General features: G+C 35.2%; 1 protein-coding gene and 1 pseudogene across 7 annotated transcripts; both read left to right on the top strand.

The window, feature by feature from the left end:
• The first annotated feature begins 43,093 nt into the window (after nt 1-43,093).
• Nucleotides 43,094-44,918, top strand: LOC145132336 (ethylene-responsive transcription factor RAP2-4 pseudogene; annotated as a pseudogene). Its single transcript, XR_013717998.1, has one exon. The product of XR_013717998.1 is annotated as an ethylene-responsive transcription factor RAP2-4 pseudogene (transcript).
• Nucleotides 44,919-45,025: 107 nt separating this feature from the next.
• LOC145132303 (uncharacterized) lies at nt 45,026-65,343 on the top strand. Of its 6 annotated transcripts, XM_079067057.1 has the most exons (7): nt 45,026-45,592; nt 45,997-46,111; nt 46,192-46,265; nt 46,429-46,539; nt 46,634-46,806; nt 47,391-47,600; nt 63,558-65,343. In XM_079067057.1, the coding sequence occupies exons 6-7, from the start codon at nt 47,522-47,524 to the stop codon at nt 64,775-64,777; spliced, it is 1,299 nt and encodes a 432-aa protein (XP_078923183.1). In that variant the 5' UTR covers nt 45,026-45,592; nt 45,997-46,111; nt 46,192-46,265; nt 46,429-46,539; nt 46,634-46,806; nt 47,391-47,521; the 3' UTR covers nt 64,778-65,343. The 6 variants fall into 6 exon arrangements, with proteins under 6 accessions (XP_078923183.1, XP_078923204.1, XP_078923198.1 ...); XM_079067078.1 differs by lacking the exon at nt 45,026-45,592 and having other exon boundaries at nt 45,602-46,111; nt 46,480-46,539; XM_079067072.1 differs by lacking the exon at nt 45,026-45,592 and having other exon boundaries at nt 45,602-46,111; nt 46,470-46,539.
• Nucleotides 65,344-72,089: the final 6,746 nt, after the last annotated feature.

Raw genomic sequence — 72,089 nt, 5'->3', positions numbered from 1 at the left:
GTTGTCGGCTTAGGGTAGAATGAAGTATTCGACTGTCTATCAAATCCAGTGTTATGTATGATTAGCATGCACGACCGGCTGCATAGTTAGTGGAAGTTTCATGAGTGAGTATGGATTGTAGCAGGTCAGTATGAGGATGGATTAGCCACTCTTAATAGAATTTGTATAGGATGTATGCGTATCCTAGATGTTGGGCCTTGTGATCGGGTGGTCTGTGACAACGTCTTGAGACAAATATGGGTAGGTGTGGAAGGTAGCATGGGCCCGTAGTACTGGAAGCACATGACCCATACGCGTAGAAAGGAAGTCATGAACCCCTAGGGTTTAGTAATTCCGTAATGATGTGATAGTATGAATTGTGGCTTTTCTGATGGTTTTGAAAACAATCTGTTATATAAATTCTTGTTTTAAATATGAAAATTTTTCCTTGGATTTTCGGGACGTTACAAGAACCTTCTTTATAAAATCTCACTCTAGTTTCTCTAGGAAAAATGTGAAAAAGTATGCTAATCCATGAAAATTCACATCATACTTTAATATGTTGTTAGTGGAGCATGTGTGGTTAACCGACACACTAATAGGGACATTAAAGAGAAATGACGAGCATCTAGAAAATTATCATTGTTAATGGAGTGTGTGTGTTTTTTTTAGAAACGTCAACACTTTTATTAACCACCGCACAGAAAGAAACTATGCAGGGAAAAACAAAATCAATTACATAATATTGAAAGGAAGACAACACCAATCAATCCACCTATAGTTCCCAAAACGCCCTCTATACTTGACCCAATTAAAAACTAAAGAGATCACCTCATCTACCAAATTGGTTGGAAATGTACATCTTTTGATGAACAATTTATCATTTCTCGCATTCCAAATACACCAAAAGGACCCGTAGATGATGGCGATAAGAATCATCTGCTTTTTTGGTCAATTCCCCCAATTAGCCACAAACGCAACCACCTCCCTTAAGGAAGAAAAATCATGAGCAAAAATATTTCACCACCTCATAATCATCCCCAGCACATCTCGAGAAAACGAGCAAGCAGTGAAAATGTGATCAGCCTCGTCAATACCCACGCAACACAATGGACAGGAGAAGTCGCCAATTGAAACACCCCTGCATAAGAGGGCCTTCGCGGTGGGAATTCTGCCAATACAAGCCCTCCAAATGAAACATTTGACCTTCAAAGGAACAAGATACACCCAGATGATGCCTTTATTCAACGACTCAGTCAAAAAAGATTCGATAAGTGACCTTAAGTCACGAACGAGAAACTTCTCATCCTTGGATAACACCGATTTCCAAGAGTCCTCCTTATCGTTGAGTGAAAGATGGGAAACCACCAGCTTCAAAGCCTCAACATCATCAATTTCCTATTAAGACCTTGGACGCCTCTTCCAAGCCCACCCAACCTGACTAGAATAGATCCGGTCACAGATGAAACAAACCTTTCTTTTATCAAAATCAAAGGCAAGGAGGAACATGTTGGCTATAGATCCATCACCTGTCTAGTTGTCGAGCCAAAACAACGTGGACCTACCTGAACCAATATCCATTTTGAAAACATGAGAAAGAGGAATGACAATTCCTTCAATGACAGAAATCACACCGGTGATATTTTGCCAAATTCCATGAATAGTCTTCTTAGAGAGAGCAGTCACACGTTTCCTATGGAGATTGTGCGTCCCACAGATAACCTTTCGCCGGAGAGCCTGGGTCTCAGTTTTAAAACGCCATATCCATTTGACAATCAAAGCCCAATTGAGAGAAGCCAAGTAACCGATTCCCAACCCCCCTTTTACTTTTAAGGCTAAAACATTCTTCCAGGCCACCCAATGAATTTTATCCCTTTCTTCGTTGCCGCCCCACAAAAATCTTCTACGAATTTTCTACAGAAGGTCAATAACTGAATATGGCGCTTTAAAAATAGAGAAATAATAAAGCGGCAAGCTACCAAGGATAGATTTAACAAGGGTGACCCGCCCCCCAAACGAAAGGATTTTGGCTTTCCAAGAGGAGAGCCTGCTTTGAACCCTATTAATTATCGGTTGCCAATTACTTTTGAGCTTCATATTAGCACCCACCATCACCCCGAGATACTTGAAGGGGAACGAAGTCGCATCGCATCCAAGCACACGAGTACAATTGGAGATCTCCCTTTCCGAAACTCTGACCCCATACACTTTAGACTTGTGAAAATTAACCTTTAATTTGGAAGTCGCGTGGAAGCACCTAAGAATGCATGACAAATTAGCAAAGTTGGAACTCTCCCATGTCCCAACAAATAAGGCATCATCAGTGTAGAAGAGATGAGAGACCAAAGGTCCCTCATTAGGAATATTGATGCAATGAAATAGGGATTTTTGACAAGCATATTTCATGGCGACGTTGAGCCCGTCCATGGCAATAATAAAGCGAAAATGAGAGAGAGGATCTCCTTGACGCACACCTTTGGACAAAGGAAATTATTTAGTGGCCGACCCATTAATTAAAACCAAGGCTCTAGCAGATGAGAGACACCCTTTGATCCAAAATCTCCATTTCTCACCGAATCCCATTTGCATCATAACGGAGTCTAAATAATTCCAATTAATGGAATCAAACGTCTTGTCAAAATCCACCTTGAACATGAAGGTTTTTGTCTTAGACGCCTTTTCCTACACACATTAATTGGAGATGATAAATGACATCGAGGGTTCCAAGCGTGTTTGCATAGTTATTCACATCTTGGTTGTGGTGCTCGGCATCCCAGTCACAAATAGAAGAGAGAAAACCTACTGACATGTATTACGGAGAAATCCCTGAAACAATACTATCAGCAATGATGATTTTGATGATCCTTAGGAATGAATATATAAAAAACCTACTGATATGTATTGTAGAGAAATCCCTAAAAACAGTACTGTCAGCCACTATGATTATGATCATCATCAGGGTAGATCCTTAAGAATAAAAATAGAAGAAAATGGGGAGTGGCAATCGGGTTAATTGTTTGATAATTAAACATAATAACTATATTATTATGAGTTGAAAAACCTATGTACCCACCAGGTTTCCCAACCTGACCCACTCAGTTTCTTTGTATCACAAGTATCGATTCCAATGTGTTTGATGTTTGGATCTGATGGGAGATTAAAGGAACTGTAGGCCATTAGATATTGTAAGTCTAGTAATGATTATGTTTATGCTTATGTTTCTTATATCAGTTATGACATCCCAAGTTTTAATAATCAATAAAACACATTTCTTCAGAAATACTTTTTACAGGACAATTTCTGCCATATAAAGAATACTCTATTTTTAAAATAAGCATAAATAAAAAGGTATTTTCTGACCGAGAGAATGGGATGTCACAAGAAGTCCGCTAATATTGGTCCTAATGTGCTCACCCAAGCAAGCCCTAAAACGACATCTATGCCTTCGACCCGTATAATGAAAAAAGGAATGGTGAACCTTGCTTTCTAGAGGTCAATTGGGACTGTCGGGCATACACTCTGCCAATGAAGATTCTCTCCATTTCCAACCATCACCATAAACATGGTTATTTCTTGTTGGGGAAGGTGAAGGACAGTCACGAGGCGTGGCTGTATGATGTTGTGGGTGATGCCTGAATCCACCAGAACTTTGACTAGTTGATTATTGATGTACCTAGTGACATGTAAGGATTAGGGTAACGACAATCCATAGAAGGCAATGGTTGATAGCGAAAATAAGTGATCTGGTGAGGTGATGTCCGTTTGTAAATTACTAGCTTTCTCAAAAGGTGAGACCTGGTTGGTTTGTTCTTCCTCGTTATCTACAATCATCATGAACTGAGGTGGATTGCATTTGTGACCGAGGCTATATTTTGTGGGGGCAACAAAAATACACGCCTTCAGTTTGTTAGAGTTGCGTAAAAGGAAAGGTGGTTGTTGTAGGGGGTGATGATAAGTGGGTTAGGGGTGGTTGATTTGTGTAACGTCCCAAAATTACTAAGTAAAATTTTTTGTTTTAAGTCAACCAAAATAACCATTCCTTCATACCAAAATCCCATCAAAGTAAAGAAAAATATCAAATAGTTATCAGAGTATAAACCAAGTCATAAAATGCAGAACACCGGTGGATGCGATGCAATCACGCCGACCTCTTCCCTTTGGAATCGGAAGTACCTGAAACATAAACATAAATTATAAGCATAAATCTTAGTGAGGTCTCCAAAATACCACATACCATACATATCGGGCCCCACCTGGCATTCATCAAGCCCTGCTTAGTATACATAACATGCAAGAGTCATAAAGACAATAACAATCCAATAACACCTAGTGTCCTACAGTATAGTGAGAAACTCGCCTCAAACGATAAAAGATAAGTCTCACAGCTGAGTTGATGGTACGAGAACCTCCTAACACTATATAGAACCAACACAATCCTAATTAGAAATTAAGGTAAATAACTCACTTAGCAAATCCAAATATCAATACTAACCCTATTTGAGGAAAATACCAATTTACCCTTCGAATTTCTCAACCCCTCACAGTTGACCAAAATTCAAATTGGTCAAAAAGTCCATGGTCAACCTGTTGTTGACTTACGCATGGCGTACCTATGGCTTCTACGTAGGGTGTAGATCCTTATCTAGAGAACGAGTGAAACCTAGGCTATGTTGTAGCCCAGATTACGCCCCGTGTACGACACTATTAAACTAATACAAAACTGAACTCTTAATCCATAAAGAACAACCATTTATTGCTCAGATCTTGTCCTAATAAACATCTTAAGTAATAAATTCGAAGACTTTATGCCTTTGCATGGCTATATGGAACTCAAAATCAAGCCCTAGTCCCATACCACTCACTAATGATCCAATACTCTTGCATGGTTGAATGAAGACAACCAAGATCCCATTTTATGACTTTTTAAACTCATAAACAACTAGAAATGACAACCACAAGGTCTAGAGTAGCTCATATTCACAACACTTAAGAGTATAGGACAAAAGAACATGGAACCAAGTAGAAAACAAGATCTAAATCAAAGAACCATCAAGTTGAAAGCTTTATACCTTCTGAAGTTGGCAAATGAAATGGAAACTCTGGATCTACAAGTTTGAGTCGCACCAAGCTTCCAAGAAGAACTTCTCCTTCTTCAAAATGCACCAAAAACATATAAAAAGGCTTAAGCAATACTCAAGAGGATTAGGGTTTCGAGTTGAGTGTCAAGGAGGGTGGAGGATGAAGATAAGGAAGACTTCAAGGGTTTAGAGTCCTTAAATAGGGCTCAAAACCCTAGAAATTAGGGTTTGCACCCTGCGCAGTTACGCCATGCATATGGAAATAAACCCCCATGCCTTATTAATGAAGTACACCTTCCATAGTTTGCTAACTATGCCTTGTGTAGATCCTTTATTCCCATAATTACAATTTTTAAAATCAAAAGGAAATGTACCAGAGGAACGGGTGCTACAATTTGGGTGATATAGAAGGGGAGGTAGGGGTGGAAGGTGTATACGGGGTGGAGAATGACCTGGTGGGTGTATAACGAGGTTTATTGGAGAGCTTATCTTCAATTAACTTGGCAAGGCCATAGGTTTGGGAGTGGTTGGACTATGAATGGAGATCTCATTTTGGATATTCGTACGGAGTTCGGATATGAAGCAATTGTGAATGGTGACGGGTGTGAGGCCATCTACTCGATTGTTGAGTTTTTCAAACTCTACTTGGTAAGCTACTACATTGGAGTTTGGCTTCAATTTGAACATATTCGCTTGATGATTTTCGTAAGATGAAGGCTCGATATAGCCAAGGGTTAGAGACGTCGAAGTTTGGCAAGATGTGTAAAATACAGCCAAGGGTAGTCGTTGGTTATTCAACATGTGTAATAATCGAAGTAATTGTCAGCTTGGAAAATCCAATATAACGGGTTAGAGACGTCGAAGTTTGGCAAGATGATATTGGGGGACAAGGTTGTTGGTTGGGTGGTGGTGGTGGCGGTGGCGGGGGTGGTTGGTTGATGTTTTGGTCGGTGATGATGTTCACAAGGTTTGTCATGTTAGTGGTGAGGGTTTCGAGCCGAGTGTTGATGACAGTTGTAAGATGAAGTAGGGCCTGCAATAGTTCTTGGGTGTAGAAAGGTTCATCGAGTTTATATTCTGGTTTGTGAGGCATTATTAGGAAAATGAAAGCACCAATTGGTCTATGCCTATTCAAGATGTCAATTCTCCAGAAAAAAAGAAGACAAGAAAGTGGGGCAATTTTCTCAGTTTCATTGATAATCTCTACTTACAGATTACATCAAATTAAATAAGCAATAAGATAACTAGAAATAAGGAAATACTAGTGGTCATGGACCTTATGCTAGCCTAATATGTGAGCTACAAAGAAGCAACAGAAACTGGAAATTACTAAGTTAACCTTGACCCTTTCTTGATGCATGACTCATTCATCAATCCCTAAATCGGGTGAGTTTACAGGTCACCCGTTTGGTCCTGTACCATCTATAATTGGACTGATACGTGTTAGGCTCATATTACTTATCTAAATAAAATCTCCAAGCTAAAAATATTTACTTTAAAAAGAAATAAATTATTACACCTGATAGAATTATTTCTCACCAACAATGCACCACAATGTAGTGCATAGTAGAGGAAATTGTGTATTCTCCTATGGACTTTAACTTATACACACGTCGGTCTTATTAATCGGAAACATAATAGAATCAATAATCACTCTCGATTTGGTCCATTGCCACATATTTGTTAATCCCTAGCCTATCTTAAACAATTCATCCAAACATTCTCTCCACATTGCATTTTTACAAAAGAAAATTTGTTAGTTTCCAAAGCATACGCTTGTGGAAATCTAACTTTGAAGTTCAAATCAATTACCCATCGATTTTTACTACAAAAAAGCATTGCATTTAAAAGGTTTCGAACACAGTTGGTTTGAAGACCGAGGTTTATCAACCGAAGGACATTGAAAACCTCCATGCTCACTATAAATTCATTTGAAGTAAATTACATTATTTGTACATTTTTCAAGTATTGAGTTACATGTTTAGTCCTTAATTTAAAAATTAACTCAGGGAAAAAGACTCTCTCTGTAATGTTTTTTTATCGACAGACTGTCCCTGTAATGTTTTTTTATCGACTGTCCCTGGCAAAAATAAAATGACTATATAATAATTTATATTTGTTTTTTAATTTGTTTATTATTGACAATTTAGAAGAAAAATAAAAAAATATGACCCACCACCACAAACCCTTATATATATATATATATATATATATATATATATATATATATATATATATATATATATATATATATACAGAGAGAGAGAGAGAGAGAGAGAGAGATTTGCTAGGTCGTGGCATAGTTGATGTTACAAAGGCATGAGATGAAATTGAAGTTCCCTACTTGTATGATGTGTAACCTAAATCATGTATCCATCATGGTTGGATTTGCATATTTCAATTTGAAACATCCCAAAAATCATGACCAAAAATTTCGTTTTAAATCATAAAATAAAACCATAGTTATCAAATCATTTCATCAAAGCATAGTCAACATATCTTAAAACATTGTTATCAGAGTATCAAAACACCAGAGTAAACATCCCAGGATAAAACATCTTGGTGTGTGCAATGCAGTCATCCCGAGCTCTTCTCTCTACAACTAGAAGTACCTGAAACCAAAACTGAAAACCGTAAGCACAAAGCTTAGTGAGTTACCCAACCTAGCACATACCATACACATAATCACATATACTGGGCCCCGCCCATACATCAGGCCCCGCCCGACATCGCACAGTGTCATGCATAAGGCCCCGCCTGGCAACAGACCCCGCCTGGCATCGAGCCCCGCTCGGTATACAAATCTGTTTCTTCCAGGCCCCGCCTGTCTCTGGGCCTCGCCTGCTATGCATATACCAGCTATATCATATAATCCTACTAGCACATGCAGAATCATACATTGTGTTATATATGCTCCAGTCCTAAGGCCTCGCCTATCTTAGGACCCGCCCCTGCTCTGCTAATGATGAGATATGGAACCCCGTCCTTACTCAGCTCGTGATGAGATACGGGACCTCGCCCACACTCACCTCCCTACCAGGTACATACAAGTATCACAAAGACAACAAGTATAACTAAACATGCTTACATTCATTGGGTACCACCTAGTCCTAAGGCATCGCCTATCATGGGCCCCTCCCCTACTCTGCTAATGATGAGATATGGAACCCCGTCCACACTCAGCTAGTGATGAGATACGGGCCCTCGCCCACATTTACCTCCCTACCAGGTTCATACAAGTATCACACAGACAACAAGTATACTAGACATGCACATAGACGTCGGGTACCACCCGACGTCGAACTGTAGTCCATAACATATAATCATACATACATACATATACAGGCCGACATTGGTGCCTTGGACCCGTTCACACAAAGGGAAACTCACCTTGCACTGCTGAATTACACAAATAATCCTCTGGCTGCTAGCTGGCAGGTCCCCGAACTGCTGATCTCTCGACTCCCCAAGCTATCATTACCAAAATAACACTTAGTCCAAAAGCCAATAATCCTCCTTAGGGTAAAATGATAATTTTACCCCTGATCTAATTTGGTCCAAACCTAAGGACCAAAACCATAATATGAAAGACCCAATACTAGGTGGACTTCCCAATCCCACTAATGGCCCAATTTTCTAAATTGGGCCCAACCCCTCTAATGGGCTTTACCCTAAAGCCCAAACATAATCTTAGTCACAAATATCGGACTTCTGATGGCCCACTAAGGCCCAAAGAAACAAAGTTCAATGTATGGCCCAATCTGAGGCCCAAAACACGCAGAGCCCACATCTGTTGAGTACGCGGGGCGTACTCCTTTGTACGCTAAGCGTACAACTGAATGACTTGTACTCTGCGCGTACATGCATGTATGCCCAACGTACTGCTCTGTTAAGTCACTTTCCCCATTAAGCACTCAATACTCTATTCCAACGGCTATAAGCACAGATCCAAGTCCTCTTCAACATCTTAATCCATAAAGTCACTGACTTGGTGACTTTACATGACCCAAATAAGCCCAAACTCCAAAACTAGTATTCTACTTCCATGAAAGTGATCTTAACTCATTCATGAACCCATTAAGACATTCAAGATGGCAACTTTCTGCCTTAGGGACTCATTTAGCACTGAGAGTGGCAACTCTAAGCCTAGGAATCGGATTTGAACCATAAAGCTCCATCCTTGGGACCAAAAAGGTCCAAAAACTCAACATAATAGATCTAAGCATTCAAAAGGCAAGTTTAAGACTTTATACCTCAAGATAATCTGAAATGAAGCAACAATCTCGGATCTACAGCTTTTTCTTTGAACCACCACCTTGCTTTGCTTTTCACTTTCTTGGAAAATGAATCCACAACACCAAAATGCTCTCTAATGGCCTACTAAGCTCTAAGAACACTCAAAGAAGGATTAGGGTTTCGTGGTGGCTGTCTAAGGGTGAAATGGAGGCTGACCATTGAGGCATATTATTCCTTTTTTAGTGGCATAGCCCTAAAATTAGGGTTTAGGAACTCTGAGCGTACGCTGGGCGTACTTCTCGTACGTTGAGCGTACGCCTCCAACACTCGCGTCCACTTACTCCTCTACGCTGGGCGTACTTCCGTACTAGCCACCTTGCAAGCATGGTACCTTCTTGCCACTTTTCTCCATTAGGGAGCAATATTGCCAATAACATCAAAGTGCTATAACTTCTTCGTTCTAAGTCCGTTTCCGACGAACTTTATATCCACGAAAAGGTGGCGAGAAGCCCTACGCTCCTTGCTACACCCCTAAGCCTAAAAGACCGAATCGTCATATTACGCTTATGCCCTTGGCCTCTGAAGCCACAACCGAACACTTTCCAAAACCGGGTGTTACAACTCTCCCCCACTTAAATTAGATTTCGTCCTCGAAATTGCTCCTTACTAACACCCGTATCCAACGTTGGATCTGAGGATCACAACAGAAGATACCACGCATAAGACCATCTTCTCGAGACAACCGAAAACCAAACGAACCTCCATCCCGAAGAAAGCGAACTTCAAGCTTCATCAACTCACTTCTGCCTTTCCAGAGTCAAATCCATGCCGATCTGTCTCCCTGATAGACTGCCCCTGCATAACCGTCTGCAGGACAATTATACTTGACAGAAGGCTCAGATAATCCTTCGAGTAGAAGATTCATACCTGAAACGGTTAGACTCAGACGAGAGTTGCGCAACAGGGTCAAATCAATTACTCTGAGATTATTTAATCCCGCTGCAAGTGTCTTAGCATTTTCGATCCACAAACGACCTCCACACACACAAGAATCCTTGCATCACTACTGCCAAAACATCCCGCTGCCTCTTATCCACTGTCCGAATGAGCCGAGACCTCCCAGGTCCCAACTTATCTGTCAACTATCTAGAAATATCGTATTCCATCTGGTTACTGGACCAATGAACACCCTCTCAGGCGCTCCCAGCGACTTCCGAAGAAAACTTCGGCTATCGAAACTGCTCTATCCACTTTGCCACTCTTGGCTCTATAAATCCTAGAATCCCGATTCTATATCTTGACCCCACGGTCTCTTCCAGGTCCCACTTGCCTTGCTATGATCGCACGGGCCTCGCCCACGGGTCTCACCCCAACCATACAATGGAGTGGCCTTGCCTCCAGGTCTCACCTATCTAGGGCTACGCAGGTACAACTCCACATCGAATCTTATCTACCTATCCTTTCCTGATTCTGTTCATGCTAACTAGGAGATACGAGCCTCGCCCACACTCTGCTGACTAGGAGATACGGGCCCCCGCCCACACTCTGCTAACTAGCCGCTAATGAATGATGCGGCTATCCCACAGGCTTATAACATTTTCCACGCTGTCTGGCTGCTGGTGAATGCTACGGTTATCCCGAAATCTTACAACACTGTCCAAACTGTCTCAACTGCTCACTACCAACCCGAAAACATCCATCATTGAGCATACACATGACCTAGATCATGGCTGAACTCTCGTCCTGACGGGAATTCCCCAACCTGGTTTCCCCAAAACCAGCTATCAAACACCAAAAAGACACGAACCCTACGTTGGGAGGTTTCCCAAACTCCCAACTCACATACTTCTCAATCCAATCAGCCACTTGGGCCGCCTTCCATCCTGATGGAAATGCGATCTCATCCTAGTTTCGCAGTTACTTCTGCTCCTGAACATCCGGGGGATTCTCCCCCATTTTGATTCAATTACATCTTACGACACACAAGACTGGAAGGATTCCCGATACTTCTTACCATCCAATGATCAATCTGCTGGCAGTCCACCCTTACCATTGTTAGTGTTCCAAAACTAACCAATACTAAAATAGTACTACCTCTTGGAGACTAGAGGAACACTTCCCAGGTTCCGATCACACCTGTTACAGCTACCGCATCCTAAGAACCCACTAGAAAAGGACACGACCTCACACTACTACTCTAAGATTTGTGGTATGCAGATGACATATAATCCGAACATAATCTGACAATGTAACTCCAAGATACATTTACACATACCAATGCAAGACAATAACAATAAAATCATAATTAAAAACTGATAAGAAAGTAAAAGATACACACCTACGGCATCGGAAGTCGCTCGCGCCTCCTCCGTAGTCAGCTGGAAAGCCCTGCTCCACGCCGTAGGCGCCTCTGCTCGGCCCTGAAGGTCGTCGGTGATCCTCAATGTCGCAGCGGCAGGTCCTATCACCTGTCCCACCGTTATCAAACTCGGACATTGGGCCTTCTTATAGCCCCACTGACTGCAATGAAAGCAGCTCAGGTCTGATCCCTGGGTGGTGGTAGCAGTACAATCCCTGCTATAATGACCAATCCGGTCGCACCTGAAGCAGCCAGAATCACCACCACTACCATTCCTACACACACCCTGGGGTGTCCTGCCACACTTGCCACAGTGGCTATGGTCCTGATGACCCCTCGATCAAGAATCCGATGTCTTGGGCCTCTTGCCCAATCTCGTGGATCTCTGAACCTCGTCTGGCTTTCTCTTCCTCTCCGTCTCCAAGTCTATCTCCCTCTCCCTGGCTCGAGCGATCATATCCTCCCGCGTCTTACAGCTGGACCGGCTTACAAACTGTCTGATGTCGCTCCTCCGCATCTCGTGGTACCGAGCCTTCTTCATCTGATCGTCCGCCACATACTATGGAACAAGAAAGTCCCTCTCCCTGAACTTAAAGGTGATCTCCGCCACCGTCTTAGTAGTCTGTTGGAGGTCCTGGAACTCCCGTGTCAACTGTTGCACCTCAATAACTGGTGCAAACTTGGCCCTGACCTTGGCCGACAAGTCACTCCATGTCATCGCATCCAACGCGGCATCTTCCCCAATAGCATGTCCAACCCCCTCCCACCAGTCACGAGCTCTGTCCTTCAGAAGACAGGACGCGAGTCGGACCTTGTCCCCATCGGGACACCGACTAGAACGAAAGGCGTTGGCGACATCTGCCAACCACCTGCTGCTAGCAATGGGGTCCTTTGCCCATGATAGTCTGGAGCTCCACAAGCTCTAAACTCCATGAACATCAATGTATGCGCCCCCATCATGGCCGCCATCTCGGTGCGAAACGCACCCAACCTCTCGTCCAAAATCTCCAAAATGACCTCCTTGACCGTACCGAAGATCACATGAGTCTAGTCAAGGATACTACGTGTAACCTCAGCTGAAATAAACTCTCTCATCTGCTCATCGAGCTGCCCGACTCCAGAGCCCGAGCCTGATCCCTCACCTGCTCCCAAAGTGTCAATCGGACTAGTGCGTAGCATCACCATTATGAAAATACACCATATCAAACATCAGAATAATCATCACTACTGAGGGATCACTCACACACACACACACTACAAGTTTCCTGGTTTTATCTCAGCCCTTCTTGCGAGTACGGATCATCTGCTTTCAGTAGTACGGGCCCATACTACCTTCCACATCTATCCGCACTTTCCTCAAGAATTGTCTTGACTTCACCAAGTCCCTTTCACTACTACTGCTCCCGGCACTAATCTTATGTTGGGTTTGAGCATTCTAACACTCCTATGGTGTACATGCAACCCTATAAACCTTGGATCTATGTTTTCTCTATTATACATGCAAATATTAACTATTCCAAGGTTTCATCCTAACTAGCATATTATGAAGCACCTATACTACAAAGTTCTAGTTAGATGACATACCTTTTGATGTAGCTTGATGTCTTCAAGCTTTAAGAGCTTAGCCCCAATAGTGTGGAAGCCTCAAATGGAATCACAAATCACCAAAACACCTTAGAAGAACTTGAGAGAATATGTATGCACACTAAAATCGGCCCACTCCTATTTTCACACACTTGTGCCAATTTTGTGAGCCAAGGACCCCTTTATATATTATGGAGGATTAGGGTTACATCCATGTAAACCCTAATACCCATGACCTTTCATTTACATAGGATCCATGGGTTAAAAGCTCCATGGACCATCCATGAAAGCTTAGCCCAACCTAAATGAACTTGGCCCATTCCATATATATAAGAGTCCATATTTAATTAGTTCTTTTTTTTTATCACTTAATTAATTCTAAATTAATTCTTGATCAATACTAATTAAATAATATGATTCCATATTAATATATTAGAACTTATAATATATTAATATAAATCATAAATATACTATTCTCAAAAGACTATCCATATAAATTGTGCCGGTGAAGTGCAACCCAAATGGACCATGCCGGGTCAGGTCAAGTACATACCAAATATAGTTATGGACTTAGACATTAATCCAACATCTTATCCTAGGCTTGGCCTAGGGTAACCCCTGACACTCTCTCCGCCATCAGCAGCATAAGAAGTCCCTGCTATCTCTCCCTAACTAGCTCGCGAATACCATTACATATTACTAAGACTAGATAATTCTTCGAATGAGAGGTCTCTCCCTACAACGGTTGGACTCAGACAAGAGATGCGAAATAGGGCTAGACCTAACCTTCTGAAATTATTTAGTCCTTATAATATGTAACTTAACGTATTCGTTTACTAGTTAATTAAAGATAACTAGAACTCCTAAAAGCACAAAGCAAGAAGCATTCAGGCTTTGAGTAACCAAACCAAACATATCCTAATCAGGCCATCATATCACTGTCTAATCAGTACTAGCATACAATTCAATAAGCTCATATAGCAGACATATAAGGCATCCTTCCTAGATCCTTAGCCCTAAACTAGCATGCAATTCTCTTACACATATAACAGGCATACAAGGCATCATTCCTAGATCTTTAGCCATAAGCTAGTATGCAGTTCTCATAATCATATCATAACATAACAAGCTTGTATGGGTACTTTGGGAGAACTTACTTGAGCACGTCTGATTGCATGCACCACACCCTTTCCTCTTTTTAAAATCCTTTTTATAAAAATATGATTTTCTTTTGAAAATTTTCATACCAAGTCCTCAGTTTGAGTTCAAACACACCCGAGAGTATGCCCGAATCCCTCAAACCAAGGCTCTGATACCAACTTGAAACATCCCAAAAATCATGACCAAAAATTTTGTTTTAAATCATTAAATAAAACCATAGTTATCAAATCATTTCATCAAAGCATACTCAAAATATCTTAAAACATTGTTATTAGAGTATCAAAACATCAGAGTAAACATCCCAAGCTAAAACATCTTGGTGTGTGCAATGAAGTTATCCCGAGCTCTTCTCTCTACTACTGAAAGTACCTGAAACCAAAACTGAAAACCGTAAGCACGAAGCTTAGTAAGTTCCCCAACCTACCACATACCATACACATAACCGCATATACTGGGCCCCCGCCCCTACAACGGGCCTCGCCCGGCATCAGACAGTATCCGTCAGGCCCCCCTAGCATCGAGCCCCGCTCGGTATACATATACGTTTCTTCCAGGTCCCGCCTGTCTCTGGGCCTCGCCCGCAATACACATACCAGCTATATCATATAATCCTACTAGCACATACAAAATCATACACAGTACTATATGTTGCAGTCCTAAGGCCTCGCCTATCTTGGGCCCCGCCCCTGCTCTGCTAATGATGAGATATGGAACCCCATCCTTACTCAGCTCGTGATGAGATACGGGACCTCGCCCACACTCACCTCCCTACCAAGCACATCCAAGTATCACAAAGAAAACAAGTATAACTAAACATGCTTACATTCATTGGGTACCACCCAGTCCTAAGGCCTCGCCTATCATGGGCCCCACCCCTACTCTCCTAATGATAAGATATGGAACCCCGTCCACACTCAACTAGTGATGAGATACGGGCCCCTGCCCACACTCACCTCCCTACCAGGCTCATACAAGTATCACACAGACAACAAGTATACTACACATGCATATAGATGTCGGGTACCACCCGACATCGAACCATAGTCCAGAACATACAATCATACATACATACATATACGGGCCAACATTGGTGCCTTAGACCCGTTCATACAAAGGGAAACTCACATCGTACTGCTGAATCACACAAATAATCCTTTGGCTGCTAGCTGGCGGGTCCCCGAACTGCTGAACTCTCAACTCCCCGAGCTATCATTACCAAAATAACACTTAGTCCAAAAGCCAATAATCCTCCTTAGGTTAAATGACCATTTTACCCCTGATCTAATTTGGTCCAAACCTAAGGCCCAAAACCATAATATGAAAGGCCCAATACTAGGTGGACTTCCTAATCCTACTAGTGGCCAACTAATGGCCCAGTTTGCTAAATTGGGCCCAACCCCTCTAATGGGCCTTACCCTAAAGCCCAAACATAATCTTAGTCCAAAATATCTGACTTCTGATGGCCCACTAAGGCCCAAAGAAACAAAGTCCAATGTATGGCCCAATCCGAGGCCCAAAACACGCAAATCCCACATCTGTTGAGTACGCGGGGCATACTCCTTTGTACGCTAAGCATATAACTAAATGACTTGTACGATGCGCGTACATGCATGTATGCCCAACGTACTGCTCTGTTAAGTCACTTTCCCCATTAAGCACTCAATACTCTATTCCAACGGCTATAAGCACTGATCCAAGTCCTCTTCAACGTCTTAATCCATAAAGTCACTGACTTGGTGACTTTATATGACCCAAATAAGCCCAAACTCCAAAAATATGTATTCTACTTCCGTGAAATTGATCTTAACTCATGCACGAACCCATTAAGACATTCAAGATGACAACTTTCTGCCTTAGCGACTCATTTAGCACTGAGAGTGGCAAATCTAAGCCTAGGAATCAGATTTGAACCATAAAGCTCCATCCTTGGGACCAAAAAGGTCCAAAAACTCAACATAATAAATCTAAGCATTCAAGAGGCAAGTTTAAGACTTTATACCTCAAGATGATCTGAAATGAAGCAACAATCTCGGATCTACAGCTTCTCCTTTGAACCACCACCTTGCTTTGCTCTTCACTTGCTTGGAAAAGGGATCCACAACACCAAAATGCTCTCTAATGTCATACTAAGCTCTAAGAACACTCAAAGAAGGATTAGGGTTTCGTAGTGGCTGTCTAAGGGTGAAATGGAGGTTGACCATTGAGGCATATTGTTCCTTTTATAGTGGCATATCCCTGAAATTAGTCTTTAGGAACTCTGAGTGTACGCTGGGCGTACGCCTCCAACACCCGCGTCCACTTACTCCTCTACGCTAGGCGTACCCCAACTTACGCTGGGCGTACTTCCGCACCGACCACCTTGTAAGCATGGTACCTTCTTGCCACTTTTCTCCATTTGGGACCAATATTGCCAACAACCTCAAAGTGCTATAACTTCTTCGTTATAAGTCTGTTTCCGACGAACTTTATATCCATGAAAAGGTGGCGAAAAGCCCTACGCTGCTAAGCCACAACCGAACACTTTCCAAAACTGGGTGTTACACAATTCGTATAAAAATATCACACTTTTGATGTATCGATGTTCCGATCTATAAACATGAAAAATAATATATATATATATATATATATATATATATATATATATATATATATATATATATATATATATATATATATATATATGTTCAATCGAGAACATTTCTTACTCCGAAAACATTTGAGAACAAATTTGTACCATAAATTTCTTAAATGAAAAAAAAGATCCGCCTCATTTAAATTTTAATTAAGACAAGTTATTTAACCTGAGTCTCTGTTCATTGCTTATTCACGCACAAAAAGAGCTACAACCCACTCTCATCTTCCTTACGCCAACACCGCCTCCTCCTGCTCATCACATGAAATACACTCACGTGTTGAAGCTGGATGACCTAGATTCACCGTTGTTTAGATTTTGTCAGATTGATTCAGGTGTTGAATATTATGAGCATATTAGATCTGTTGGTGGCGAAATTGAGAGCGACTCCGCCTTCAACGATGCAAACCAGTCTCCGAGCTCCATGTCAAGGTACAATCATCAACTACCACTCCTCTTTCTCACAATCATACTTTCCATTGACTCATCACTCACTCGCGGACACTTTCCATTCATTTCCAAAACCCTAGTTTCCCTCGATTATTCACATCGTCATCTGAACTCGTTGTTGAACAAAATAAAGTTACAAATCAATCTGTTATTACATCAACATTTATCGAATTATATCCAGATCCAGTCAAAACCAATGAAGATTTTATGCTAGAATTGAAGTCCAAACCCGATCTTGCTAGTACTGATTATGTTAACGAGCTTTTTAAATACAGCAGCTCGGAACCTGGAGCTGCTAAGGCGTTCTTTGATTGGGTTATGTTAAAGGAAAGTGACAGTTTGAGCTTGAATTCATGTGATCGATTGGTAGATATGTTGGGGACAAATGGTTAGGTGAAAGAGTTTTGAGATTTAGTTGATGTTATGAAGAAGAAAGGCCATTGAGTGAAGAAAGGTGTGTCTGTTAGAGCCATGGCAAAATTTGATGTTATGAACAAGAAACTTCATTCTCATTCTTCAAATTTATAGTGTTGCATAGTGCACACCAACTGTTTGACAAAATTTCAAGGGTAAAATCAAGATCTTTTTTCTCTATTGTCTCACATGTGATTATTTCATTTCATTTTCTTGTTTAATTCTAAAAAAATTCTAATTTCATTCTTTTAATTGCAGGAAATATGTTTTCATTTTTATCTCAAAATATTCACTTTAATATTTGAATTTGGATTTATTTGACGAAGCTTATGTACTTTCACATGTTTTATTGAATAAGATGGTACTTACCTTCATCCAATAGTGTGATTATTATTTTGTACGCATATTCCAACACTATATAGTTTACCAAGTCCAAAACAAAATACTATATTTAATACTCTACATTATTAAGGTTTAAATATTTATGGAATTTTATAAAAAAACACGGGGTCAAAATTAAATGAGCGAATGAATTCATGTGCAAGTAGCATAAAAACTTATTAAAGGGTCATATAGAAAACATATAGATGCTTATTACAAGAGTTTGAACTAATGTTGGCTACTACAAGTTCAACCGTTAATGAACACTAATAATTTTTTTATGTAGGGTCATTATATATTAGGTCATAAATTGAGGTATATTGGTCGCCTGCCCTTCGCCAATATTCCATATGGTATGTATATTTTCATTATAAAGTTTTTTAAAAGTTCTTATAATTTTTAATTTGTCATAGACAAAATTACATAAATAGTCCTTGTGGTTGACAAAATCGACCAACTGCAGTCCTCATGAAGATTTTTTTTACATAGATGATCCATATGCTTTCAAAATATTGCAAAGACGATCCTTTTGGCTAACGATGTTAACTCTTCTAGTTAAGTCCCATGTAAATGAAACATTAGTCCTTCTTGCCATTGGGATCATTTATGCAATTTCTTCCTATCACATGGACCATTTATGTAATTTTTTCTGTTATTTATTAACATTTTTATTTAATTTATTTATATTTTTTAGATTTTAGATTTTTTTGACGTTTTGTTCGAATATATTGTGTATTTGTTTTATATTTTTTTCGCTTACATGTTTTCAATTCAATAATTTTTCTAATTTATTTAATCATATATGACTAATGTGGACAACGAACAACAATTAAATCTAGCGTGAAAGTAAATCTTATGCACATAAATCATATGTGATTAAATACATATAATCGTATGTGATTAAATACACGAGAACAATTATTGAATAGAGAACATGAAAATGAATTTTGTCTACATAATTCATATATGATAAGATACATATAATCACATATGATTATATGTGATTATATGATTCTAATCAAATATGATTTATGTGGACAAGATTCATTTGTGCGTTCTTGATTTAAAAGTTGTTATCGTGTATTTAATCACATGTGATTATACGTATCTAATCACAAATGATTTACATGGGCAATATTCGTTTTGTCCATAAACATTGTATGTGATAATATACATATAATCACATGTGGTTAAATACACGATCACAAATATTGAATTAAGATGCAAAAATTAATCATGTCCACATAAATCACATGTGATTAAATACATCTAATCACATGTGATTATATACACATGTATTTAATCTATATAAATCATGTGTATTTAATCTATATAAATCATGTGTGATTAGATACATAGAATCACATGCGATTATATACATATAATCACATGTGATTACATACACGAGAACAACTATTGAATCAAGAACGCGAAAAAAAAAGCTTTTCCAGATAAATCACATGTGATTAAATACATATGATCTCATGTGATTAAATACACGAGACCAACTATTGAATCGAAAATGTGAAAATAAATATTGTCCATATAAATAATATGTGATTAAATGAATATAATCACATGTGATAAAATACATATAATCACATGTGATTATATGTATCTCATCACATATAATTTATGTTCACAAGATTCATTTTTGTGTTGTCAGTTTAATAGTTGTTCTCATGTATTTAATCATATGTGATTATATGCATGTAATCACAAATAATTTATATGGATATGATTCTTTTTTGCGTTATCGATTCAATAATTGTTCTTGTGTATTTAATCACATATGATACATAGCACAAGATACGTTTTCGCGCTCTCAATTCAGTATTTGTTCTTTTCCACATTAATCATATGTAATTAAATACATATAATCACATTCGATTAAATACATGAGAAAAATTATTGAATAAAAAACGCGATAATGAAAATCTTGTCCATATAAATCATATGTGATTAGATGCTTATAATCACATGTGATTAAGTACACGAGCACAACTATTGAATTGAGAAAGAAAAAAAGAATTGTGTCCACATATGAGAAATTTTATTGAGTAGAACACGCGAAAACAAATTTTTTCCATATATCATATGTGATTAGATATATATAATCACATGTGATTAAATACATAAGACCAATTATTGAAACAAAAACTCGAAAACAAATATTGTCCTTATAAATCATATATGATTAAATAAATAAAATCACATGTGATTATATGTATCTAATCACATATGATTTATGTGGAAAATATCCATTTTCGCATTCTTGATTCACCAATTAGTCTTTGTCCACTTTCATCATATGTGATTTAATGCATTTAAACACACGTGATTATATGTATCAAATCACATATAATTTTATTTTGGATAAAAAGAATATGGTCTATATAAATCATATGTGATTAGATAATATAAACACATGTGATTATATACGCAAGAACAATTATTAAATCAAGGATACGGGCATATGATTTTGTTTGGATAAAAATAATATGGTCTATATAAATCATATGTGATTAGATAATATAATCATATGTGATTATATACACGATAACAACAATTAAATCAAGGATACGAAAACAAATCTTGTCCACATAACTCATATGTTATTAATTACATATAATCACGTGTGATTAAATACACGATACCAATTATTGAATTGAAACCGCAAAAATAAATATTGTCCACATAAATCATATTTGATTAAATACATATAATCACATGTGATTATATGTATCTAATCACATATGATTTATGTGGACAAGATTCATTATCATGTTCTCGATTCAATTATTGTTTTTTTCAACTTTAATCATATGTGATTAAATATATCTAATCACATGTGATTATATGTATCTAATCATATGTGATTAGATACATATAATCACATGTGATTATATACACATAATCACGGGTTATGGTGATGGGTGGTGGTGTGTGGTGAAGTTTGGTGGTGGTGGGGGTGACATGTGGGGTGGTGGTGGGGGTGTTATATGGTGGTTTTTGGTTGGTGATGGGTGGTGTGAGGGTGGAGGGTGATGGGTGGTGTGGGGGTGGAGGGTAGTGGGTGGTGGTGATGGGTAGAGGTTGGTGGTAGTGGTGTTGGTGATGGTTGGTGGTCGGCGGTGATGGTGATGGTGGTAAGTGGTGATAGTCTTGGTGGGTGGTAGGTGGGGGTGGTTATGTCGGGTGGTGGAGGTGGGTGGATGGGGATGGTGGTTGGTGGTGGAGGTGGGTAGGTGGAGGTGGTGGTGGTGGGTGGTGGTGATGGGTGGTGGTGGCGAGTGGTGGTGATGGATGGTGGTTGGTGGTCGGTGGTGATAGTCTTTGTGGGTGGTGGGTGGGGGTGGTTATTTCGGGTAGTGGAGGTGAGTGGGCGGGGATGGTGGTGGTGGTGGGTGGGTGGAGGTAGTAGTGGTGGGTCGTGGTGATGGGTGGTGGTTGGTGGTGGTCATAATAATGGGCGTTGGGTGGGTGGTAGTGATGGGTGGTGGTAGTGGGTGGGTGGGTATATGGTGGTTGTGGTAGGTGATATAGGTGGTGGTAATGGTGCTGGGTGGTGGTTTTGGTGGGAGGGGGTGATGGTGGTGATGGGTGGTGAGGGTGGTGGAGGCGGATGGTTGTGATGGGTGGTGGTGGCAAGTGGTTGTGATGGGTGGGGGTGGTGGTAGTGACAGTTGTGTTGGATTAGTGTCTAAGTCCATAACTATATTTGGTATATACTTGACCCGGTTGTAGCATGGTCTTTTGGGTTGCCTTCACACTCGTGACTAGACACGATGATTGTTAAGGAGAGAGGCTGATTTATTGTTAAGAATAATAAATTGGGACATAAATATGATTTATTAATATATTATATGAATAATATATTGATTTGGAATCATATTATTAATTAGTATTTAATCAGAAATTAATTTAGAACTAATTTTGGGATTAAATGAACTAATTAAAAGTACAGGGGCTATTTTGTAATTATTCAATAGTTGAGGCTTTGGGCCATTGGATCAACCTTATTAGGGATGGGCCGAAAATCCTAGAAGGATCTAGGAGTTTTCGTCCAAGGCCTAAGGAAGGGAGGTCCATGGACTTGCTTAGGCCCTAAGCTAAGGAATTAGGGTTTCCACCCTGAAACCCTAGCTAGCCTCAAGTATAAATAGACCCCTAGGCTTAAGATTTTGTCCCCCCATGAGAAACCCTAGAAGAGATGATTTCTAGAGAAAGCCACCCTCTCTCCTCTCTCTTATATTCATCCCTTCACTCTAGTGTGTTTGTGAGCCATTAGAGGTACTACACTTGTGGTACTTGATCTCAAGAGCTAAGGAAATTCAAGGAACTAGTTGTTATTACTATATAGCAACATAAGGTATGTATTCTATTCTTGTTTGTGAATTTCGAAAATAATAGATGCATGCTAGGTTTCTTTTTTGTGTTCATAAAGTTGTATGTCTAATAGTGAAAACATAGATCCAATTAGGGTTGCATGCACACAAAGGATTGTTTGTATAAAACCCATTAGTGGTATCAGAGCCTTTGGTTTTGTTTTCAATTAGATTTTATACAAGAGTATAAACATGACAAATTAGGGTTTATGGCTAAAAAACCCTACGACTTGGATTTTCAAAATTAGGGTTCCAAAACCCTAGTTTTCGAATTTTATTAGGGTTTCTTAAACCCTTTCCTTAGGCATCAAGATTTCGAAATTAGGGTTGTTTAACCCTAGGGTTTTCGAAATTGCCTTATTCCCCAAGATAAGATTCCAAAATTTTAGGGATTAGGATAATGCCATGTTTTGTAATTATCCCTTTAATTGCTTAAATAGATAATTAAAGATCCTTGAATTATCCCATCCCAAATTTTCGAATTTTAGGGGATAAAGGGATTAGGTTAAATTCAATTGTTTAATTTAATGGATAATCCTCCGAGATTTAATAATTTAAATTATTTTTTTTATTTTTGGATAATTATTAAATCAAAGTTTTAATATTTAAGATTTTAAAATTAAAAGGTTTTAATTTTCGAAAATTTTAAATTTGATTAAAACCCTAGTATCTTGAAATGTTTAAAATAAACCATTATACTATTATAATATTATAAGATTAATAATTATATATATGTATAAGATTAAGATAATCTTACCGTTAGCAGGCCTCATTCACGAAACCGATCTATAAGGGGGGTATAAGGTTGCTGCCTCTAAAATGACAGTTTAATGGGTGTCCACTCTCACCCACCGCTTCTTTCATTGGTGGAGGGTCGTTAGCCGAACGGGTATGATAGGGCAACTAATTCCTCATTAAAAGTATAATGATTAATAAATTAACTAAATTCTTTTATAAAATTCCCAATCTTAGTTACTTTAGGAAAAATGTGAAAATGATGTTATTCCATGAAATTACACTTTGTACCCTTGTCAAGTCGTTAGTGGAGCGTGCGTGGATAACCGGTACACTAATATGGACTAGTAAAGGTGGCAAAGGGTGACTCGATGTTTTTCATAGATCAATGGAGCGTGTGTGGCTAACCGACACATTGATTAGGTGACTGTAACATTGAGGGCACCAAGTACATTTGCATGGTTATTCACACCTTGTTTGTGATCCTCGGTATCCCAGTCATAAACTTGAAGGGCATATCGAGATTTAAACATGCCATTGAAAAGTTCAATGAATCTCAAAAGATCTAGGAGTTTTCAATACATTTAAAACTTAATTTCATTTTCGTTTTTCATGGTGGAAATTAGTGAATCGTCATTCACTTGCCTTCACATTATTTGCTGTTTAGATTACGGCATCCCTCTTCTAAATTGCAAATAATGTTGTTGGATCCTAGCCCTAATTTCTCATTTGGGTGTTTAATTGGGGATTCTTATCTAATCAAACTTTGTCTCTCTTCTTTTTCAGATGTCTGACTCAAACAACAACAACGCTTCTGGCTCGAACTCTTCCGGCTCATTCTCACTCATGAATTTATGTGGGAGGGTGATTTTCGATGGGACCAATTTCAATGATTGGATCCGCAACATTCGAATGGTTACCCGCTACGAGGACAAGTAGTATGTCCTCGACAAGGAGTTGAAAGAAGTGAATGTCAACATTGCTACTCCCGAGGAGATCGCTGCCTTTGAGGCTCATGAGCGTGATGCTACGAAATTCCATTGCATCATGCTCGCGACTATGACTGTCGAACTCCAAAAGTCCTACGAGGACTTCTACCCCTATGAGATGCATCTAGATTTATTGGACAGGTACCACTAAAGTGCCAGGCAGGAGAGGTACGAGATCATCACTTTGATGATCACTACGAAGATGAGGGACGGAGAGTCCGTCATGGCTCACCTGCAGAAAATGCAAAGATATGTCGACCGCCTGCTTAAGTTATATGTTAACTTCGATGAGGAGCTGGCGAGTGATATTATTCTTCACTCCTTACCTCCTTGTTACGACCAGCTCTGCATGACCTACCACATGAACAAGGAGGAGGTCACTTTGAGCAAGCTTCAAGGCCTGCTGAGGACTGCTGAGAGCAACCTCAAGGACAAATCTGTTGCATCGACTCCTACTGCTGCTGCCCCCGTCTTGGCTATTGGGCAAGGGAAGGGTATGAAGAGGAAGGCTCCTTCTAAGAGCCACCACAAGGGAAAGTCCCAAGATGACACCTCTTCTAGTGGAACCAAGGCTGGTCCCGCTGCACCCTCCTCCAACCCGAAGGATTCAGAGTGCTACTACTTCCACGAGAAAGGGCATTAGAAACGAAGCTGCCCGAAGTACTTGCAAGATATCAAGGATGGAAAGATCAAGCCGTCCTTCGCAAGTACTTATACTATTCAATCTAATAACTCATCACATGCCATTTTTTTTTGTTCTTGATACAGGATGTGGTGAAAGACATTTGTTCTGAAATGCAGGGCCTAAGAAGAACTAGGGATGTGGAGCATGGGAAGATAAACTTGATCATGGGGAACAGAAGAGCGTCGCCTGTCACCAAGATTGGAGTTTACTCTTTAGTGCTTAGTAGTGGGTTAGGACTAGATTTGAATAATTGTTGCTATTCGCCAGAAATGGCAAGAAACATCATTTCTTTTCATGGTTTATATAAACAAGGTTTTAGATTTTCGTTTGATAATGAAAAGGGTTCTATTAATGCTTTCTTTAATGGTGTTTTCTATTTTGAAGCATTGCCTTGTAATGGAATATATGAAACTGTGATGGTTGTAGACAATTTAGGAAATGATGTGTTGCATATCGACTCTTCCAATAGTTTGGACAAAGCATGCTTGTGGCATTGTCGTCTTGGACATGTCAACAAGAAGCACATAACCCAACTCCAAAATGATGGAGTGTTGGAGTCATTCGACCTTAGGGATGATGACGTGTGCGAGTCTTGTTTACTTGGAAAGATGACCAAGTCACCCTTCACTGGTACTTGTGAAAGGGGTGAGGGTTTATTGGATCTCATACACACCGATGTGTGTGGGCCCTTTAGTGTAACGCCCGTGTTTCAGGGCTAAGCTGTAGTAGATGATGTAATAGTCTAGGTCAACTATCGTAACTCTTTTTGAAGTAATAAAGATGAATTATTTGAGTATTATGTGAATTATGTGCATTTATGTGCTTATTACTTATTTATAAATGTATAATAAATAAAGGATAAAAATAAGCGTCAAAATTAAAGTGTGAGATAAACCCGATATCTTTACATAAAGTTGTAGTGGTCGAAACAAGGATTTCGGATATATAAAGAACGCCGAAATCCGAGTTATAACGAAGAAGTTATGACCCGTTGAAGTTTCGCGACGGAACCGGCACGGCACCGGGAAGACGTAAATAGTGAATTTATGATAGAGGACTTTTTAGCCTTAGTGATTTAAACAAAAGTTGTAGTATACGTTAAACCGAGAACATACAAAAAAAGAACGCCCAAATCTGACTTTGTATGAGGAAGTTATGAATTTTCTAAGATTTGGCATAGCAGTGCACGACCCGAAACTCGAATTTTAGATCGAGCGATTTTTGGCTTACGCGACCTAAATGAGAGTTGAAGATCTCATTAATAGGAACTCAACAGTAAAAAGACAGACGAAAACGGAGTCTGTATGAAGGAGTTACGAATTTTTCGCGGTCATTTAACGGTCTAATCTCCTCCTACTGTTAAATTTAAAATCGGTCGAGAATTAGCCGGTGGAGTCTAAATGAAAGTTGTAGATCTTATTTTTACCTACGCGTAGATATAATTAATGTCGAAAACGGAGCTCGCATGCGAAAGTTATGAATTTTTGAAAATCGGCTGTTTTACCCCTTGTGTTCGGCGCCACGTGTCAGCACCAGGCGAAGCCTTGGAGCCTACGCAACACCACGACGTGGTGAGAGGCACCACGAGGTGGTGACGCTCCAGGAAGCCTATAAATAGAGGTGTCGGGCATTGCCATTTCCTCACACCTTTCCCCACTTCTTTCTCTCTCTAAACTCTCTCTCTAACCCCCCAAACCCCCCGAAAAGCCTAGGGAACCTCCCTAGCACGAGGCGGAAGCCCCGGAGTGCCCGACGGCTCCGAGAAGAAGAGCATTTCAGCTCGGAAACGTTGCTCCAAGCGAAGCCCGGTTTTCTATAAAACCCGCTGTAAGTGAGCTACGCCTACGTTATTTTTAATATAGCTTCTAATTAATTATAGTAACATTATTAGGACCTTAAAATAATTATTTGGGCTATTATTATGAGTTATATAAGAGTGTTGTTTAACGCTTATATAATAGTAATAATAGCTAGACTATTAATTAGTCTCGGTGAATATTAGACTAAACCCTAGTGGTAATGATACTAGGTTTTGTCGAACGAAGTTGTTTTATGTAAACGAAGCGCTGTCCGAGTACCGAGTCACCACCTTATCAGGTGAGTGCATAGTCACTTTCATGTTACACATAGATCTGAAATATTTAATATAAATTACGTGCTATGTGTGCATATTGTCTGAATACTTGTTGTCTATGCTGATGAAAGATTTTTATACATGTTTTAAATGATTTAAACTATATAAGTATTTTATATCTACATAAATGTTGGGGTAAAACATGGGTAGATGTAATAGACGATGTGTGATAAAATGATGAGAGGCCTCGATGTTGTTGTTGTTGATTATGTCATCTAGCGGAGTATGGATGACGACTACGGACTCTTCTAGACAGTCCAGTGGAACACTAGCAGGCTCGCAACCTGTAGGTGTTTGTGACCGATGTGTTCACTGGTGTACTCCATCCCCCTCATGGTTGCCTTAAGGACATTTATTGCTGAGGAATCCCCTTAGCAGTAGTGTCCATCCCGACGATGATCCTTAGGCTAGGTCCCTTATGATAGGTGTTTAGGGACGTAAAGTGAGGATAATTGGAATGGGTAATTGGGTTATTGTTGATTGATGAAATTAATAACCTATTTATTGTGGGTTGAAAACCCTATGTGCTCACCAGGCTCCCAAGCCTGACCCACTCAGTTTCATGTATTACAGGTAGTGGCGCTCGAGCATAGATGTGATGTTTTGGATGAGGGATTACGGATATAGGCTTGTAGATATGAATAAATGTAGTAAGGCTTATATTGTACTGTTTATGCTTTTGATCTGTATCGAACATGACATCCCGAGGTTTTTAATGAAATACATTTCTACGGAAATGCTTTGATAAATCTTTATCATATTTTATTTTGGGAACAAATTCCGCAACACTTTTATTTAAAATGTTACTCTGATTTTTAAACAAAGCATAAACAAAATTGGTCTTTTCTGGCCGTGAAAATGGGGATGTCACATTTAGATCCACCAAAAGGGATGCAAGCCGCTTCTATGTGACTTTCAACGATGATTATTGCAGGTATGGGTATATCTACTTAATCAAGCACAAGTCAGAAACCTTTGAAAAGTTCAAAGAGTTTAAGCAAGAAGTGGAGAATCAGTTGGGCAGGAAAATCAAGATGCTTCGATCCGATCGAGGTGGAGAGTACCTTACTCTTGAATTCCACGACTACCTCAAGGAATGCAAAATCGTTTCGCAATTGACGCTGCCTAGGACACCGTAGTTGAACGGTGTGGCTGAGAGGTGTAATCGAACCTTGTTGGACATGGTTCGTTCCATGATGAGTCGGGCTTCGTTACCTATCTCATTTTGGGGGTATGCCTTAGAGACTGCCGCCCATATCCTTAACTTAGTCCCTACAAGGAAGGTTGCCAAAACACCTCACGAGATGTGGACGGGGAAAGCTCCCTCGTTGGCACATATCAAGGTTTGGGGTTGCGAGGCTTTCGTAAGACGAGAGACTCACGGCAAACTCGAACTTCGTAGTGAATGGTGTATTTTCATCGGCTACCCACATAAATCCTTTGGATATCTCTTCTATAGACCAAGTGACAATGTTGTATTCGTTGCGAGGAGAGGAGTTTTCAGAGAACGAGAACTCATAAGCCAAGGAGACAGTGGGAGGCAAATTGATCTTGAAGAGCTTCAAGAATCAAGCGATGAAGGAACCTCTAACACCAACGCTCAACCCGAGGAGGAAACTCCGATTGAATCGATTGACAAGTCCTTACCTCTTAGATGTTCCAGTAGAGTTAGTGTTCCACCTGTGTTGTATGGTTTTCATATAACAAGTGAGGATGATACGTTTATTAGTGATAGTACACTAGTAAATTTGGATGAACCTAACAGCTACAAGGAAGCCATGGCAGGCCCGGAGTCTGCAAAATGGAAAGAGGCTATGGATAGTGAGATGTTGGGTTATGAGCATTCTAACACTCCTATGGTGTACATGCAACCCTAAATACCTTGGATCTATGTTTTCTCTATTATACATGCAAATATCAATTTTTCCAAGGTATTATCCTAACTAGCATATTATGAAGTACAAGTAATATAAGACTAGTAGAATTACATACCTCTTTGTTTGGTGCTTGATTCCATGGAGCTCAAGAGCTTAGTGCCCCAAATGTGACACCTCAAATGGTTCACACAACACCATGAACATTTGGAGTAACCATGAGAGAAGACATGAGTTCATAGAAATTGGCTTGCCCTCTATATTATGCACTAGTCCCCATTTCTCCAACCAATGGGGTCTTTATATAGTGTGGCTATTAGGGTTACACCATGTAACCCATGACTTTACCCATTCCTTATGCTCCATGGGTTTTAACCTCCATGGAGTATCCATGGGCCATCACATGGGTTAAACCCAACATAAAGAATCATGGATCACAAGCCCACATATATAAGAATTAATGATTTACACAATCAATCCCCATATATTTAATTAGTTTCTTTTTTATCACTAAATTAATTCCAAATTAATTCTTGATCAATACTAATTAAATAATATGATTTCATATTAATATATTAGAACTTATAATATATTAATATGTCACAAATATCTTCTTCTCATTAAAAGGTCTACCCAAATGTTCCGATGTCATGCAACCCAAATGGACCATGTCGGGTCGGGTCAAGTATATACCAACTATAGTTATGGACTTAGACACTAATCCAACATGAGATTCAGTCCATGTATGACAACCAAGTTTGGAATTTGGTTGAAAATGTACTGGGTCGTAAGACGGTCGGGTGCAAGTGGATCTTCAAGAAGAAGACCGACATGGATGGGAAAGTACACACTTATAAGGCACAATTGGTTGCGAGGGGCTTTACTCAAACTCCCGGAGTTGACTATGATGATACCTTCTCGCCAGTTGGGAAGATAAAGTCTATTAGGGTGATGCTAGCTATAGCTGCGTTTCATGATTATGAAATATGGCAGATGGATGTCAAAACCGCTTTCCTTAATGGGAAGTTGGTTGAGGATGTTTACATGAGTCAGCCATAGGGTTTTATCGATGCAAAGCATCCTAATAGAGTGTGTAAGCTTGAGAAATCCATTTATGGATTGAAACAAGCATCTCACAGATGGAATCTTTGTTTCGATGAGAAAGTTAAAGAGTTTGGTTTCTTGCGAAGCAAGGATGAGTCCTGCGTTTATATCAAAGCTAGTGGGAGTATAGTTAGCTTTCTCGTTTTGTATGTCGATGACATACTACTCATAGGAAACAACGTCCCAACCCTGCAGGAGGTTAAGTCCTGGCTTGGGAAGTGCTTCGCTATGAAGGACCTCGGAGAAGCTGCTTATATTCTTGGGATAAGGATAGTGAGAAACAGGAGTAAAAGACTAATAGGACTTAGTCAAAGTACTTACTTGGATAAAGTACTAAAGCGTTTTAGTATGGAGAATTCCAAGAAAGGGGAGTTACAAATCCAAAGCAATACCAAATTGAGTAAGACTCAAAGTCCGAGTACCGAAGCCGAGATAGCAGAGATGAGCCGAGTACCTTATGCTTCCGCAGTTGGCTCGATCATGTATGCTATGACTTGTACTCGCCATGATGTAGCCTTCGCTTTGAGCATTGGTCAGCAAATATCAAGGGAACCCTGGTAGAGCGCATTGGACCGCAGTCAAGAATATTCTTAAGTACCTTCGGAGGACCAAGGAATGGTTTCTTATCCTCGGTGGGAGTGATGACTTAAGGGTGCGAGGGTATAGTGACGCCAGTTTTCAGACCGACCGAGACAACTTCCGCTCTCAGTCGGGCTGGGTCTTTACCCTGAATGGAGGAGCAGTGACTTGGAAAAGTTCCAAGCAAGAGACCGTGGCTGATTCAACGTGCGAATCAGAGTACATAGCAGCGAGCGAAGCGTCGAAGGAGGCAATATGGCTGAAGAACTTCATCAGAGACCTTGGAGTTGTGCCAGCCATAAAGGAGCCTATGGAAATTTTCTGTGATAACGAAGGTGTGGTTGCCTTAACCAAGGAACCGAGGGATCAGGGCAGATCCCGGCATATCGGTAGGAAATATCACTTTATCAGACATCGGGTCATAGAGGGACTCCTCGTAGTAAAGAGGGTATCGTCAGAAGAGAACCCATCAGATCCCCTTACGAAGGGGCTGAGTAGGGTTAAGCACTTGCAGCACGCTAGGAGCATTGGGTTGAAGGACGATATAAGTTTTAGTGATTAGATAGTTTTGAAACGTGTAATAGATAAATTGTAATTAACATTTGATGCTTAAATAAAGGAGTATTATTTGTAAGTAAAGTTACTGTCTTGGTATGTACTTGACCCGATTGTAGCATGGTCCTTTTGGGTTGCATTCACACTGGTGACTAGACATGATGACTATTGAGGAGAGAGGTTGATTTATTGTTAAGAATAATAAATTGGGACATAAATATGATTTATTAATATATTATATGAATAATATATTAATTTGGAATAATATTATTAATTAGTATTTAATCAGAAATTAATTTGGAATTAATTTTGGGATTAAAGGAACTGATTAAAAGTACAGGGACTATTTTTTAATTATTCAATAGTTGAGGATTTGGGCCATTGGATCACCCTTATTATGGATGGGCCGAAAATCCTAGAAGGATCTAGGAGTTTTCGTCCAAGGCCTAAGGAAAGGAGGTTCATGGACTTGCTTAGGCCCTAAGCTAAGGAATTAGGGTTTCCACCCTGAAACCCTAGCTAGCCTCAAGTATAAATAGACCCCTAGGCTTAATATTTCGTCCCACCCTTGAGAAACCCTAGAAGAGATGATTTCTAGAGCAAGCCACCCTCTATTCTCTCTCTTATATTCATCCCTTCACTCTAGTGTGTTTGTGAGCCATTATGGGTACTACACTTGTGGTACTTGATCTCAAGAGCTAAGGAAATTCAAGGAACTAGTTGTTATTACTATATAGCAACATAAGGTATGTATTTTATTCTTGTTTGTGAATTTCAAAAATAATAGATGCATGCTAGGTTTCTTTTTTGTGTTCATAAAGTTGTATGTCTAATAGTGAAAACATAGATCCAATTAGGGTTGCATGCACACATAGGATTGTTTGTATAAAACCCATCAAGGTGGTGGTCATATTGGTGGGTGGGTGGTAGTGATGGTTGGTAGATGTGGGTAGGTGGTGGTTATGGTGGGTGGTGGTGGTGGTGGCGAGTGGTAGTGATGGCGGTGGGTGGTGGCGGCGGCCAGGGGTGGTGTTGTTGGTGGATGGTGGTCATGGTTAGCGGTGGTAGGTGGTGGTGATGGTGGTGGAGGTGGGTGGTGGGTGGGGGTGGTGTTAATGGGTGGTGGAGGTGGGTGGCGGTGACGGGTAGTGGTGGTGGAAGGTGGTGTTGTTTGGGTGGTGACTGGTGTTATTTAGTGGGGTTTTTTTACTTATTTTTTGATTTATATTAATATTATTTGATGATTTTAATTTAAAAAAATTGTGTGATCCAAATTTGTTTTCAAATGTTCTCGCAATAAGAAATGTTCTCGATTGTACTCTCCTATATATATATATATATATATATATATATATATATATATATATATATATTAATTCCTATCTCTTAGGAACAATAACCTGCTGGGCTTAACATTTTTCCACACTTCTTTGCCCATTTTGACAGTTCTAGTCCCTAAACCCCTTTATTTGACAATTTTGGACCTTCTGGTCAATGGCTGGTCAATGTTGGATACGTGTCAGGTTTGAGCTGCTCTAATTTGGTCTTCATCAGTAAGACACGTTTCAACTTATTGTTTCACCTTCAAACGTGTCCTTCAATGCTTTGCTCTTCCAATCAAACGTCGGCAGCTGCTCTTCTTCGATTACAACACGTACGAAGCCTTTATTATCATTCTGCTTCTCTCTAGAAATCGATTCACCGAAGTCGCATCTCCTTTTCTATAATATTCAGTGCGTTTTTATGCTGATTTCGCACGATAGAAATAAAAGGACGGATTGAGACATCCAGTGGTTTAATTTCACTTCAATCAGGTTTGGGGATTATGCTGCCCTAATTCGTTTTTCAGTGTTCGTCTTCTTCTTTCCGTTCCTTTTCACTCCCATCTCACTTTTTTGTTGTTGTCGGTAGTTGTTTGATGCCAGGACCGGGGGTTTAATAAGAAGGTTTAAGTTCGAGAGTCTTCAGTCTGGTGTTTGAAGAACAGAAAGCCCTATACCTGCTCCGCTGATTTCTCTCCTTTCTCACTCCTCAAATGTCGCTTTCACGTTTCTTTTTTTGTCCCTTCTAGTCGTTCATTTCTTTCTCCCAAATTAAGTTCACCTCTCAACATGTTTGTCGATATCGTTGACATGTTCATCTCCTCATTCTTGGTAAAATTGGGAGAATTCTCCACCGTAAAGAATCAACTCATTCCATTTGAATCTGTTGTGCGATTTATCCATGGTTTTTCATATGGTAGATTACGCGATTTACTTAGGGTTTTCTAAAAAAATTTGTGTATTTCCCAATAAAAATCAACCAAAGTAGTTCTGAAGGAAGAAAGAGAGTATGCACCTGAACAATTTGCTATCTTATTTCAATTCAGGTTCTTAATCAACATTATTCATATGCTTTGATGGATTTTTGAGCCCTAAGATCGAATGCTAAGGTAATTGTTGCATCTCTTTCATCTGCTACTGCTTTCATTCATCCACATGTTTACATTAGTTTTCTTTTTGCAAGCTTGAAAGAGGCTGTCGGTTTCAAAAGGAGCAAGATGGGTGGGATTTTCTTAAAATTAAGATGTGGAATAAATATTGTAGACAAACAATAAACTTTAAAAGAATTAGCGGCTCATGAAAGGTGTGCTTGATGAGGTATTTATTCACTTTTTTCTATAAAAAAACAAGTCATTAACTATGGGAGAAAAGTATTGGATGCAACTTAGATGGACTCGAGATTCCCTCGGTATTTCTGTTTTTCCCAATTCTATTTTTCTCTCTTAATTCTATTCCTTCTGCACAACAAACTTCTCTTATTGTATTTGTGGATAAAGATTTTGGGATTGAAGAGAGCGTCGAGAAGAAGACCCACATAATCCCCTTTTATCCAAGTGCTTATTCCTGATTTGATTTGCAGTTTTTTCTTTTGATTTCTAGGTATTTCCTTCACTAGCAGCAACACATCTAGGGTTCGATGTATCTCTATCACTTTGATTCAAGTAGATTTGAAATTCGATCTATGTTAAAAACTGTTTTGTAATTTTAATATTGTGACATCCTCAAATTCACGGTCATTTTAAAAACTTTATTTATGCTTATTTGAAAATCAGAGTATTCATTTTTAAAAAATAATGTTGCGGAATTTGTTACCAAAAAAGCATGATAAATACATTATCAAAGCATTCCCGAAGAAATGAATTTTATTCATTTTAAAACATTGGGATGTCATCGTCAATACAGAAACATAAGCATAAACAGACCTTACATTCATTTACACTAGTGATTTACATCTCCTTTAATCTCTTAGTGCAATGTGTCTTCGTATCGATACCTGTGATACAAACAGACTGAGTGGGTCAGGTTGGGAAACTTGGTGAGTACATAGGGATTTCAATCCCACAATGTTTTATATATATATATATATATATATATATATATATATATATATATATATATTAGAACTCACAAAATATACAATTTCACCATATATAAGCAATTTTACCCCACCCCGTCGATGCTCACAACGACACGATCTATATACTCTCGGATCTAAAATTAACCTCTTTACCTAATCCATACTCCCGGATCGGGTATGTTTGATCCATACTCCCGGATCAATAGCTATGCCCATTCCATACTCTCGGACTACGGACAATTGACTATGTCTTAATCCATACTCCCAGATTAATAACAAATAACTATGTCCTATCCATACTCTCGGACTAAGGACAACTAAATAAGTCTAATCCATACTCTCGGATCAATGACAAGTTTTAAAGTTATTCCTTCCGTGTATATCTCATTCGTACTCACAAGGAGATACTATCCAATATCCCTCTTAATTTATTTAGGTCTACTATGTATCCTAAATCATCATATATTTATTAAATATGCTCTTAACACGTATTTCAGGCAATATCAAATATCTCACACATAAACATATAATTTAATACTTGTATTAAAATCATGTTCATGAAAGGGACTATGCACTCACATTAGTAGCGTGATTTGATAGAATCTAACTAGAAACGGTCAGCGGTTCGTGATCGTCGGGCTCGGAACGCGGAACGCCTTCAGCAAACGAGAGTGAGGAAAGAAGGTTTGGTGTAAGGATAGAAATGGTCTCACATGCTATTTATAGGTTGTTCTGGGCCTATTCACGTCGTGGACTTGATCTTCACGTCGTAGCGCATGGATGAATCACTTCGTAGGCTTGCCAGCTGCGTCCTAGCTTCGAAAGGTATTCGGATGACATTTCCACATCGTGAAATACCTAAGTTCACGTCGTGAACTTCCATGAGTCATCCCGTATCCTTAGCAAGTGTTTTCTAGCCTCGATTAGTGTCTTTGACTAGTTTCATGTCGTGGACTTAATGTTCACGTCGTGGACTTGAGGCGGCTAGGGTTTCTGCCACGTGTCATGCCCTCAGACATCTATATCTTCGGAAGGTCATAACTTTTGCATACGAGTTCCGTTTTTTACGTTCTTTATATCCACGCGTAGGTGGAGATGTACTCTAAAACTTTAGTGTAAGTCACTAAGGCCAAAAAGTACTTTATCATAAACTCACTTTTTACGATTCTCGGTGTCATGCCAGTTTTGTTGCGAAACTTAACTCGGATTCCAGCATTCTTTATATGTACGGAAACCTTATGACATATACTAAAACTTAGTTAAGATTATTTATTCTAAATAATCCTCTATCAAAAAGTCATTTTTGACGCTTATCGTCTCTAAATTGACTAGCCCGAATCTGCGGGCGTTACAATTATCTCCCCCTTAGGATGATCACGTCCTGGAATCATCAACAAAACAGGGCTTGTATAATGACTTCATGCATTACCTTTTCATCCTAGGTAATAACCGTAACTTCAATGTTCCTTCGAATGAGTATCTAACTCTTGTACTTCTTGACTGCAGGCGATGCTCAATCTTGCATCTGCTCCTCGTACTATATTGGACTTTCAGTTGTAACCTTCGAGTTACAATCTCGATTCTTATCGGAAACTCCTTCTTCTTCTTAACGGGCTTAAGATAAGTTATTTCCTTCGACTACCATAATAGACCGATGGGTCATGTTCTAATGACCTATCATCGTATGATGCAACGCTTAGACTCAGGTCTTTTAGAGTCAAATTCCAGAATGGAATATACCTTCCTTCATGTTCTAATGTGATATAATCACATTATAGCATGTAGCACTTTTAGCTACAAGCTTCTTTACTTTAACGCTGATCGCGATACTTCTATTGATCGCTTCGATTATCTTTCACTTCAATCTTCTGGCTTAAGTCGGATGCTACATCAAACTTGGTTCTCTGAACCATGTAACATACTTGTCTTAGTCGGACTCGATTTGATATGACGACTAAGGTTGAAATGACAATCATCTTCTTAGTCATTACCGAAACGATGGTAACGACATATTTGAACAAAACAAAATCAATTACTACCTTCTTGGTAACCTTGTGACTTTCCCTAATCCAAGTGCGAGTCTTGTGCTTCCGGCAGTATAGGCCTCTACTACCATTCACACTTACTCATACTCGTCCCAAGTATTGTCTCACAGTTTTCCAAGTCACCACACAAGAATTTCACATAGTCATTTAACATATCGGATAACATAACCAAGATTTATATTATTTCTTGATACGATTACATGGATGTTCAAGTTCACCCTACACTAGGACTCTTATAATAGGCTACACCACATGATTCTATCTGTGTGGCTAAATCCTTAATCCTAATCCCCCACATCCTCGCCTGCTTCATTAAGGATCAGTTGGAATGCTCTTGCCTTTGGTTTTGATGGCACATTTGGATTTGTAGCCCCCTCCCTATTTGGGCAGTCTTGCTTGAAGTGTCCTTCTTCACCACACTTAAAGCGCACTTATCTCTGGGTTGTGCATTCGTGGGAATAGTGACCAGTCGTCCCGCATTTGAAGCAGGTCACCTCTTTAGGACATCTCCCCGTGTGTTTTCTTCTGCATTTGTCACACTACCTTTCTTCATTACTATCCCCATATATCTTGTTGTTGGGGTCAGGCATTGGGGACCTATTTATCTTTTCGGATATTGAGGATCCCTCAAACTTCCTCTTTTCCCCTACCTCAGCTCTTTCCAAACCCTTTTCCCTAAGTTGGTTGCTCTAACGGTAGTCTTCAAGGTAGTTGCCATTTTTACTGTTGCACTAAAGTTTGTTGGCAACCCGTTAGCAAACCTATCTATCTTGGAGAGTTCAGTAGGCACCAAGTAGGGAAATAGCTTCATCTTTTCGGTGAATGTGGTGGCATACTCATCGACATTCATCTTCCCTTTCTTCAGGTTCTGAAACTCGTTGTTTAGGTCTATTAAATCTATCTCTGAGCAGTATTGCATTTTCAACTGCTCCATGAATGCTTCCCAAGACATCCTCAAGGCTTCTCCCTGTGGCATTGTATCTGCCAACAACTTCCACCAACTTAGAACTCCAGTCTTTAGTTGTCTGACTGCAAAGATGGTTTTCTGCTTGTTGTTGCAATTGCAACTTTCAAATACCATCTCCATCTCGGAGATCCAGTCCATGATTTCTACAGGCTTCGGGCTTCCAGAAAGACTTGGTGGCTTGGCACCTAAGAAGTTCTTATACATGCGCCCACCCCTGTCAATCCTTCTGTCCCTGTCAATCCTTCATCAGATTGCTCAATGTTCAGCTTGGGTTGTTCAACACGCATAGTAGGGTCGTCCCTATTCTGTTGAAGTAAACGCCTTGTTTCCTCCATCTGACGATCCAACATCATTTGGATCATCTCTTGCACTCCTGCCATCGTGATTCGGTCAGGTGCAGCTGCTACTTCTGGTGCACGCTCAATCACAAGCCGTTGATTAACATTTCCATTAGCGTTTCCGATTCAGGTTCTTGCCATGTCGATCTATACACCAAATTCAGACGTTCGGTGTGCAGTGACGAGAATTTAGATAGAGAAAGCTTTATAGACGTGTAAATCTCCTTATCACTCCGAAAACTTATATGCCAGTTCTAATACCGTAATTAAATGTTTAGAAATCTGAACACATAAAATTTTAAGATCTGGTCGGCAATAGACCATGGATCCGATCAAATAATAGCATCATAAAGAACATAAAGCTATAACATAAATCGTTTAGCATATAAAAGCAATTTAGGCATCTAATCCTAAAGTAAGCTAGTGTTTGTATCAATTCAGGTGTACTACCTAAAATATAATAGACATACTCCTCACGATCATCACTTGTCATTCTAAGTTTAAGTCTACAGAATTCCTAAAATTCCTAGTTCGCTTAAACTAATGCTCTGATACCAACTGTGACATCCCCAAATTCACGGTCATTTTAAAAATTTTATTTATGTTTATTTGAAAATCAGAGTATTCATTTTAAAAAAATAATGTTGCGGAATTTGTTCCCAGAAAAACATGATAAATACATTATAAAAGCATTCCCGCAGAAATGTATTTTATTCATTTTAAAACATTGGGATGTCATCGTCAATATAGAAACATAAGCATAAAAAGACCTTACATTCATTTACACTAGTGATTACATATCCTTTAATCTCTCAGTGCAATGTGTCTTCGTATCGATACTTGTGATACAAATAGACTGAGTGGGTAAGGTTGGGAAACTTGGTGAGTACATAGGATTTCAATCCCACAATGTTATATCACACACACACACACACACACACATATATATATATATATATATATATATATATATATATATAGATATTAGAACTCACAAAATATACAATTTCACCATATATAAGCAACTTTACCCCACCCCGTCGATCTATACTCTCAGATCTAAAATTAACCTCGTTACCTAATCCATACTCCAGATCTAAAATTTACCTCTTTACCTAATCCATACTCCCTGATCAATAACTATGCCCATTCCATACTCTCGGACTAGGGACAATTGACTATGTCTTAATCCATACTCCCGGATTAATAACAAATAACTATGTCCTATCCATACTCTCGGACTAAGGACAACTAAATAAGTCTAATCCATACTCTCGGATCAATGACAAGTTTTAAAGGTAATTTCTCCGTGTATATCTCACTCGTACTCACAAGGAGATACTACCCAATATCCCTCTTAATTTATTTAGGCCTATTCTGTATCCTAAATCATCATATATTTATTAAATATGCTCTTAACACGTATTTCAGGCAATATCAAATATATCACACATAAACATATAATTTAATACTTGTATTAAAATCATGTTCATGAAAGGGACTACGCACTCACATTAGTAGCGTGATTTGATAGAATCTAACTAGAAACGGTCAGCGGTTCGTGATCGTCGGGCTCGGAACGCGGAACGCTTCAGCAAACGAGAGAGAGGACAGAAGGTTTGGTGTAAGGAGAGAAAGGGTCTCACTTGCTACTTATAGGTTGTTCTGGGCCCATTCACGTCGTGGACTTTATGTTCACGTCATGGCGCATGGCTGAATCACTTCGTAGGCTTGCCATCTGCGTTCTAGCTTCGAAAGGTATCCAGATGACATTTCCACGTCGTGAAATACCTAAGTTCACGTCGTGAACTTCCATGAGTCATCCCGTAGCCTTAACACGTGTTTTTAGCCTCGATTAATGTCTATGACTAGTTTCACGTCGTGGACTCAATGTTCACGTCGTGGACTTGAGGCGGCTAGGGTTTCTGCCACGTGTCATGCCCTCAGACAGCTATATCTTTGGAAGGTCCTAACTTTTGCATACGAGCTCCGTTTTTGACGTTCTTTATATCCACGCGTAGGTAGAGACGTACTCTAAAACTTTAGTTTAGGTCACTAAGGCCAAAAAGTACTTTATCGTAAAATCAGTTTTTACGATTCTCGGCGTCGTGCCGGTTTTGTCGCGAAACTTCGACAGATCATAACTTCTTCGTTATAACTCGGATTTCAGTGTTCTTTATATGTACGAAAACCTTATGAAATATATTACAACTTAGTTAAGATTATATATTCTAAATAATCCTCTATCAAAAAGTCATTTTTATGCTTATCGTCTCTAAATTGACTAGCCCGAATCTGCGGGCGTTTATATATATATATATATATATATATATATATATATATATATATATATATATATATATTATTTCACTTTGATTCAAGTAGATTTGAGGTTCAATTTGGTCATAATATTGAAACAATGTTCGAAGTTGGAATATTTCTTGAATTATGCTCAAACTTTTTTCAAGAAGGCCTTTGAGCTAACAAATAAAGTTTGCTTTTGCAAAAGACCTTTGATATGCTTCGACCTGCTCCTGTTTAGCTACTTACAACTGTATTATGGGTCAGTTAACATGTATCCTCAAAAACAGTTTCGTGAAAATTTGGCCTTTTGTACTTGGCTAGCATGTGACATCACAAAGAAAATACATTGTCCTTTTCTGTATTTTGCTTTCATTAAAATCAGATAATAAAGACAAAAATCTAAATAATCGGAAAAAAATACAACAATCATTACAAAAAACAATTCAGTTGCTAACTCAATAACGTGGATTGTTTCAAAATTTACATTCTATAAATTACATGACAAAACAAATAAGCACACTTTCTTCGCTACTCATTATATACAATTACTACATGGATGTATGCATTGATATACAGTTACTACAAATAAGCACATTTTCATTATTTGATTTGATACTAATTCAAGAAATCTGTTACAAATGACATTGCAACTTTTGGACAATTTGAAAATCTTAACATCTACCAACAGGGGCAATATGTAGATGCATATTATCTTTTCATTTGTTTTGATAATTTGTTTGAAACTATAAATTAAAAAATATATATATAGTTTTATTTGAGTGGTTTTATATTTGTTCTTTTTTGGTTGAAGTGAATGGGCTGTTAATATCCAAAGAGACAACTATGCATCATATATTGGCCATTATCCAATGCTTGCATATTTTGTAATAGCAGAAAATGAATCAATCGGAAGAGAACACTATAATTTTATGCACATATTTATTCTTCATATAATCATATATCAAGTACTGCTTTACTACCTTACTGTATGGGTGTATGTGGTATGTCCCTGTATCAATGTAAGTTACAAGTTTGTATTTCTGGTGATCAATCGATAGAGCTTCGAAGTTTGTTTTTTCTATTTCAAATGCTCATAACAAACGACTAGAAATAATCTGCCATAGTCAATAGTAGAATAGCTATAAATTTTCAGAAGTATTGCCAGGAGCATGCTTGATTGCTTAAACATTTGTGAATTTTAATTGATTGATTTATTCTTCAATGTTTGATTATTGTTAAATGCTTCTCCATTTTTTTCGGTTGTATAATGGATTACTAAATGGGTTCGGATATTAGAATTCTATATTTCAATTCTCTTCTCAGTCTTGATTTAAATATTCTTATAAAAACTAGATGATTACAAACAATTTTGTCATTCATAGTAAAATGAAATCGTTAATATTTGTTTTGTTTGAAAATTTGTATAGATTTTGAATTTGAAGAGCAACATGCTTGACCTTAAATTTTCAGAAATCTTTGGTGTCTTTTTTAGGATCAGAAGGAAGCCCATGCATGGATTGTTGTTACATGATAAACATATCTTAACATTTCTTTGTCTATCCATTTACAAGTAATCCATTTTTTCTTATTTTAATTTTTGGCAGAAAAACCTTTTGTTTTAACGTTCTGACCAGTCAAACTCATGCCAATGATACCGTGACCTTCATCTAGTTATATACTAAAACTAATCTTCTTATTCTAATAAAAAAATATGTTTAATCTCATATTGACAAGTGTCATACAATTAGAAGTCCTCATTAATGTTATATATCACTTATAATGCCACTTGTATCAAACTATTAATTATCCATTTTAAATTTTAAATTTTAAATTTTAAATTTTCATTCTAATTACATTAAATTAATAATTGATTATCCATTTCAAATTTTAAATTTTCTCACTTTAATTACATTAAATTAATAATTGATTATTAATGTTAAATTTTCTCACTTTAATTATATTAAATTAATAAAATTAGATTGAAAAATAAAATAAAATTAATACATATTATAAGATGATATAACTTCATGTATTTATTTAAATCAACGATTATAATTTTATATAATTAAAAAATATCTCATAAGTAATAATTTATTTAAATACATAATTAATAATTTTGATTTTTTGATATGAAAATTTAATTAATTTTATAATTGTGGTTTTTACCGGTTATAAACTAGTAATTATATGAATTATTATGAAGAAATGAGTTTTTACACCCGGGAACAGAAATATAAGCTTCATGTGATTGGCTGACGTGGGTATTGCGTGGCAAAGAATATCTTCCGGAGTAAACGAAGGGACCACGCGTAGAGCAGAGCACGTGGTATGTCTCACTAGAGTAACAGCTGCATGCCTTCACCTACAAAGCAATAAGTTATTTTTTTCTTTTTTAAAGATTGTTGGTTACAATTTATCTTGGTATTCAGTATTATTTAATTGACAATATTCATTTCGTTTCTGAATAGCTTTCAGAAATTAATTAATGTGGTTCTTTTTGTTATATTTAGAAACTTCGAGAAAGCAAGAAACCATTGTCACACACGTGTCACCTTTTTACTGGCTGCTATCCTCACATCATTCGAGTAGCCGTAGTTACAGATAATTCTTAAATTATAATTAAAATAACTTAACCGTGGTTAGTAAAATAGGTTGAACCCGCGTTAAACCAATCCAAGTGGGCTCCACATATCCATACCCCTATAATAAAGAGCCACCCACTCCTGAAGCAATTCACATTCAAACAAACAGGTTAGATCCACAGTTCTTTTCTCACACACTAAAACACACACTTAAAAGATTTCTTGAAAATTTTCTTCTGAATTTCTTTAAGTTCTTTCTTGTTTCCCCCCTCTGAATTCCCCGCTTCTGTGTTTCCCTTTCTGTAAATCATCTGTTTAAGAAAAAAAATTGAAATTAATTTGACTTTTTTCTGGGTTTTTCATGGATTTATTAAGAACAAAAAAGCAAACTTGATTTGGGATTTTTTTTTTACAACAAGGTGCTTTCAGAATAGAGATCCATCTCTTTTAATTTGGGTTCTATTTCAATCAACTTTATTTTCATTTTTGTGTAAATCTTTTTAAATTTCATTATTTTCGTTATAAATCACACCTTTTCAGGCTTATTTTCGTCCTTCTAAGGTTGATTTCTTCAGAAAAGAAGGTTTGCTTATTTTGAAAACCTTAATTATTCTGGGTTTATTATTTTGTTATTTATTCGAAAATTAAAAAAAAAAAAAGATTAATGACGTCAGCAACAATGGAGTTCTGGAACACTACTGGAGGTTTCCAGCAGTCGTCGGCAGGCGGTGAGCTCATGGAAGCACTTGAACCTTTTTACAAAAGTGCTTCGTTGGATTACCAAAATACCCTCTCTTTCTCTTCATTCTCTCCTTCTCCTTCTACTTCTTATTCATGCCCCTCTTCGTCTTTTTTACCTTCTCCTTCTTATTCATTCCCTTCTTCGTCTTTTTCAACTTCTCCTTCTTCCTCTACGAACCAACAACAATTCGGATCGTACCCGGATTGTTACTTACATGGGTTTTCTACCCCAGACCCGTTTTATTATGAACAACCCGGATCAACAGTCGGTTTAAACCAATTTACCCCAATACAGATCCACCAGATTCAAGCCCAGATCCACTTCCCCAAGAATGGAACCCAATTCAGTCCGAAACCTGTACCCATGAAGCAATCTGGGTCACCTCCAAAACCCACGAAGCTTTACAGGGGTGTAAGGCAACGTCACTGGGGAAAATGGGTCGCCGAGATACGATTGCCCAAGAACCGCACCCGGCTTTGGTTAGGTACCTTTGATTCAGCAGAGGAAGCCGCGCTGGCCTACGATAACGCCGCATACAAGCTGCGTGGTGAAAACGCGCGGCTCAATTTTCCTCATCTCCGTCACAACTGGTCTCAGACCGGTGGCGACTACAAGCCACTCCACTCTTCCGTTGACGCTAAGTTACAAGAAATTTGTCAGATCTTGGCAGAGGGGAAGAGCATCGATGGTTGTAAGAAGTCACGACAGTCTTCGGGAAAGTCAAAGAAGGCGGCAGAGCAGGCGGAAGTGGTCAAGGTTGCAGGTTCCGAGAGTGACGGCGAAGGAGTGTCCGGTTGCGGGGATTCTTCGCCGTCGTCGGGACTTACCTTTGCTGATTTCTCAGTGGAAGAAAGCGCGTGGTGTGATTCTGAAAATTTCTCGCTGGAAAAGTTCCCGTCGTACGAGATCGATTGGGATTCTATTTGATGTTATCGTTTATTTCTTCGTTTGCTACATATGGTACAACTAATAGTAGCTTTAGTAGGGTATATTTGTAATTTACTGGGGAAGTTTAGTTACTGCAATCGAGTTTTTTGGTAATTGCAGGGCTTGACACTTCCTCTTCGGTGGATAGTTTCGTAAATTTGAAGGTCTTTGTAGTTTGTTTTTTTTCTTAATGTTGCTGGGCTAGGGTAGAAATGTAACTTGGCTGGTGGTTTTTTTCTTGGCCAAATTCCATGTATTTTTGCCTTTATATTGTATTCTTCTGTGTTTTTGGTGGTACGATTATAATTTAAAATTTAGACAAAATTGCAAAAATAATCTATATAGTTATTTTATTTTATATGTTCAAATGTTTGAAAAGTTGTAGATTTGTCATTTTTAACAAGTTTTGGTCTCTTTTTCATTAAGTTTAATGATTCATTCTTAACTTCTTTAAAATGAAAATACCCTAATGGATCATTTTTACATACATTTTTTTTTATTTTATTAAAATATTATATATTAATAAATATTATTTTTAATATAGAATATATTATTATATATATATTAAAGTTGTGGAGGAAAAGAACAGTAAAATTGACATTATTTGTCCACTTTTGGTCCCTTAATTTACATATCTGGTCCCTCTACTTCTTTAATTAATTTATATCATATCCTTTTGTTTGTCTTCTATTCCCGGGTCGGTACTGTTCGAGGCCGGATCCTTACTACTCATCGACTTAGTTTAATCCCCCCACTTCTTCTCGATGTTTCCTCTACCGTCTCACCTTACATGTGTCTCATCTTCTCCACCGTTCCTCCAAACCACCGCTACTCCTTCTCAGAGGATTAGGATTAGGGTCAAGGCGAGGAAGCTTTCAAACGTTCAGGGGCTCCTCTCCTCCGCTTCATCTACTTCTCGGCTTCGACTTCCCATCGATCCGTAAGCATCGATTTACGGATTATTGTTCCAGGTATGTAATCGATTTGAACTATCTGTTGATTTAAACTCATTTAGTGAGTGTGTGTGTATGTTCGTTAAATCAGAATCAGTGATGGGATGGAAGTGAATTCAACATATAGTTGTTTTTTAGATTTTCAATTTTTGGTCTCAGACTCCACCGTCAATGTCTTTTGGTTAGGGTTGGGTTTCCACCAAAATGCTTCATATTCTGATAATTTCTTATCCATCGGCACAGTTCAATCGCCTTCGCTATTCACGATCATCTCATGTAAAGCATATCTAAAATTGTGTTCAGAGTTTAATTTTAGATTCATGAATTCTTTACAATTACAAATTACATCTTATTTTGATCCAAAGTAGTGATGATGTAAAGGAATTAGGAATGATCTTATTGTTATGGCCTTCATTAAACAGAAGTAGAAGATGATGAGTAGAAGAAAGATGATTGTGATGAAGATGAGCAGGTTGCATAGGAAGAGGAAAAGGTGGATAGTGATGTTGAGAGGCAAATGCGTAAGAAAAGAAAGATGTACGATTAATTTGACAATCTTTCGTTTACTTATAACTTAACGGTTGCCTTTCTGATTTATATTGCATAAATCTTAACAGAGAGTCAAAGTGGAACAATGTTCTTGATGAAGATGACTGTGAGCTCCTTCAAGATAACATCACTAGGAAAATTGGTGAGATTCTGAGTGTGTTTTTCTATGAATGGATGTGTGAGTGTATGCATATCTCTATCTTACTGTGTGTATGAATGGTTTTAGGTGTTTGCATATCTGATTTTTTTTCTTAAGTGGTAATAGTAAAATTTTTGTTTCTACTTCCGGATGATAATTTTAATAGAGTAATGAAGGAGAGGAGGTTCTACTTACAGTTGGTAATAGATGATTGCAGAAAGTGGTTGCAAAACAAAGACTAGAAATGGAAATTGAAGGGTTTTCATGGAAAATAAAGGTATGTTTTACTATGTATATATTGCCTTTAGCAAATCCTATTTTATGGAAAAGTAAATTGATTCTTACAGGGTGGAGATGTTCCTTTTGTGTAGATGTTTGGGGAATTTACTCTATCAGTTGGCATTGCTGTAATTACTCATCTCTGAGTTTGCATTGGGGCTTATATAAAATTGGAAGAATTGGGTAATAACAGGTAGGAATGGGGTATTGGGCAATATGAACGCATGGAATTGTATTGAATGCTTCTTTATGGCACATGCATGAGGTAATTAACAAATCCCAGAGCCACAAAACAAAACAGATTTTTGTATTTAACTTCAAATTGAATCATCATTTTATTTTTATTTTTTTAACAAAATAAACATCATTTAAGATGGCTGCTTTCGGAACTGATAAAGTAGACTATGTGATATAGCTGAAGACATGTTTATAGCTGAAACTTTCAACATAATGCACATCTTTTATTTTATTTTTATATTTTTGTAAAATATGGCTTTGGATCTGAAATTCTTATCTCTATTTCATCTTTTTTGATCTTTCACATTCTTGAACTCCAAATACTAGAGCCAAAGCACATGAAACAAGTTAATGGTGGCGTGTTTAGGAACAAAATAAATACTAGAGCCAAAGCACATGAAACAAGTTAATGGTGGCGTGTTTAGGAACAAAGTAATTCTTGAGAGCTAAAAAAATCAAAAGATGTATATATGCAAAACCAGATTGATGTAAATGGAGTTGTGAAAATATTAGTTGTTTCCTAGATAAAAAAAAGGAAATTGAAGAAATTGTTATTTTGTTGCATGTGTTTTAAAGGTGCAAGAATTGATTTATAAAATATGATATATACAGGTAAGTAGGTGAGCAGAGCTCCTAAGCTACAGAGGTTGGTGACACCAAAGAAGGAGGGCAACAATTGGTGACAAGAACAAGAGGATTACAAAGGCCAAATCAGAGGTTGTAGATTACCAAACTTCTTGCAAATGGGTTCAAGGAGCAAAGGAGAAAGCGAAGTGAGAGTTTGGATAAAAAGAGGTCGGATGGATTCTGTTATCAACAAAAGTAAGCCAACTATAACTTCACATTATATTTACATTATACCTGCATGTAAACATTATTGTTTACAAAGAAAAACCATCTAACCCCGCAACGCGGGGGATACATCGCTAGTTATATATTAATAAATATTATTTTTAATATAGAATATATTATATATTAATAAATATTGTTTTATTAGATTATTAATTTATCTAACTTAAAATTTTTTTATTAGAGTAATTCTTTTTAATAGAATTATTATATACAAACACCTATTATATTATGAGATTATTATATACTACAAAACATTATATATATATCTAGAATTATATTATATATTAATAGTTATTTTATTTTATCGTTTTATAGTCCGGTTTTTGTGAGAAACTCATTTTAAAGTGACTACTCGTGAGGACATCTTAAAAAAAATTGAAAAAAAATCTAAAAGAATACAAATCATAAAATCGAACATAGATCTATGTCCGGGAGAAAAAAAAATTTGGAAATTTTTTTTTGTATCATTAAAATTGATCCATAATTCAATTTTAATTTTTTATTTTGTATCATTATGATCATTGATTCAATTTTAATGATCCAAATTTTTTTTTCCGTTTTTTGTTTCTCCCGGATATAGATCTATGCTCCATTTTATGATTTATATTTTTTTTTCAATTTTTTTAAGGTGTCTTTATGAATCCTCATTTTAAAATAAATCCTCAGCCGATCTTATATATATATATATATATATATATATATATATATATATATATATATATATATATATAAATCGTAAATATAATTTACTCCTAAACTACTTAAATTCACCTATATCAATGACGAGACTTGAACCATCAACCTCAAAGAAGGAAGGCAACATCGGATACCACTAGGCTAGAAGTTCTTTGGTAATAAATATTATTTTTAATATATAATATTTATATCATAATAAATATTATATTATTGGATTATTAATTTTTTTAGTTAATTTTTGTAATTTTTTTATTTTTTAATTTGTTGAATTATTAATTTTAATTTATAATTTTTTTCATATGATAAATTTTATTTTATTGGATTATTATTTTATTTTTAATGTATACTATAAATTCTTTTTAATTTATTTAATTTCACCACAAAGTCGCCGAAATAGGCAAAATTGTCGCTTCTCATCATAAAAAATCGGCGGGAACACCAACACCTTCATCGGAGGTTCAATAGAAGCTCTACCAACCTGTTCCACCATGCGTCGCTGATAGCCACATGCGACAACCTCTTCATAATCCACTGAAATTTTGAATATCCCACATAATGCACTACAAACCCTTTTAATAATTATAAGTGGTGGTGGTGACCGGGTGATGGTGGTGATGTTTTCCCTATGGTTTCTTATTATAAGCTACCTGCAATGAAGGTGTTTGGCAGTGATCCTGGCGATTTAGATGATGAGAGACGACAAATTTACGTATTCCAAGACTTTGTGGTGGAACCGATAAAATTAACAAGAACTAATATTATACATTAAAAATAAATTAATAATCCAATAAAATAGTATTTAGTATATGAAGAAAATAATAAATTACAAGTAATAATCCAATAAAAAATAATTTTAAAACAAGGAATTACAAAAGTTAAATAAAAGAAATTGATAATCCAATAATATAATATTTATTATGATATAAATAGTATATACTAAAAACTATATGTATTGATATATAATAATTTAATAAAAAAGAATTACTCCAAATTTTTTTTTTAAAAAGAATTAACTAAAATAAAATAATAATCCAATAAAACAATATTTATTAATATATAATATTATATATAGAAAATAATATATTAATCTATAATCTTTCAATAAAATAAAAAAGAGTGTATGCAAAAATGGTCCTTATAGTATGGTAAAAGACAAAATTGTGAATATGGTCATGAGGGTAAAATTGTCATTTTATAGAATTTAACATCCAACTAGTTAAACTAAACGGACGATGGACTAAACCCACAATAAAACTTGTTGAAAAAGACGAAATCTTCAAATTTTCAAACGTTTAGACCTTAACCACATAAAATAAGAAGCCACAAGGATCATTTTTGCAATTTTTCTAAAATTTATGTATATTTTTTACTCTTACATGCTTATACTATTCATTAGGTATGAGACTCGTTGTACGGGTTGATATTAAAATAAATAAATAAATAAATAATTAAATATGGGAGGAAGAATATATTGGTTATCACTTACTATTAAATTCATTACATTTAATACATTATATTTATAAATAGAAATATTATGCAATTTTTTATTTTAAAGGGATAATGATTTAAAAAGGTAATATATTTTTTGATTTGTATATATTTAGTCATCGAGTTTTTTTTGTCCACATTTAACAATTTAATTTGTTTTTTTCCACATTCAGTCCTTATAACCGGCTACTCCTGGTTAAGCCGAAAAAATGACTTAATAATGTAATATATTTTTTAGTTTGTACACATTTTTTAGTCGTTATGACCGATTTCTTCAGATTTTGCTCACGACATCTTACATGAGACAATCATTAATGATGTTTTCTCATACGTGGCTCGTCATTCATTTATATCAGTAACCTAATTTACAAATCGATCAGATAATGTTGGTCCCTAGTTTTTCTCCAAGCAGAAGATGTCTTCATCTTCAGTTTTCATTTATGTGCAAAACAGACAACGACTATGGAGATAGATGAAACTTTTTTCCAACGATTTGTTGAGGCAAGGTCAAACATCGATTCATAAGGATTATTGAGGTAATACTCAAGACTACTGAGTTGATACAACGGGTGCAAAATCGGCTGCAGACCGTACATAATCGCCAGAAGAGTTATGCTAATCAGTGACGTTCAGACATCGAGTTTCTGGTTGGAGATTTTGTGCTTCTTCAGGTGTCACCTTGGAAATGTGTCATCCGGTTCCGGAAGCGGTTCAATTTGGGCCCCCGGTATATTGGTCCTTTCAGGATTATCACCAGGGTGGGAAAGGTTGCATGTTGGCTGGATCTGTTTGATGAGCTTAGCCAGATCCACAACACTTTCCATGTCTCCCAGTTTTGGAAGTGTTTAGCTGATGATTATGTGGTGGTTCCCTTGGACGACATTTAATTTGATGAGCGCATGAATTATATGAAGAGACCGATTGCGATCCTTGACAGGAAGACGAAGACCTTGCAAAACAAGGTGGTGGGCTTGGTGAAGGTGAAATGACAATACCATAATGGTTCGGAGTGGACATGGGAGCCCGCGAAAGGAGATGATGAAACATTACCCGAAGTTATTTACACCAGTGAACTTTACGGACGAAGTTTGATTCAAGTGGGGGGGGGGGGTGTAACACCCATACCCTCATGTATAATTCTATGTTTAAATTGTCATTTGTTGCATTTTTATATCCTATACTGAGCGCAAGATAGTCCCTTATGTTGAGCGTAGGAGGAAGAACTCATACATGGGTTTAAATGACCTACACTGAGTGTATATTGAGTTACGTAGAGCGTAGGTGCGCTGCACCAAAACCCTAATTCTTGGGGTTGTGAGCCCTAATTAAAGGCTCTAACTCCTTGAGGGTCTCTCCATGCTCAGCCTCTACCCTCTTAATTAGCCATATCGAATCCCTAGCCACCTTGTGAGATTTTTGAGACCTTAGAGTGTTTTTGTGTGCATCTTTGAAGGAATAGTTCATTGGGGAAGCACTTGAGAGCTCCAAGCTTTGTAGATCCAGATTTTGCATCTTAGAATCCACCTCTATAAGGTATAAAGTTTCCATAATGATGATTATTCATGTTAGATCTAGCTTGGTCATGATTTTTGTGCTTTTGTCCCCATAACCTTGGTCCTTGTGAGTATGAGCTACTCCAGATTACTTGAGTGTAATTTCCAAACGTTTTTGGGCTTATAAAGCCATAAAAATGAGAGGTTGGCCACACTCATCCATCCATGCATGAGTTCATGAGCAAAAGGTGGTATTATGGACTTAGGGTTTGGATTTGTGCTCTATTTGGCCGTGTAAAGAGATAAATCCATAGAATTTACCCATTAAGACATGCATTAGATTCAGATATGAGAGTTGTGAGGTTGGCCTTGATGTATTAAGAGCTTAATAGAAAGTTGGTACATCAGTAGAGCTAAGCTGAGCGTAGTTTTCTCTACCCTTAATATAGCATGATTTTGTTGGATTAGGTGTCTAAGCCAATAACTAAATTAGTATAATCTTGAATTATTAGCAAATTCCTTTTGGGTTACCTTCAAACTTAGTAATTGAATAAGATGACTTTTTGAGAGAGAGGGAGAGAAAGAGAGAGAAAGAGAGAGAGAGAGAAAGAGAGAGAGACTGATTTATTGATTAATTATATGATTAATAAATAGCAATAAATGAATTTACTAAAAAATAATATATTAATTAGAAATAGTAATATTTAATTAAGAATTAATCAGAAATTTATTAGAATTAATTTTGGGATTAATTGGATTAATTAAAAGTGCAAGGGTTAAAGTGAAATTGTTCAATAGTTGAACAAGAGTGAGTTCAGAACCTTCCTTGGAAGGAGTTGGATGAATTCTAGGTTATTCCAGGGCATTTGGAATATTCCTTACAGATAAATAGGACGTTGGATAACTAACAATTTGAATCAATATTATTTTATTCATTTTAGGGTTATCTAGGGTTTCCAAGTTGCACTATAAAAGGATCCCTTGGGCTAGGAATTTCGGCCACTTCCTTTTGACAGAGCCATAGCCGAAATTTCATACCCCCTCTCCTCTCTCTTCAAGTCTCCTAGTTGCTAGGGTTGTGTGTGAACCATCAAAGGCATGACATTTGTGGTGCTAGCTTCCAAGTGACTACAAGAGCGATTAGATTTGATTTGTTTACTATAACAAATCAAAAGGTATGTAATCTTCCTTTATGAATTCTGATTTCATTAAGGTTTTGTAGTTTGATAGTTCATAGTATGTTGTCTTTATGTGAAAGACATAGATCCTCTTTAGGTTGCATATGCCCTAATCATTTAATTGTTAAATGTTTTTCCGCTCAATGCATTGTTTTGTAATACATTCGTCATAATTTTATGATGTTTCAGTAAATATGGTTGTGTTTATAAGATTAAACATAATTCTGATACTTTGAAAAGATTCAATGAATAGCAGAATGAATAAAAGAATCTATTAGGCATAAAGATAAAAGAGTAAATTACATGAATCGTCCCTCGTGAAGGTGCCAAAAGGCACGTTCAGTCCCTATTTTCAAAAATTAACTCGGACCGTCCCTCGTTTGATTAAAAGTTGCATGTTTTATCCCTCGTTAGTTTAAATTTACACGCTTAATCCTTTGAGAGACATGCAATGACTATAATACCCTTTTCAATTTTATTTTTCATTTATTTTTAATGATTCAACCCTTTTAATTATTAAAAAGTATTTTAATTAAAAATTTTGGACGTATTTTAAAATTTCTATTTAAATTTGCACACTAACTTCGTTAACCACCAGCACCATCAGAATTCTAACCCACCAACGGAAAAATGAAGCACCACCGGAAACCCTTCTTGACCGCCGCCACTGACCACCACCTCATTTCCCTACCTCTATTCATAAACCCAAAAAAATGCATCAAAATAATCTCGAAAATCCTATATCTTTATGTAAACCAGAAAATATATCCATAAATCCAACAAACAATCCTGGAGGTGTCTTAGCGTGGCCATAATGCTTACTAACCGATGAAGTGAAACAGGGGAAGTGTTCACCAAATGAATGATCCTAAATTGAGCTTCACCCTTCTTCTTTCCACCATTTCCAGCGCTCTTTTTTGTTGTATCTATCGATGATAAATAACCTTTTACAATATCATCAATGTAGGATTTTCACCACCTGTCGTCACAACCACCACCAGACACCTGCACAACCACCATCAGACACCGCCTCTACCACCTCCATTGCTATCAACTACATTAACCATAAAAAATAGAGCAAAAATAAAAAACACACCGGTTTCAAAAGCTTAAACGCAGAAATTAAACCAAAAAAATCATAAAACAAGCCAATTATGGTGCAAACAATCCAGAATTAGGGCAAAATCAGAAACACACCACCGTAAGAATCTTGGAAAAATCACAAACCGAAATCTATTCAGAATTAGGGCAAAATCAGTTGGAATCTAGGTTTACTGTGATGGTTTATTTTGAATGGATAAAAGAGAAATCAAATCCCCTATCGGAAATCGAAAAATAACCCCTCAAATCTTTCGGAAATTCAACTGATATCGGAGGAATTGAGAATTAAGGCGATGTCGACATTAGAGTAATAGGTTTCTGGCGGCGGTGATTAACGAGGGCTTAAGGTGCATATCGATAGATTTAAGGCTTCTCTCGTCGGCCACTTCGTTATCATCTTCTCTCGCCGACCTCATCGGTGGCTTCAGGTCGACCGATTTTGCTTCACGATAGCTTGGGCGACGAAAGTTATCTTGGGAAAAATAAGGGGGAGGTCTGAGTGATGAAGTGGGGATATTATTAATTTTAACTTTTTTTGTTTAACTTAAAAATGAGAAACAAATAAAAAAATTAAAAAGAAATTATTAAGGGTAAAATAGTCTTTTTATGTCCGGAGGGATGAAGTATGTTACTTTTAAACAATTGAGGGACGGTCCGAGTTAATTTTTGAAAATAGGGACTGAACGTGCCTTTTGGCACCTGCACGAGGGACGATTCATGTAATTTACTCAAGATAAAAGTTTCTCTAATCTGAAAGAAAATGAGAGTGCTTTAGTATCACGTTTTGTGATCATCTTAATAATTATGGAACTATATCATAATTAGTACAATTGTATGACTAAGAAGATGAATCAAATATTGTTGGAATGGTTCAATCAAGAGATAAGTCATACTTCGTTTCCAATCGAGTTTTAGAGCCAAGCTCTAGTTACTGCAAATCGTATCTTGAAACTTCCTTCAAACTAAGAAGGTTAAAAAACACCTCGAAATATATGGAGTAAAATGCTTTCTTACTTTAGCACATTTAGAATTGGAGTTGTGTTGTTTTCATTAAAACAAAAAATAAACTGAGACCAATCCTGTGAAGTGTTTTCTTGTTGGGAATCTGCACGAACTTTTGTATAATTATTCTATCTCGTCAAGGAATGTTCCTTGAGAGAAAAACTCATATATCAAGAAGTCAGTAGAAGTTGTATTGATCTTGAGAGTTTCAAGAGTCAACCGACAATAAACCTTTTAGTTATCACTAGCACGTGACCTGAGGTTGATAACCAGTCGTGTTTGATTGAGACATTCTTATTTTTGTGCATCTTCCAGTTGAGTTGGCAAAGCTTTTGAGTTCTATGTTTTCATTTAACTACAAAAGCATAACGTGTTAGTCAGTGAAAGTACATTGATCAATATGGGTAAGCTGCTAACATCACGAAAGCACTGGTAGGCCCTTGTGCTAACAGAGGGTAATAAATTTAGAATAATCAAAGTTCAGTCCATGAAGGAAAGATAAATTTGAATTTGATTTTTTCCTAAACTTGTCTTATGATTGCAGGTTAGAAATGATAGATTCACATGGATGGGAATGTATACAACATAAAATCTAGGTGGCAAAGGTTTCACTGTAATTCATGAAAATGATTATGAGGAAATACTTTTGCTAGTAGATTTTAAAAGATCCGATAAAGATCAGTATGACTATTGGTTGTGTTAATTACATTCTCAAATTCACAATATGATTACAACATCCTCTTCATATTTCAAATTGTGAGAAATGGCAAGGAATTGTTTGAACTTTCAAAGACTTATAGTTATAAGTTATGAAAGGGTTTAAAGACACACATATGCTATCCAATGAAGGTGTATAATCTTAATAAGTCTACTTGGAGACTTATCAAAGAATCGTGTAACAGAAATCTGTATTTCAGTAAGAAAGTCAAGAGTATTGATTTCTAAAAGTTCAGTTGATTTCTGGGTACATGTCAAAGCTAGTGGGAGCATAATCGTTATGTCAGTATCGCATGTTGAAAATACTATTCGTAGGTAACAAAAAATTTCAATTTGCAAGTTGCAAAGTTTAAAAATTGTTTCGCTATGACAGAATTAAGGGAGAGGGCACTCATACTTTGTTTTGAATATAAAGGTTTAGATCGTATAGTCTAATAAAACTTAGTCATAGACATATGTGAATATCATGTTGAAATGATTCAACATAGGAGATTCGATATATGAGAATATTATAGCAAGATACTGAACATATATGAAATCCTTATGTGAGACATAATGAGTCAAGTCCCATATTCTTTGGATATAGGATCAATTACATATGCTATAATATTCACTTATTCTAATTTTTCAAATGCTCAGAGCATTGTCATGAAAAGGACTAGAATTTTGTGTGACTAAAGTTATTAAACAACAGTCAAAAACATTATATGGATTGGTTGCTTGTGGGCAGTTGGAAGTATGATATTGTTTGGGAGGACCATAATGACATGTTTTAGATTAAGATGATTTCTGGTTAAAATTGATGGTCGAATGGTAATATGGAAAAGTTTCCATAAAGGGAGTTGATTATTAAAATATACATGTGAATTGAAAACTTTAATGTCAAGGAGTGTACCGTGAATTTGAAATTATCATGGAATTATTTCTAGTAATAAAGTTCCAATGGAACATTTTGTAATATTGTTTGCTCAATCTCTATGATTTAGTAGCCTCGACATCACAGAAGGTCAATGCATGTAAAGTTGGAATTCTCATACATTTTAGATAGTGACAAGAATTTGAAATTGTGAAATGAGCATCGTTGGAATAATGTCCAGGTGATCTGTTCACAAAGGATGGACCTTATAGAGACATAGTATGCATGTTCATAACATGGCGTAAATGATGTTTTTTAATTCAAGTGTTTAGTTGATTACTCGAGACATTATACAATGAATAAAGTCCTAATTATTATGGTGATTAAATGATAGAGATTTATTTATATTCAATAGATTTGAGATGAAAGTTAATTAGTTTATTATTGTGTTTCAATTTGCATGTTTTACTTCTCGAATAATTTAATTATTCAAACTCCACAGTCGCTCATACTTTGGGAAGTAAGTAGTAAATTAAGACTGTCATGAATTAGATTGTAGATTGTCTAAGGGAGTTAGACATAACAATTGTATTGCTACAACATTCATGAGTACTTAGAAATGGATATTTAAGTATTGGATTAACCGACGCTCAGAGAATTACTCCATGAATTCTGTTACGAGTAATTCTGAGATGATAATATCTTATTCTTAAAACTAATATATATGAGTTGTAATTTACAAGTCGGTTGTGCATTAGTGTTGCGAAAACGCATCAGTAACATGATGTTATAAATTGCAGTATCATGTATGATTTGGTGAGTAAAGGATACAAGCATATGAGTCAAAGTTTATTCGTTCCTTTGGCCTTAACATAAAAAGTGATATCAGTGGGCCCCTCGGTGATTTGGTGTTGACTTATAGTGTTGGTACCAACTAGGACTCAGTTGATGTATTCAATTTGAAGTCTTATGTCGTCATCACAAATCGGTAAATCGGGAAACAAAAATTGGACAATGAGATTGATTATAATACATGTCTCATGTCCGTACGATATCTAGAAGAACGGAGAAATATTTGATCACTTATCTTAGGGTCAATATCTGTTAAGTTCAGAGTTCGGCAGTTGCTATGGAAACACTATTTGTTGTTTAATTTAGAATTTATACCAGTAATTTAGTTTTAGATTTATCCAAGTGGGAGACTGTAACGCCCGCGTTTCCCACTAGACATTAATAAAGATGATGAAGTGGTTAGGGTCAATACTTGTAATCTTTTGAGGTTGATGAAAGAGGGTTATTTCATTATTATGTGGTAGTTATATGTATATATATATATATATATATATATATATATATATATATATATATATATATATATATGAAATTCTATGTCTTTTAATTAAACTGAAAGAAAATGGTATCAAAGCCAAGACAAGTTTTTGGGGTGGTTATGCATGATATATTTATTTCATATTTATTTAATTTGGGTTTAATATTCTCTAAGAAATTTATAAGTTTTAATAAGTATGATTCAGAGATAAGACCAGTGATTGGTTGGATTAGCGTAAAACGCGCAGATAAGGACGTAAGTCGCGGTGACGGACCACAATCATCGTCGGGACAATTTGCCTCTGTTCATCGTAATTAAAACAAGTAAGTTTTCTTAAAGAATTTTAAAGCAAAATTATTTAAATATGAGTAAATTTTCACGCATACTATCTAAAAAATATATTCCTGGTAAAAATATCGATAATGAACAAGATTATGATAATCAAATAAATTCTATTGAAGAAACCGTTAATGGCATAGAACAAAGTTTGAATGATTGGACAATACCTAAAACTAATGTTAATACAATATATAGAATATAAACTTTTGACTATTTTCAAGGTTATTCTATTAAAATGACAGAACAAACTTTGTCTATTGGTCAAAACCAACAAAATTTACATTTATTATCATCACGATCTATTCTAGAACATAGAATGAAATATAAATTTTTACATGCTGGTTTAGTCCAAATTGATATCAAGCCTTTATTCAGACTTGGAATAGATGCCCATGTTCTCCTTATTTTAAGAGACAAGAGACATAAAGATTTTCAAATTTCTATTTTAGCTATGGCTGAAACAAATATTGCTAACGGACCTATTTATTTCAATTGTTATCCAAATTTTTCTGTAGGGTTATTTGATAAAAATATTTTAGATACTTTAGTGTTAACTGTAGAAACAAAAAATTTAGAATTTAAAGATGATACAAAGCCTTTAGCAATAATTTATCGTGTTTGTTACAAAACTATGACAACTACACTTGAACCGAAAACACGTTTATTGAGTCCGAAAAATGAAACAATTATTTTTGAAGCAAATACTAACCATACCAAAGTTCACACACCAAAAAGGTTAAAATGGTCTGATATATAACTCAATCATGTAACTGGAATTTATAAAATGTTATCGATCCAAAACCACTAGACTCTTCAAAACAAATCTCAAATATTATAGAATATAATGATGGTTCAGTAGATATAAATTTTTCTTCCTTAAAAATTTCATCATCCATATTATCGACTTCTTTTATCCCGGAGACAAGTTCTTCAAAATCTCCGTTATCAAAGTCAAGATCTTTAAAACTAAAAACTGTTGACTATACTAATATATCAAGATGACCAAAATAGTGAAAATAGTTTACCTAGTCCTACTAAATCAGATTTTATTGATGAACTCCAAAATTTTAAACAACAAATATGAGTTCTAAAGTACAAATTAATTGTTCAAAAAATAATAAGCTTTGGGCTAATATGTTAAAAAGACATTGGAAGATAAATTCTAATATATGCAAAACCATTCAACGTTTAGAAGAAACTAGAATTCATGAAGATTATAATTTATACAAAATACTTCCATATACTAATGAATATAATAAACAAATAGAAAAAATTTCTAGGCTAACAATAGGAATAAAAAAAATACGAAAAATCACGAAGTCATAATTTAGAATCAATAAAACATATTTCTTCAATCCTAACAAAAACAACCTGTTAAAATGAATTTCTCAAATTTAGAATATCAAGTTGACTTTGATTACTTAAAAAATATTGAGTATTACAAAGATTACAATAATAAAAAAAGAGCTTGGCACGAAGAAAATTTTTCATACTACTTAAGATTTCTTCATTTAGGCCTTTGGGAAGATTATGTTTTATCAAATAAAATTCATTCTCCTTTTTTTCAATGGTTTGAGTTAATTTATGCCCCTAAACATAAAATAAATTACCCATTTAAAAATAATTCTATCACTCCCATTTTAGAGAAAAAATATAAAGATATTATTTATAATAAAGAAATTATTGCTAATTTTCCACCAAAAGGAGAAATTATTATTAACGATATGTTTATTGTGACTCCTTTAGTTCAAGCCCCAAATCAATTAACTATGGAAAAGGGTCTTCAAAAAATTATTTACCAAAATAATTATGCAAACGAAACCTTATCTAGTATTACCGAACATTTAGTTAAAATTGAAGAAAAAATTTTCAATGACAAGAATGATAATAAGCAGAATATGGCAAGCACTAGCAATATAAGTTTTGTTCCTTGTCAAATCGATGGTAATTTTAATCTAGGAAATACAGATTTAATTAACGAATTAGAAAAAAGACTTTCAAAACTTCATATCTCAAACACTAACAGTATTAATACCCTTACAAATGATGAAGCTGAAAATAGTGATATTAATAGTGAAACAAATTTTGAAACCCTTGCTCAATAATTTGATAATTCAAATAATGATATTAGTCAACTCACTAATGATTTTTCAAATCTTAATAAAATTCATCAATCAAAACGAAGCTCTTTCGGAAAGAATCCAAAGCCAACCATAAGAAATTATTGGAATAGGCCCTCTCTTCCAGATGTTCAACTAGAAGAACAAACTTTTCAATTTGATCGTTCTCAATATGATGGTAATTCTGTTTATGAATGGAATGTTGATGGCCATTCTGAACATCAAATTATGAATATTGTACAAGAAATGACTATGGCTGCTAATGCTTATAAAGCCCATAATAATACTCAACTTCAAATTGTTAATATTATTACTTCTGGTTTTACTGGTAGTCTTAAAGGATGGTGGGATTTCTATATTTCACAAGAAGAAAAAGATTATATTTTATCTGCTAAGAAAACTATTATAAAACAAGAAAATAATCAACAAATACAAACGTTTGAAGATGATATGGTTAATACTTTAATTTTTGCTATTATCAAAAACTTTGTAGGAGATCCTACTACTTTTCAAGAAAAAACTTCAGAAATTTTAATGAATTTACATTGCAGAAAACTTACTGATTTTAGATGGTATAAAGATAATTATCTTGTTAAAGTTTTTTCGAGACCTGATTGTAAAGAGTCTTATTGGAAAGAACGTTTTATTGCTGGCCTTCCAAAACTCTTTGCAGAAAGAGTTAGACAAAAATTAAGAGAAAATTTTAATAATACCATCCCTTATCAAAATTTAACTTATGGAGATCTAATAAACTACATTAATAAAGAAGGATTAGCAGTTTGTGCTGATCTTAGGTTTAAGGAAAAGCTCAAAAAAGATAGAATTAACAGTAAAAATGAATTGGGAAATTTTTGTCAACAATATGGTTATCAGCCCTTGAATGGTCCGTCTACTTCAAAATCTAAAGTATATAAGAAAAGACCTTCAAAATATTTCAGAAAAAAGAATTATAATCTTCCAGAAAATTATAAAAAAGGCCAAGATTATGCGTCAAAATCCAAAAAACCTTATAAACCAAATTATAAAAAATCTAAGAGAAAATCAAAAGACATTATTATTTGTCATAAATGTGGGCGTAATGGTCATACAGCTAATAATTGTTATGCTAAGACAAAAATAAATGAGTTAAATGTTTCTGATGATTTAAAAGAACAAATAAGAAAATTTATTTTAAATACTGATTCAGATTCCGATCAAAGTATTTCTGATTTTCAAACAAATGATTTAAATATTCTCGAAAATACTACTTCAAGTTCAGAAGATTCTGATGTTTGCGAATGTATTGGTAAATGTCATTGTAAAAATTTAATCAATGTAATTACTAGTAGTTCTATTAACGTTCTTTCACAAGATGATAAAGATCTTTTAAACTCTCTTGATTCTATAAAAGATAAAAATATCCAAGAATTATTAATAAAGCAGATGCTTAATAAAACTAATAACATAACTCCTGATAATAATGAAAATTTTAATTTAAAAAATATATATGAAAGATTTACTGAAGCAAAGCCAATCTCTATGCAAGAACTTCAAGAAGAATTAAAAATAGTAAAACAAGAGATAAAAGAAATAAAAAATAAAATTTTAATTTTAGAAAAAGAAAAACCTTCTATTTTTAAAAACAAAAATATAGAAATTAATAAAGAAGAAGAAAATAAAATTGAAAATGTAACTATTGGAAAAATTATAAATAATCAAGTTTCCTAAAAATGGAACACTCAAATTACTTTAGTTAAGGATAATTTTAAAATCAACCGAACTGCTTTAATTGATAGTGGTGCTGATATGAATTGTATTCAAGAAGGAATTTTTCCTACACAATTCTATGAAAAAACTGCATCTAGACTTACTGGTGCCGGAGGTACAAAATTAATTGTAAATTATAAAGTTTCCGATGTTCATATTTGTAATAACCAAGATTACTGTTATAAAACTCACCTAATTTTAGTAAAAGATCTATCTTCTCCTTTAATTCTAGGAACACATTTTATTACAAAACTATATCCTTTTATGGTTCATGATGATGGTATAAGAACCAATATTTTTGGAAAAGAAATTATATTTAAATTTTGTGAACCTCCTCTATATTCAACAATTAATGTTCTTAATTATAAAACACAACAAGCTAAATATCTTATTAACAAAATAAATAATGTTCGAATAACTAATCAATTAAATGACAATAATATTCAAAATAAAATAATAGGTTTAAAATTAAAATTTGAAAAAAATATTTGTTCTAATATTCCTAATGCCTTTTGGAATAGAAAACAACATATTGTAAAACTACCGTATATAAAATTTTTTGATGAAAAGGATATTCCTTCAAAATCTAGAGCCATTCACATGAATAGTGAACTAGAAAGTCATTGTAAAAATGAAATTCAAGATTTAATAAATAAAAAACTTATAAGACCTTCTAAATCACCATGGTCTTGTTCAACATTTTATGTTATGAATGCCGCAGAATTAGAAAGAGGATCACCAAGACTAGTTATCAATTATAAACCTTTAAACAAAGTTTTAGAATGGATTCGTTATCCTATTCCTAATAAACGAGACTTGCTAAAAAAACTTTATGATTCAAATATATTTTCAAAGTTTGATATGAAATCAGGATTTTGGCAAATACAACTTCATGAGGAAGATAAATACAAAACTGGTTTTAATGTTCCCTTCGGGCATTTTGAATGGAATGTAATGCCTTTTGGATTAAAAAATGCCCCTTCTGAATTCCAAAATATTATGAATGATATCATAATTCCTATAAGTAGTTTTGCTATTGCTTATATTGACGATGTCCTAATTTTTTCAAAATCAATTGATCAACATTTCAAACATTTAAATCAATTTTATGATTTAATTTATCAAAATGGTTTCGCTGTCTCTGCAGCAAAAATGCATTTATTTAAAGATGAAATTCGTTTTTTAGGGCATGATATTGTCAAAAACACTATTAGACCTATTACAAGAAGTTTGCAGTTTTCTACTAAATTTCCTGATGAAATTATGGATAAAAAGCAACTTCAAAGATTTTTAGGATGCTTAAATTATATCTATGATTTTTTCAAAGATTTAGGGATTATATGTAAACCACTTTATAACAGATTAAAAGATAATCCTGAACCATGGACTCAAAAACATACATATATACTTAAATATATAAAACAAAAGGTTGCTACTTTGCCATGTTTAAATTTACCTCATCCCAATGCCAATATCATAGTTGAAACCGATGCTAGTGATATTGGATTCGGAGGAACTCTAAAACAAAAATTTGTTAATTCAAAAGAAGAACAATTTGTTCGATATTACTCTGGTGCATGGAATGATACACAAAAAAAATTATTCAACTGTTAAAAAAGAAATTTTAAGCATTGTTTTATGTATTAAAAAATTTGAAGATGATTTATTTATGAAAAGTTTTTTATTAAGAATAGATTGTCAATCTGCAAAAACTATTTTAGAAAAGGATGTGAAAAATATTATTTCCAAACAAATTTTTGCTCGATGGCAAGCCCTTTTAGGTAACTTTGATTTCGAAATAGAATTCATAAAAGACGAAAATAATTCGCTTCCTGACTTTCTTTCTCGAGAATTTTTGCAGGGAAAATGAGTTCATCGTCCTCTTCCAAACATGATGACAAGAAACCCGTCTATCAAAAGCTTGTTCCATTTCAAAATCAAAATCGTTTTTCTCTTTTAACCCCTACTTCTAAGAATTCACAACTTTATTCTAATATCCTTCAATCAAAACTTGTTACTCCAAAGTTTACTTCAACAAACACGATAAGCCCTTTTGTAAGACCTTTTACTCCTCAAACTCAAAATTCTGTGACTCCTAGCCCTCCTACAAAAACTCCTTATGTTCTTAATCCAAATTTCTTAAGAGTTCAAATTCTTGAAGGTTTTCAAATCCATAAGTTACATCAAGGTTTTCATATTCTCACAAATCATCTTTTTGGTCAAGGGAAAACCTTTTATGTTGATTCATATAAAACTCGAGAATATTATCAAGCTATTTTGCAAGAATCTGGTTCGGTCAATTTTGTTCATCGTTCTAATTCAAAAGAAGGAAACATTGATTTTAGCAAAGCTCACATCATCAAAATCATTTCTCCAGAAAGTTGGGTTCCAAACCTTCATTCTGAAAAACCTCTTATAAGTTATCCTGCTTATCCCAGATTTTCTTACTATGATTATCAAGATGCCTGGACTAAGGCGTTCTTTATTCGAAATTATTCACACTCATGGTTTATCTTCTTTGATTTAAACTTCAATTGTGAATACCCAAGATGGTTTATCAATTGGTATAAATATATGGGAATTCTTCCAAATTGTTTACCAAAAGAAATTTACGATAGATATCTCAAATTTAAGGAATTGTTTATTCAACAAATTCCAGAATTTGAATATATGCTACAATTCACTATGATATTCAGAGTTCCATGGATAATGTCTTGGACTTTTCATTATCAAGAAGCAAAGGATACCTCTCCTCCCTGGCTTAATCGACAATTTCGCTCAAAATGGTGGGATAAAATGAAGATTTCTCAAGCCAGTGAACAAGCAGTAATTAAATATTATCAAGAAATATATATTCAAAAACCGGAGGTTGAAGCCACTTTTATCAAAAGTCTTCCTCAAAGTGATGTGGATTTAATTTCAAGAATTAAAGATGCTGCTACCTCTTCTCCTGAAGAACTTCAAAACTTACTTCAAGAAATTCGCCAAACTCCATCAGTTTCTGACGATTCTCCAAAATCTATAAAGAATGGTTTATTTCAAGACGCTCAAGACCCTTTTGATGATCCTTATGAAGAATAAGAAATTCTTAAATTTGGTGTAATACCTTCAATGTAGGGTATTTCGTTTCTTCTATTTATCAAATCCATTATTTTCAAATACGAGTGTGTATATACTGTGTAATTATACACTATATGTATTTATAGTGTATAAAACAAATATTATCAAATTTATTATCAAAATTATTTAGTCTTATCAGCAATAATAATATGAAGACAAAAAACTTTACAAGATGCTCCATAATGGATAATATGAAGACAAAAAACTTTAGAAGATGCTCTATGATGATATGCTTTATCAAAAGTTGATATTTACTGATTACAAAAGACAATTTATTCAAAAGATGATAGTGACAACCACTTACAAATAATTGATTGGCCATTGAATCATACGGAAAGATTTCACTACAAGATTTCAAGGTTTTGAAGACTTCAAGAGGAATATAAATAGACATCATGTGTTAGTAGAAGAAAGCAAGCAAAAATATTCATTCTCTAAAAAATGTTCATTCTATGTCTAAAAACTCTCCAAGAGTCTCTCTTTCTACTAGTAGATGTTCAAAGTCTCTAGATTTTCAGATAATTCTTTCTCCAGATGTATGTACTGATTGTAATTCAAGCTTAATTCAAGAAGGTATTATCTAAAATATTTTATTCAATTGTTGTATTGCTTCTATTTCTCCATGATAGTTTCATTTCGAGTTGTTCTAACCATTAATTTTACAAGATTTGAAATATTTGTTAAAATAGTAGTCGTTTTTAATAATCAAATTAATCAAATTCATGCTTGAATTATTTAAATATGTCTAACAAGATCTTGATGAATTGTATTCCTAATAGAGATATTCTTGTAAGAATACAACAAATCCAAGAATCTATAAATAATTCTGAGCAAAATCTTAAGGATTCTTACAAACCTAATAATCTAGGTACGATTTTAAACAATAATCATATTCATGATGTTAGACAGTTCATAAGAGCTAGTATTAAAATTCGTTACAAGCAAATACGTTATCTAAAAGCAAAACTATTTGTATTTTAATATGAAATTTATTTGTATGAAATTCTATGTCTTTTAATTAAACTGAAATCAAATGCTATCAGAGCCAAGACAAGTTTTTGGGGTGGTTATGCATGAGATATTTATTTCATATTTATTTAATTTGGGTTTAATATTCTCTAAGAAATTTATAAGTTTTAATAAGTATGATTCAGAGACAAAACCAGTGATTGGTTGGATTAGCGTAAAACGCGCAGATAAGGACGTAAGTCGCGGTGCCGGACCACAATCATCGTCGGGACAATTTGCTTCTGTTCATCGTAATTAAAACAAGTAAGTTTTCTTAAAGAATTTTAAAGCAAAATTATTTAAATATGAGTAAATTTTCACGCATACTATCTAAAAAATATATTCCTGGTAAAAATATCGATAATGAACAAGATTATGATAATCAAATAAATTCTATTGAAGAAACCGTTAATGGCATAGAACAAAGTTTGAATGATTGGACAATACCTAAAACTAATGTTAATACAATATATAGAATAGGAACTTTTGACTATTTTCAAGATTATTCTATTAAAATGACAGAACAAACTTTGTCTATTGGTCAAAACCAACAAAATTTACATTTATTATCATCACGATCTATTCTAGAACATAGAATGAAATATAAATTTTTACATGTTGGTTTAGTCCAAATTGCTATCAAGCCTTTATTTAGACTTGGAATAGATGCCCCTGTTCTCCTTATTTTAAGAGACAAGAGACATAAAGATTTTCAAAATTCTATTTTAGCTATGGCTGAAACAAATATTGCTAACGGACCTATTTATTTCAATTGTTATCCAAATTATTCTGTACGGTTATTTGATAAAAATATTTTAGATACTTTAGTGTTAACTGTAGAAAAAAAAATTTAGAATTTAAAGATGATACAAAGCCTTTAGCAATAATTTATCGTGTTTGTTACAAAACTATGACAACTACACTTGAACCCAAAATGTTATCGATCCAAAACCACTAGACTCTTCAAAACAAATCTCAAATATTATAGAATATAATGATGGTTTAGTAGATATAAATTTTTCTTCCTTAAAAATTTCATCATCCAGATTATCGACTTCTTTTATCCCGGAGACAAGTTCTTCAAAATCTCCGTTATCAAAGTCAAGATCTTTAAAACTAAAAACTGTTGACTATACTAATTCTATTCCCAAACCATTATATCAAGATGACCAAAATAGTGAAAATAGTTTACCTAGTCCTACTAAATCAGATTTTATTGATGAACTCCAAAATTTTAAACAACAAATATGAGTTCTAAAGTACAAATTAATTGTTCAAAAAATAATAAGCTTTGGGCTAATATGTTAAAAAGACATTGGAAGATAAATTCTAATATATGCAAAACCATTCAACGTTTAGAAGAAACTAGAATTCATGAAGATTATAATTTATACAAAATACTTCCATATATACTAATGAATATAATAAACAAATAGAAAAAAATTTCTAGGCTAACAATAGGAATAAAAAAATACGAAAAATCACGAAGTCATAATTTAGAATCAATAAAACATATTTCTTCAATCCTAACAAAAACAACCTGTTAAAATGAATTTCTCAAATTTAGAATATCAAGTTGACTTTGATTACTTAAAAAATATTGAGTATTACAAAGATTACAATAATAAAAAAAGAGCTTGGCACGAAGAAAATTTTTCATACTACTTAAGATTTCTTCATTTAGGCCTTTGGGAAGATTATGTTTTATCAAATAAAATTCATTCTCCTTTTTTTCAATGGTTTGAGTTAATTTATGTCCCTAAACATAAAATAAATTACCCATTTAAAAATAATTCTATCACTCCCATTTTAGAGAAAAAAATATAAAGATATTATTTCTAATAAAGAAATTATTGCTAATTTTCCACCAAAAGGAGAAATTATTATTAACGATATGTTTATTGTGATTCCTTTAGTTCAAGCCCCAAATCAATTAACTACGGAAAAGGGTCTTCAAAAAATTATTTACCAAAATAATTATGCAAACGAAACCTTATCTAGTATTACCGAGCATTTAGTTAAAATTGAAGAAAAAATTTTCAATGACAAGAATGATAATAAGCAGAATATGGCAAGCACTAGCAATATAAGTTTTGTTCCTTGTCAAATCGATGGTAATTTTAATCTAGGAAATACGGATTTAATTAACGAATTAGAAAAAAGACTTTCAAAACTTCATATCTCAAACACTAACAGTATTAATACCCTTACAAATGATGAAGCTGAAAATAGTGATATTAATAGTGAAACAAATTTTGAAACACTTGCTCAACAATTTGATAATTCAAATAATGATATTAGTCAACTCACTAATGATTTTTCAGATCTTAATAAAATTCATCAATCAAAACGAAGCTCTTTCGGAAAGAATCCAAAGCCAACCATAAGAAATTATTGGAATAGGCCCTCTCTTCCAGATGTTCAACTAGAAGAACGAATTTTTCAATTTGATCGTTCTCAATATGATGGTAATTCTGTTTATGAATGGAATGTTGATGGCCATTCTGAACATCAAATTATGAATATTGTACAAGAAATGACTATGGCTGCTAATGCTTATAAAGCCCATAATAATACTCAACTTCAAATTGTTAATATTATTACTTCTGGTTTTACTGGTAGTCTTAAAGGATGGTGGGATTTCTATATTTCACAAGAAGAAAAAGATTATATTTTATCTGCTAAGAAAACTATTATAAAACAAGAAAATAATCAACAAATACAAACGTTTGAAGATGATATGGTTAATACTTTAATTTTTGCTATTATCAAAAACTTTGTAGGAGATCCTACTACTTTTCAAGAAAAAATTTCAGAAATTTAATGAATTTACATTGCAGAAAACTTACTGATTTTAGATGGTATAAAGATAATTATCTTGTTAAAGTTTTTTCGAGACCTGATTGTAAAGAGTCTTATTGGAAAGAACGTTTTATTGCTGGCCTTCCAAAACTCTTTGCAGAAAGAGTTAGACAAAAATTAAGAGAAAATTTTAATAATACCATCCCTTATCAAAATTTAACTTATGGAGATCTAATAAACTACATTAATAAAGAAGGATTAGCAGTTTGTGCTGATCTTAGGTTTAAGGAAAAGCTCAAAAAAGATAGAATTAACAGTAAAAATGAATTGGAAAATTTTTGTCAACAATATGGTTATCAGCCCTTGAATGGTCCGTCTACTTCAAAATCTAAAGTATATAAGAAAAGACCTTCAAAATATTTCAGAAAAAAGAATTATAATCTTCCAGAAAATTATAAAAAAGGCCAAGATTATGCGTCAAAATCCAAAAAACCTTATAAACCAAATTATAAAAAATCTAAGAGAAAATCAAAAGACATTATTATTTGTCATAAATGTGGGCGTAATGGTCATACAGCTAATAATTGTTATGCTAAGACAAAAATAAATGAGTTAAATGTTTCTGATGATTTAAAAGAACAAATAAGAAAATTTATTTTAAATACTGATTCAGATTCCGATCAAAGTATTTCTGATTTTCAAACAAATGATTTAAATATTCTCGAAAATACTACTTCAAGTTCAGAAGATTCTGATGTTTGCGAATGTATTGGTAAATGTCATTGTAAAAATTTAATCAATGTAATTACTAGTAGTTCTATTAACGTTCTTTCACAAGATGATAAAGATCTTTTAAACTCTCTTGATTCTATAAAAGATAAAAATATCCAAGAATTATTAATAAAGCAGATGCTTAATAAAACTAATAACATAACTCCTGATAATAATGAAAAATTTAATTTAAAAAATATATATGAAAGATTTACTGAAGCAAAGCCAATCTCTATGCAAGAACTTCAAGAAGAATTAAAAATAGTAAAACAAGAGATAAAAGAAATAAAAAATAAAATTTTAATTTTAGAAAAAGAAAAACCTTCTATTTTTAAAAACAAAAATATAGAAATTAATAAAGAAGAAGAAAATAAAATTGAAAATGTAACTATTGGAAAAATTATAAATAATCAAGTTTCCCAAAAATGGAACACTCAAATTACTTTAGTCAAGGATAATTTTAAAATCAACCTAACTGCTTTAATTGATAGTGGTGCTGATATGAATTGTATTCAAGAAGGAATTTTTCCTACACAATTCTATGAAAAAACTGCATCTAGACTTATTGGTGCCGGAGGTACAAAATTAATTGTAAATTAATGGAGTATAGTCAACAGTTTTTAGTTTTAAAGATCTTGACTTTGATAACGGAGATTTTGAAGAACTTGTCTCCGGGATAACAGAAGTCGATAACCTTGAAAATAGTCAAAAGTTCATATTCTATATATTGTATTAACATTAGTTTTAGGTATTGTCCAATCATTCAAACTTTGTTCTATGCCATTAACGGTTTCTTCAATAGAATTTATTTGATTATCATAATCTTGTTCATTATCGATATTTTTACCAGGAATATATTTTTAAGACAGTATGCGTGAAAATTTACTCATATTTAAATAATTTTGCTTTAAAATTCTTTAAGAAAACTTACTTGTTTTAATTACGATGAACGGAGGCAAATTGTCCCGATGATGATTGTGGTCCGGCACCGCGACTTACGTCCTTATCTGCGCGTTTTACGCTAATCCAACCAATCACTGGTCTTGTCTCTGAATCATACTTATTAAAACTTATAAATTTCTTAGAGAATATTAAACCCAAATTAAATAAATATGAAATAAATATATCATGCATAACCACCCCAAAAACTTGTCTTGGCTCTGATAGCATTTGATTTCAGTTTAATTAAAAGACATAGAATTTCATACAAATAAATTTCATATTAAAATACAAATAGTTTTGCTTTTAGATAACGTATTTGCTTGTAACGAATTTTAATACTAGCTCTTATGAACTGTCTAACATCATGAATATGATTATTGTTTAAAATCGTACCTAGATTATTAGGTTTGTAAGAATCCTTAAGATTTTGCTCAGAATTATTTATAGATTCTTGGATTTGTTGTATTCTTACAAGAATATCTCTATTAGGAATACAATTCATCAAGATCTTGTTAGACATATTTAAATAATTCAAGCATGAATTTGATTAATTTGATTATTAAAAACGACTACTATTTTAACAAATATTTCAAATCTTGTAAAATTAATGGTTAGAACAACTCGAAATGAAACTATCATGGAGAAATAGAAGCAATACAACAATTGAATAAAATATTTTAGATAATACCTTCTTGAATTAAGCTTGAATTACAATCAGTACATACATCTGGAGAAAGAATTATCTGAAAATCTAGAGACTTTGAACATCTACTAGTAGAAAGAGAGACTCTTGGAGAGTTTTTAGACATAGAATGAACATTTTTTAGAGAATGAATATTTTTGCTTGCTTTCTTCTACTAACACATGATGTCTATTTATATTCCTCTTGAAGTCTTCAAAACCTTGAAATCTTGTAGTGAAATCTTTCCGTATGATTCAATGGCCAATCAATTATTTGTAAGTGGTTGTCACTATCATCTTTTGAATAAATTGTCTTTTGTAATCAGTAAATATCAACTTTTGATAAAGCATATCATCATAGAGCATCTTCTAAAGTTTTTTGTCTTCATATTATCCATTATGGAACATCTTGTAAAGTTTTTTGTCTTCATATTATTATTGCTGATAAGACTAAATAATTTTGATAATAAATTTGATAATATTTGTTTTATACACTATAAATACATATAGTGTATAATTACACAGTATATACACACTCGTATTTGAAAATAATGGATTTGATAAATAGAAGAAACGAAATACCCTACATTGAAGGTATTACACCAAATTTAAGAATTTCTTATTCTTCATAAGGATCATCAAAAGGGTCTTGAGCGTCTTGAAATAAACCATTCTTTATAGATTTTGGAGAATCGTCAGAAACTGATGGAGTTTGGCGAATTTCTTGAAGTAAGTTTTGAAGTTCTTCAGGAGAAGAGTTAGCAGCATCTTTAATTCTTGAAATTAAATCCACATCACTTTGAGGAAGACTTTTGATAAAAGTGGCTTCAACCTCCGGTTTTTGAATATATATTTCTTGATAATATTTAATTACTGCTTGTTCACTGGCTTGAGAAATCTTCATTTTATCCCACCATTTTGAGCGAAATTGTCGATTAAGCCAGGGAGGAGAGGTATCCTTTGCTTCTTGATAATGAAAAGTCCAAGACATTATCCATGGAACTCTGAATATCATAGTGAATTGTAGCATATATTCAAATTCTGGAATTTGTTGAATAAACAATTCCTT

This window comes from Lactuca virosa, chromosome 1, assembly GCF_052849685.1.
Source record: "Lactuca virosa cultivar CGN04683 chromosome 1, Lactuca_virosa_CGN04683_v6, whole genome shotgun sequence".
Taxonomy (NCBI): Eukaryota; Viridiplantae; Streptophyta; class Magnoliopsida; order Asterales; family Asteraceae; genus Lactuca; species Lactuca virosa.
Note: the sequence above shows the minus strand (reverse complement) of the source record. Positions and strands in the feature narration are given on the sequence as shown.

What these genes read in the sequence shown, in the direction of transcription:
- LOC145132303 (XM_079067057.1), top strand. Translation starts at nt 47,522, where the DNA reads ATGGGTTCAAGGAGCAAAGGAGAAAGCGAAGTGAGAGTTTGGATAAAA. An exon ending in GGATTCTGTTATCAACAAAA is followed by an intron (nt 47,601 to 63,557) that starts GTAAGCCAACTA and finishes GAATTTTTGCAG; the next exon opens with GGAAAATGAGTTCATCGTCC.